This window comes from Primulina tabacum, unplaced genomic scaffold (assembly GCF_025594145.1).
Source record: "Primulina tabacum isolate GXHZ01 unplaced genomic scaffold, ASM2559414v2 Contig773, whole genome shotgun sequence".
Classification (NCBI taxonomy): domain Eukaryota; kingdom Viridiplantae; phylum Streptophyta; class Magnoliopsida; order Lamiales; family Gesneriaceae; genus Primulina; species Primulina tabacum.
In genome coordinates, this window is record NW_027459902.1 from 1 (window position 1) to 56059 (window position 56059).

Genomic DNA, 56059 nt, shown 5'->3' on the forward strand with positions numbered 1-56059 from the left:
CAAGTTAATGTACGGCCTTACAAATACCTAAAGATTGCACTGGATGGAATGATTTCAGTGGATTTGGTCTCAAATCCATTGTATCAGTTTGAGTAAAAAAAAAATGATCTATACTTTTCAAATCCTTTTATCACAAATACTTCGGTCCAAACACAATCTAAACTTTATTCAGTAGTTTTAAAGGTAGTTTCTTAGGGTTCCGGAGGTAGCTTGCATGTGTATAGTACTTTATTCAGTAGGTTAAATCAGTATCTCTTACATATGCTCAACATATTCGTAGGTCGAAAAAGGAAGAGGCCAAAAATCCACCGGTATCGACTGCTACATGAAGGATTACGGTGTGACAATGGAAGAGGCAATGAATAAGATTGAGGAAATGACTACAGATGCGTGGAAGGATGTTAATGAGGATTTCAAGAGACCATTTCCGTGTTCGAAGGAGGTTCTTATGATAATCCTCAACATCACAAGGGTAATAGATGTAATATACAAGAACAATGAAGATGGATATACTCAACCAGAAAAGGTTATAAAGCCCCTCATAGTTGCAATGTACATCGAACCCTTCAAGATTTAGACATTTCAAATCAATGTAAGCATTGTTTTTGTTTCTGTTAACTATGTTTGATCAAGAATGTAACCTTTAACTTTGAATAAAATTAATTTAAAATAATTAGTTGTATTGTGCTAGAAAATTATGTTTCCTCGTGTACTTTATCTAATGTTTAAGGAATTTTTTTCTTAAAAAATATAACCTCCTTTGGAAAAAACACATAATACAAAACTTGAGATCATGTGTTTTTATTTAAAGAATGTTACAAATCAAAAAAGATTTTTGACCAGGATCAAACACCTAATTAACTGCCCATTTAATATGAGGTGCATGCATTATTTCATTGTCATCAGCGTACATTTTTAATTGTTCATGAACCTGTTTGAATAGATTAATGCGTCTGTAAATTGGACAAATGTTTACCTAAGTTGTGTTAATTGTTATTTCCCAATGGAGAGACAATTCTTCAACTTAATTTCATTTGATGATGATGTGTTCTTTTTCTATTCTTATGTGTTTAAACATTAGGTGCAAGAGATTATACTATTATTATTAGTTTCAAAATTCATATTGACTTAATGGTCAATCATGGCAAAGATGTTGATGCAGTAAATATACAATGTTACCGAATAGTAGATCTGAGTGATCAGTCAATCCGTGTGTCTAGATGATCCTTCAGTGGTTCTCACAAGTAAACTTTGGGGGTCACCACCTATATCACGAACAATGTTAGAGGTGTTTGAGGATACCCGGAGAAAACCTTCCGACGCTTAAGTCAGGGATCACTTCAAGAAATGTACTCCTGAAACTAGAGATTGTTTAGAGTAAAAAATAGAGTCATATATACCTTGAAATGAGGATGATCTTCCGTTTATTTTCCAAGATTGATAATAAGCTTGAAGGTGTGACCCATTTCTTTTGGGTTTAATGACATTTTTTTTTAGAGTTTTTCAACAAAATCATGTTTCTACACAACTATGACATGGTAAACAATATGCGGAAGCCTGTTCAAGCGTTACCTCCGGTCATCGAATAATTTGTACGTTTTCTGTTTTCCTCCAATTGAAACCTTCTAAGCACTCCAACTATATTGGAAACAAACATATATAGATTCTTAAGCTTACATACCAAATGTTTACCATTACTAGAGAAGAATCCTTCAGGTTGTTTCATATAAACCTCTTCCTCTAATTCTCCGTTGAGAAAAGCCATTTTCGCATCCATTTTTAGTAATCTAAGTCAAAATATGCAACTAATGCTAGAATGATATGAAGAGAATCTTTCTTAGATACAGGAGAAAAAGTCTCCTTATAGTCAATTCCTTCCTGCTGAGTGAATCCTTTATCTATGAGTTTTGATTTATATCTTTCAATGTTGTCTAATGAGTCTTTCTTTGTTTTGAAGACTCATTTACATCAAATGGATTTTACACCATCAGACAACTGAACAAGATCTCATACTCCAATAAATGCCATAGAATTTCATCTCTTTTTTCATAGCACTAAACCATAATTTTGATTCATTACAACCAATGGATTTTTAAAAACGTTTCAGGATCATTTTCAGCTCCAATGTTAAAATCCAATTTTTGTAATACACAACATAATCACTAGATATAGTTGATCTTCTAATTCTAGTAGATCTCCTTAGGTTGTTTGGTTGATCAACAATTTCTTGTTGTTCTTCATTAACAACTTGATCTACTAGATTTTCATCAGCGATTTTTGGAACTTTAGTAACCGGTTGCCTAACACTTGTTTGGTCTTGAGGAGTGTGAATAACGATCAATCTATCATTTGAATAAGAGGGGTTGTGAATTATTGTGATCTTTCTAAAAAAACTATGTCATTTGAATGATCACTCCCACTAATCAAGTCATTTTAAATAAATTTTGCATTTCTTGATTCTAAAATTCTAGTGTTTTGAGGTTTACAATATAATCTGTACCCTTTGGATTTTTGGGCATATCCGATGAAATATCAACTTATAGTTCTTGGGTCCAGTTTCTTTTCATGTGAGTTACAAACTCTTATTTCTGAATGAAAACCCCAATGGATATATGTTGCAAACTCAGTTTTCAACATTTTAATAATTCAAATGGCGTATTTGGAACAGCCTTAGTTGGAACTCGATTTAATATATACATATTCCCATGCTCTTGGAGAAACTTCGCAAACGGACAAGGTGTCTGTCCATTCTCAATGTATTTACCATAATATTCTCCACCGAACCGTTGTCTATTATTGTGTTTTTTTTGGCTACGACAACGGTTTTTAAAAACCGTTGTCTTTCAGCTGGTTTTATTAGAGCTACGACAACAGTTTTTTAAACGTTGTCTTTTCTTAGGGTTTTATATGGTTAACGACAACGGGTTTACAAAAACCGTTGTGGTAGAATTTTTTTTTAAAAAAATTTGTAGTGTTATATACACTTGCAATAAAAAGGAGAAGAAAAAAAAAGAAAACCCAAACCCATTCCCACGCTACGTCGCCCTCTTCCCCCCAAAATCCCAAGCCGACGCCGCCGCTTCTCAATGCCAAGGAAAAACGGCCGACCACCGTGCGATCTAGCCATCAAATTCGCGACCTTGGTTCGCCAAGAAGACACCATTATCTTTTATCTGATCGAGAGAGCTACCCATTGCAACACGCAGCAAAGAAAGCGAACACAGTCTGATCGAGAGAGCTACCCATTGCTTTACCTTTCCCTTTCACAAAGCATAAAAGCGAACACAGTATTTTGAGACCCTGCCCTCTTCCACCTCCGCCGGCCGGTGGCGCTTCGAAACTCCTGCTTGTTGTCAAAATCTCTCCGCCGTAATCGCGGAGTGCAAGCAGCCCATTCTTAAAGGCGTTAATCTTACGGTTCACGAAGGCGAGGTACCTAATTAAGTTTTTCCCCCCTTGTGTGGTATACAAAATGATGTCGATATGGTTTATTCCATTTTGCTGCATATGTATTTTTTCCACCCAATTTGATGCAATTATGATAACAGTTAAGTGGGGGCTAAGTTGGACGGGTATAGATGTTAAGTGGGCAAGATGATAGTTTGATAACGAAATGTAATTTATCTTTTCACAATTCTGCTGTGTAATCTTGAAGATCACAATATTATATACCGTTTTATGGATATTATGCGGAAAGACATTGACATTTTTGTTGCATTCAAATCGGCTTTATGAATTTAATTTGTGTTCCACGGTGATGTATTGCATCTGTTGGAAGGATTCGAGTTGAATAATTTTGTAATCACATGACCACTTTTATATTGTAGCGTAGGTGTTCGAGAATTTGCTTAAACTAGGTTTTTTTTTTCCTTGCAAATTTTTGGCAAAACCTTTTTTTTGTTGATATTTTCTTTTTTCGATAAAGCATGTATATTTTTAGTGAGACGAATTAATAATGATGGTTGAGAGGGAAACTAAAACTATATATATATCTTTTATTGAACAAAAGTAAATATTGAGACAAATAAAGGTTTTACTCTAATTCTAGTTGTAAGCACATAGTTTTTCAGTTTCTTTGACTCCTAATTTGGTTGTTGGATATGAAAGGTTCATGCTGTGATGGGAAAGAATGGATCTGGGAAGAGTACATTCGCAAAGGTCGGTGCCTTTTTCGTGGTTTTTTGTGATTTAAATATTGTAGTTTCAGACGCATATAAAGAATGAGTCGAGAATGTTATATTTCTTGTCGAGCTCAAGTTTTAATTGCTTTATTTTATTGGGCTGAATTGAGCTCATACAAGCTGATTATATGAATTTTGGGTTAAGAACAAGTTTGAGTTATTCTCATTGAATATAAATCCTTCAAGCTTGTACTTTAGCTAGTCTGAGCAAGCTTCTTTGATGCGGATTTGAGCGGTAATTCCTTTGTTATGGTTGTTTTTCAAGTGTAGTTGTGTCACGTGATGGGCCTGATATGAATTTTTCATTCTTTATGTGCACAAAATTGAAGGTGACAGTGGGGTAGGAAATTTGCTTACTTTCAAGTTTACAGTCGGTAAAAAAGCTGTGGCGACGGTTTCTTGCAGGTATGTTTCTGCATATTTACGAAATAAATTAATGTCATTTTTGATAAAGCCATCGCCACAAAAATACAACGAATGAAGCTATGTAACACGAGCATTGTTGATAGATTCATCACAACATTGATGTCTAATTTTGTTGTTTACAACTCTTTTGAACACCAACTTAATAGTGTTTGTACAATTGTTTTGAAGGATTTGACTCATTGATGGGTGGTTAGTGATACGTATAATGGACAAAGATTGGATGGACAAAGATTGGATGTCAAAGAACAGGTTGTTACATGAATATGAGGTTGGGGTGGAGTATTTCTTGCAGTTTGCATCGCGAAACGCTAACAATCCGAATGCAATGCCTTGCCCATGTGCAAAATGTGGTAATCTAAAGACGAAAGTTATTGACACTATAAGGGCTCATTTGTGTTGTAATGGTATAGATTTAACATATCATACATGGATTTGGCATGGCGAAAGATCTAAGTTCGGGAACTCAATGAATGATAGTGATCGAGTAGGGCAAGATGAACGCAAATATTTTACCGAGGAACCTATAAGTATGGTACATGGTGCATATTTTAGTTATGCTAAGAATCCAAACCAATTCCATAAGCTACTTGAAGATGCCGAGAAACCTTTATATCCTGGATGTGTTAAATTTACAAAGTTATCTGCACTTGTGAAATTATATAACTTGAAGGCAAAATATAGTTGGAGTGATAAAAGTTTCACTGATTTACTTGGTTTGTTTGGGCAAATGCTTCCAGATGACAATGAATTGCCTTTATCTTTGTATGATGCAAAGAAAAGCTTATGTGCTTTAGGGATGGATTATGTGAAAATTCATGCTTGTCCTAATGATTGTATCTTATACCGGAAGGAGTATGAGGAATTTACCAGTTGCCCTATTTGCGGGATGTCAAGGTGGAAGTTGGGTAAAAATTCTACGATAAATGGAGGAGTTCCTGCAAAGGTCCTTTGGTACTTCCCACCTATTCCCAGATTTCAAAGATGGTTTCAGCAGAAGGTGATATATAAGGAATTAACTTGGCATGCTGATAAAAGAATTCGTGATGGATACTTGCGTCATCCGGCTGATGCACCCTCTTGGAAAGTAGTGGATCACAACTGGCCAAATTTTGCTTCCGAGCCAAGAAATCTAAGATTGGCCATATCAGCAAACGGCATGAATCCACATAGTTCGATGAGTTCTGCATATAGTTGTTGGCCAATTGTGATGATCACTTACAACCTTCCTCCAAGTTTGTGTATGAAAAGAATTTATGATGCTCACTTTGTTGATTTCTGGTCCCAAACAACCGGGAAATGATATTGATGTCTACTTAGCACCTCTAATTGACGAATTAAAATTTTTATGGGATAATGGTGTTGATACATATGATGCATATCGAAAAGAAATGTTCTCGCTTAGAGCTGTGTTACTATGGACGATCAATGATTTTCCTGCATATGGGAACATGTCAGGTTGTATTGTGAAAGGATATCATGCATGTCCAATATGTGGTGAAGAAACATATTCGACGAGGTTGAAGCATAGTAGAAAAATTGTGTATACAGTCCATAGAAGGTTTCTTCCTACAAGTCATCCATATCGAAGGCAAAAGAAAGCATTTAATGGGAACCAAGAGTTTAAACTCGCACCAAAACCATTAACTGGGCATGAAGTTTTAGAAAGAGTTGAAAGAATTAATTATCACCTGGGAAAAATGAGTGGGAAGCTTCAGTTGAAGGTAGGTGATGAGAAATCATGTTGGAAAAAGAAATCTATATTCTTTGAACTTGAGTATTGGAAACATCTACATGTTCGACATGTTCTTGATGTGATGCATATTGAAAAAAATGTTTGTGAAAGTCTCATCGGTACGTTACTTGACATTCCAGGAAAAACGAAGGATGGAGTTGCAGCAAGACCAGATCTCATGGAGATGAATTTGAGGACTGATTTGATACCAAAGATGGGGGAGAAAAGAACGTATTTGCCAGCAGCCTGTTATACTCTAAGCAAGTCTGAGAAAAGAAAATTTTGCAATTCTCTGTTTGGAATAAAGGTCCCTACGGGTTACTCATCTAATATTAAAAACCTCGTGTCGATGAAGGACTTGAAACTTGTTGGCCTTAAGTCACACGACTATCACACTTTGATGCAACAATTGCTTCCAGTGGCCATACGAGGTGTCCTACATAAACATGTTAGAGATACTATCACTCAGTTGTGTGGGTTCTTCAATGTGTTATACAATAAAGTGATAGATGTCTCAAAGTTGGATGAGATACAAAGAGAGATTGTGATGATATTGTGTTTACTGGAGAAATATTTCCCCCCATCTTTTTTTGATATAATGATTCATTTAACCGTTCATCTTGTACGCGAAATAAAATTGTGTGGACCGGTTTGGTTTAGGCATATGTATCCATTTGAAAGATTCATGAAGATATTGAAAGGCTATGTGCAAAATCGCAATCGGCCTGAAGGGTGTATAGCCGAACGTTATATTGCTGAAGAGGCTGTGGAATTTTGCTCGGACTACATGTCTAGTGTAGATACAATTGGTATCCCATCAATGCATCGGAGAGTACAACTCACTAAGCCTCTGTCTGGTTCAGTAATGCACTACACTAGTGATGATGAGTTGAATCAAGCACATCGTTATCTACTGGAAAATGATGTTGACGTTGAGCCTTATATCGAGTAATTTCTTTGACTTAGTAATACTTTCTTGCTATTCTTTTACATTCAATTGGTTAACTTATCCTTAATCATTTCATCAGGGAACACATGACATTTTTGGATGCAAAATTTCCCCATAAAGCAAAGTCCAAAAGGTGGTTACAAGATGAGCATAACCGAACCTTTATTAACTGGTTACGTGATACTGTAAGTTGTCTAAATATCAATATCATGGAGTTTTTTTTAAAACTTAGGGTTAAATTTTAGCACTTTGTGAAATATAGGTTGCAAGTGCAGTTGGCAATTCCACTCGTGAAATTTCAGAAAAATTGAAGTGGGTAGCGCGCGGACCTAGCAAACAAGTGTTAAAATACTCTAGTTATTTGATTGATGGGGTCACTTATCATACAAAAGAGCGAGATGATGTACGAGTTGTGCAAAATTCCGGAGTAAGCTTAGTCGCAACGACAATGCAAGTTGCTAGTGCAAAGGATAAAAATCCAGTTGTGTCAGACATGATTTTTTATGGAGTTATTCAAGAAATATGGGAACTTGATTACCAAATGTTTCAAATTCCAATGTTTAAATGTAATTGGGTTGAAAATATTAACGGTATTAAAGTTGATGATCTTGGTTTCACGTTGGTAAACCTGAAGAGAATTGGATTCAAGTCTGACTCTTTATCTTGGGCAGTCAAGCAAAGCAGGTGTTTTACATTGAAGATCCTCAAGATCCTGCATGGCATGTTGTACTTGCAAGTCCCACAAGAGAGTATATTCACTACATGAATGGTGATGAATTGGAGAATGATGTATCCCACTATCAATGTTTTACGCGAGGGTTTATATCAATGGATGTTGATGGAATAGATGAAAATGAACCTCCATGCATTCGTGAACATTGTGATGGGTATTGGATTGACAATAATTAAGTGCAATCCTAAATGACTTGAACCAGCATGATAGGTTACATTCCTTTGCTGTTCTGCATATTACATTTTCATGTAGAAAGAAAAATAAAGAACTGAGTACTAATTTTTTTATGACATGCATTGCATAATGCATTTTTCTGATTGCCTAACAAATTGTAAATGCTTGCAGGATGTCAAAGAACGAGAAGCCTAAACAGAATACTGCATATTCTGCCAATGACAATAGTTGTGGGGGCGAAACAGTTTTGGAATCTACAGAGACGGAAACAACAAAATCATCTAGAGGCCGTACACATTTGGATAGGCTTGTTAGGCAAAGGGTTCATGGAATCAGAAAGGATGTGAGGTTCAATAAATTGGGACAGCCAGTTGGAGAATTTGCAGGTGAGATGCAAAGTTATATTGGTGTTCTTGTTTGAGAAAAGGTAAAGATAAGTTATCAGACTTGGAAAATGGTTCTAAATGATGTCAAAGATTTAATATGGGAATCGGTTAATGTAAGTTATAATGTTTTGACTATTTTAATTATTTTTCATATGGTTATGATATGTTTAATGTTATGGGTTAATATGACTTCTACAGCTGACGTACAATGTTGATCAAAGCTGGAAGAAGGGATGTCTGAACTCTGCAAATAACAAGTGGCGACAGTTTAAAGCTTTTCTCACTCAAAAGTTCATTTTTAACAAGCGGGATCACACTGAGGATTTGAAAGAACCACCTACTGGGTTTGGTATTACACGAGATGATTGGAGTTCATTTGTAATCAGTCGCTTGTCTGATGACTTCATGGTAAGATTCTTAATTTGTTACTTTCAAATTAGTAGACCATAACAAATTATTTCAATTGACATATGATATATGTGGGCAATTTTCAATTAACTAGAAATTGCGTGATGAACAAAAGAAGAGAAGAAAGCAAAACATATACCCCCATCGTATGTCTCGGAAAGGATATGCACGTTTCGCCGACGAAATAGTAAGTATGAGAAACTGAGTTAATTCGAAAAGTTTACTAAGTCCATGCTATGTGATTTTTAAATTTGTTGATAACATACATATTGTTTGTAGGCAGATGAGTTATGTGACGATGATGATATAAATCGAGCAATTATGTGGAAGAAAGGACGGGTCAATAAGAAGGGTCAATATGAAGGCGATGAGTTGAAATCGGCAATAGAAAAGATTGTAAGCAAACAATACATGAAAATGAATAATTTTTATTCATTATAACTGTTTTTAGTAATTATCTTGTTCTTTTGTGCATGACAGGATGGTTATGTGCAACAAAAAATCGAGGGTACGTTGCAATATGAAGAGGGAAAAAATGATATCCTTACGAAAGCTCTGGATTCATATGAACATTCTGGTCGTGTGAGAGGTGTTGGAGGTCATATCACTCCAAGCATCTACTTTAATATTGGTAGAGTATGGAAGAGTCCTTTTGGTGATGACCATATATTTCTTAATCAAACAAAGGAGTTGATGGAGGCAAAGATATTAATCTCAAAACAAGATGCACGAATCGCAGAACAAAATGCACGCATATCAGATCAAGATGCACGCATACAGAGACTTGAAGAAATGTTCAAAAAGGGTGCAAGCAACTTTGACATTGAAGAAAAAGGTAGTTGCTCAGTAAAGTTGCATCCCATGAGTGACGATAAAATCAAAAAGGGTGCAAGCAACTATGCAACTTCGCATGATGATGACGTGAAAACTTTGAGCAATGCTGAGTTTCTGCAGGTATCTGATTATTGCAATTGTCCATGACTATGATTTGTATCAATTTATAACATGATTATTTGTCTTCTAGGGCAAGCCGGTTGCATTGGCATTGGAATCTAGGACCAACATTGTTGCCTACGGTACAATTGTCCATGTCAATGCGGATGATAAATTATTTCATGGTGTTCCATCACCCATTACTTGCATGCACGTATCCATTGATAATGCTGTGGAAAAATTAGCACATTTATCATTTCCAATTCCAAACGAATGTGATACTGTTGGTGATGCTGTTGGAACACATGTAGCTTGGCCAGCACACTTCGTAGTAATTCAAGATGAGGTAAATGTCAATTTATATTTAAATTTAAAGTATCATAAATAATTCAATATTGCAGCTAACATATGTACATTTGCAATGTTTAGAAGCTTCAAAAGAAGAAAAATGTCGACCACAGAAATAAGATTGGTTTGTCTTCAAGTGTGCCAAGATCTTTACATCTTTTGTATTGTTATTGTAAACGTGCTCTAACCGATGAACAAAATTTATCACTGCTTTTTTATCATGATTTATTTGACGAGAGTTACGAACTACTTCTGCACCTTGAAGACATCATTCCTTTCTATAGTTTGGATCCAATATCTGCCAATTGTATAGTTGTGTACATGTGGTAAATCTTCTTCTTTTGTTTGTTGACCACTTAAGCTGTATAAACTTAATTAATTTATCATATTCACATTATTCTGTTGGAAATTGTAAGCATCTGTATAAAAAGATGAAAAAGGACAACAAGACTGACAAGTTTATAGTAGTGTCTCACGATCTTAATTTGTTTTCCACATTGCTTATCCACTTCATCCGTAAAAACCTTAAAGGCTTCATTTTTGTTATGAAGCATGTAAATATACATGTATCGTGAGTAATCATCAACGAAGGAGATGAAATATTTCGGACTTTGCATGTCCATATCTGGACAAAAAATATCTGAACGTTTGATTTCTAATATTTATGTACTCCTCTTCACACCCTTTTTATACATATTGGTCTGCTTTCCCTTTATGCAGTCCACACAAATATCAAAATCAGTAAAATCTAAAGTACTAAGTATTCCATCATTCACTAATCTTTTAATCCTCTCTATGGAGATGTGTCCCAATCTCCTGTGCCATGATATAGATGAATCTTCATTTATAACACATCTTTTAATACATTTTTGAACATGCATAGTGATATTATTATTTTGTAAAGAAATAGAGAAAAGACCATCAATCATTGTACCATTTCCAACAATATTTGATTTATAAAATAAATTTATTGATTTATCCAAAAAATGAAAGGAATAATCAATGGGGTACAAGATTTGAAAGTGAAATTAAATTCCTAGAAAGACTAGGGACCTAAAATGTCTTTTCTCATTTTAAAATAAAATTACTATCCAATATAAGGCAACAAGTCTCAATAGCCTCCAAATGCGAAGACATCTTGTTTCTCGAATAGATGTTCCGCTCATTTTCTAGAGGTTCCTTAGGCTTTACATACTCTACAAGGTATTTGTAACATGAATTATAGAACCAGAATCAATCCACCATGTGTTATAAATCATATCAATCATATTAGATTCATAACATACAAATGAAATATGAATATCTTTCTTTTCAAGCCAATCTTTAAATTTATGTGTCTTGTCCTTTTACAGAATAATCACTTGGATTCTTTCTTGATTTCATGTTGGGATGGAATTATTCATTTCCCTTTATTCTTTCTTGATTTCAGGTTGGGGTGGAATTATTCATTTCCCTTTTTCCTTGACTTTGGCCTGTTTCTTATACTTTCCTTGTGTAGTCATAGAAGCATTATCATTTTTTTCTATTAACAACTTTTTTCCTCTTGAACACACATGATCATTAATTCATTTATTGACCACTTATCCTTATGTGTGTTGGAGGAAATTTTGAAGGGTCCATATTTTTGTGGAATAGTGCATAAAATATAGTGCACAAGAAAAGTTTCAGACATTTCCACTTCAAGTGTTTTGAGTCGAGCAGTTATGTCCCGCATATTCATGATGTGCTCTCGCACACCTCTCACACTGATGAGCCTTGATGAAGAGAATTCCATAATTAGGAAGACGGAAAATACCTTATCTGAAGACTGAAATTGTTCATCAATAGCATTCAGAAATTCTTTGATATTATTATGCTGATCGACGGAACGTCGTATATCAGCACATATTTTGGTCTTTATGAACCTTACTCAGAGTCGATTAGATCACTCCCATTTTTCATAAAGATCAACATCATCTGGAATGTTGTTTTCAACAATAACAAAACAGTTCGTCTTTCCGTATAGCATATTAATCAATATCTTACACCCTAATTGAAGAAGAATTCTTTATTTTCATATTTTATAATTATCGCCCTTCAGTTCGGGAATGTCACATTTCATATCAGAAAAAATCGTCGGTTGCATAACTGCATAAAAATACAATATACTTATTATTATTTTTTTTAATTTTTTGAGGTAATATCACGTTTTACCAATGTAAATCACGTTTTAAAATTTTAGTGACATAAAATTTGCATGTAGGCTAAACTTTTAATTCAATAAGATTTTTCTGGAACTTTATGATAAAACTATCAAAATATGTTTTCTTTTAACTCCTGTGGGAAATTATTCGATACACATTAACTTACCAAATTTCGAAAACTTGGTTCCCAAGTATATACAATTTCAAAATTTATATTGGACTGGGTGGTTGAATGTAGACTACTTTCTTGTACATATTCATGATGTACCTATACTACGTTGAATTCATTAATTTCTTTGTTGAGCAAAAGTTATCTTGCGTGTAATATTTCTTCCAAATTTTATTGATATCCTATACTTAAGTTTCAAAATTATTGAATATATTGTACTAGATTTTCGAATTTCGTGTATTTATTGAAAATTCGAATACCATGTATAATTTAATATTTTCTAATTTATTTTTTTTACAATAATATCATAATACATTTTTATACATTTCTATATTTAAATAAATAAGTACATGGTCAAAAATCGTGGTTCTCACGGGTTAGATTTGTTCTGCATAAGTATTTCAGAAATATTGGCAAGTCTACGGTCTTTGGGCCGAGGAACCGATATTTCTCGAGAAGGCCAATTGACAAAAACCAGTGGTTTCAATGGAAGCCGTCTCATCAAATATCCATGAACTACCATGACAGTAAGAATCCATCTTACCTCAAGTCAAGAAGATCAGAACTTGGGAGAAAATCTGTTGAACATGTTAGACATGAACACGTGAGCAAAGACGAGTCCAAGAGGTAAGGACCAGGTAACGAGAATTCGATTTGTGCTTCTTGCTAGGAGGGAGTTTGGTGAAGCTTGGAGAGTGGCCCATCATAAAAGGTTTCTTAAGCTACTCATTTGGACACAAAAAGAAGGTTATTCATGGAACGAGCTGCTTCTAGGAGAAAGAAGCTTAGCTAGATGAAAATCAAATCTAAATTTGGTAGATCGGGTACGAAGAACAAATCTAGTGATGAATATAATGAATCAATTAGCGAAGAAGATGTGAAGGAACGCAAAACACTTGACTTTTGTGTGAGAAAGTTTTAAGTCTCCATAGATTGTGATACACGCATTGTCATATTTCTAGAGAATTTCAAACTAATGAAAGAAGAGCCCAGGGAGTTAGTGCATAAGGAATCACTGCAAGAAGAGATAAATAATAGTAAACTCCTAGAAGAAGGCTCGGGATTGGTCATCAAAGAGAATGGGTAGCAGGTAATTCCAAGGAATGAAATAAAGAAATGTTTTGTTCCTAAAGGAAAGATTTTTTAGAAGAAATGGAGATGTAATCATATTGATGGTGAGAAGAAGAGAAGTATGAATCAAAACACAATGATTCGAGGGAGTCAATTCAGAGACATGGTGGAGTCCACGGGATTTGGGCCGAGGAACCGACACATCTCAAAGAAGATGATGAATTTTAAGCTAAAGAGACAACATGTTACTGTAAAATCTTTTTACTAGACCAAGAGGAGTGTATAATCCCCAAAGAATTTAACTCTTCAAAAACCGAAGGAATCCTGGATCATTATCAAGCGTTCTCGGGATATCATATATTGTACCTAGCCCAAAGATTGGTAATCGAGAGTAGTAATGACTAAAATTATTTTCAAGGAATTCGCTGTAGTTGCAACAGCCAAGGAAAGAACATATTTCCAGTAATTGTTGCCCAATTTAGAATTTCAAGAAACTCGAGACACGAAAATGATACAGTAATAAAGTATGGATTAGTCCTACAGGCTATCAAAGAAGTTGAAATGTACGTGATCTTACGGATTGAGGTTTTGGTTCCAGTGAGTTGAAGAAAATGAAGAACAGAAGGGATTTAGAGCTTGCTTTATGGATTTCTGAGACGAAATGAGTGTTTAGGCCATTCATGTGCTTTGATTCCAACACCACCACCAAATCACCGTTCCATCATCAAATCCCAATCCAACAACAACACTCCACAATACTTCACAGGAAAAATAAATAAAGCAAGCCTAAGATGTAAAACACCGATTTTTTTCAGGAGATAAGAATTTTGATGATAAGGCTAATTTTGGGATAAATAAACCAAGATCTAAAATTTGATATGATACAGATATCAGATAAAGATCTAAGATTTGATATGATATTGATATCAGATAAAGATCTAATATTTGATATGATAATTATCCTAGATTTAAAGTTTAATTTAAAAGTTCAAACGCGAGGATAATACACAATCATGATAGCAGTCACATCTCTATAAATAGGAGAAGCTCCCATTCAGAATTTACACCTCATTTACACATCAAATTTTTGGTTTTGCTCTCTAATTTTCGAAATTCCCTTCCAAAAATTCTGCACGAGTTATCAAAATTCTGTCCATGTTCAGAAATTCGTTTCTCTCGCTCGGGTAGAAGGAATCCGATCTCCACTGTTCAGAATATGCTTTCATATGTTTATAATAACATATCCAAATTTCAGCCAAATCAAACGGTTAGTTTTTCGTTTATAGCCTTCGTAAGAAAACTGCTCATATTCTGCGCGAAAAAAAAACATACCTACGGTTTTCCTCTATAAACAGGATAAAACGACTTAAAACCCGATCTTCACCGTTCATAACTTTTTCGACGTACTTTTGAACATACTGTGAAAATTTGAGCCCGATCCAACGGTTCAATAAGGCACAATGAATTTTTCAAGACGGCTGATTTTTCGGGCGATGGTGTACCTGCGTCTTCGAAGTGCCAGTTGCACGATTCTTCTATGGTTTTCGAATTCTTCATGTTTTCTTCCAGGTCCAAGGTAAGTGGGTTTTTGTTATACTATAATATGCACACTTGTCCTTCATAAGTGCGCTTTTGTTATGTATATATTCTTTCGTAAGTGAGTTTTTGTTGCCACATCTTTTCTTTGAAGTGTGCTTGCGTTTAAAAAATTATAATTTATGTACGAATCTCCCTTGAGTTTTTGAAAGTTCGTTCGAGCATAATTCCTTGTTCATTATATATTTTCTTCAAGATTTGTCAAGTTATTATGTTCAAAGCACTGTTAGGATTCAATTGGATATGGGAAAGGATTTCCGAACTATGATCCTTATACGGTGGGATGGTTACCGTTGTACGGCTTCACTCCATAGAGGATTAATATATTGGACATGACCTCACTCTTTAGAGGATTATTATATAGGAGACTGATATCAGGAAACCATGGAAATGAGATGACTTTCAGTGCTATATGAGTATGCTAAACAAGTATGATGTACGAATATGATATGTGATGACATGTTATGATTATGAAGTATGAGTATTCGTTATTATTCAAGTTACGATATGCTATGTAAAATTTGAATTCAAGTATATGTATATGTTGTTTCGTGTCTCGAACAGCCCCCCACTTGCTGAGTATTTCCCAAAATACTCACCTCTTACTTCCTCTCCACCCATATAAGAACGAAGAGCAAATGGATGAAGATGAGCAAGAGCAATTTTGGGGATGGTAGAAGATCCCGAGTTATTCCAGAAGTTTTAAAGCTTAGTTTAAGTTTATCGCTTCCGCACTATTTAAAACATTTTTAATTAGTTTATTTTGGTATTTAAGTTGTAAAGACGATTTTTTTTGTTGATTATGAGAAATAAATTGGTTTTGGTATATACTGTACTACAAGGCTTGTTGTTTGACGATTATGTGATTGTTGAGCAACGTCGACGTCGACTAACCCCGGTCTCGGGGCGTGACATTTAAGTGGTATCAGAGCCGCCAGGTTTATAATCTAGTTGGGGAAAATTTTACCAGAAGGATAAAAAAAATCAGACAGATTTTTGCAAAGAGCCGATCTAGTCTCCTTCAGAACGACCCAACGAGTAATATCCATAACGAAGTTGAGAGGCATTGTCCGAAAACGCAAAATTCCTTCGTTTAGGCATCTAAAATCGCGTATTTCCATTTTAGAAAAGTTCGTATATCCTATAACTTTCTGAAGAAAATTACAAATTCGATTATGTCAACTGTTCTGGAATTCTCTCAACGTTTTCTTTCAATCCATATGTTTATCTCCAAACCTTCCATTTTTGGAAAATTTCTCGAAAAATCTCGTTCAACGCATTTCTTGTAGTGTTTATCGGATTTTTATGGAATTAGATTAAAGAAACAATTAGCATTGACCTATATTGTTGGGATTGTATCTATCTGAGATAAGCTGACATAAGCTTCTGACTTAAGATGAAATATTTGATTCGGGGACAATAAATTATTAGTATGTGAAAATCTGAGATAAGAGTTATAAGTTTCGAATATTCTAATGTAGAAGTTGGTTTTGGGTAATAATTAAATGTGTGAACATTAATTAGGGTTCTTAAGAATGCTAAGCGTTAACTTTAAATATGTATGATTTTGGAATATCTTGTTTAAAATGAAGTTGGGGGACAATATCTTAAGGTTAAGAAATTTATATTATTTTGGAATAACTAGTAGATTACGACCTTATGTGAATAAAATAAGTGATGAGATATTGCTGGATATTGAGGAAAATATATCATAATAAGTTTTGACTTTTGTTACGGTACTAAGAATGATTCAAGGATAAAGTCATTCAATAAAAATAGTTTATGTTGGAGCTCTCTAAGATCATTATCTTGTTGAAAGTAAGATTTAGCACAAGAATTAATTGAGGATTAATTTTATTCGTACAAGGTTGAATAAAATTTTATTTTATGACGACTGAGTTATAATTTTTGAGATTTAAATCAATAGGCTATAGATTGATATTGAGTTAAGTTCCAAGATTTTATATGGGTTTTAAGTTTTGAGGTATGTAAATATTGGGTTACTGTAAGTTGTTGTAGATTCAATGATTCTAATAATTCTTGTTCAATAGGAGTATTATAATTGAGGTGTAGCAATATAAGTAATAATAAGAAAATATTGTGTTACAAGTATAATTCAAAGTATGAGTAAGTCAACACTTTAGTTATTAAGATGTCTGACAAAAATCATTAGGATGTGATTTAGGAATTTTAGATGATTTTCTAATCATACTGAAAGGAAGCCACGTGGGATAAAGAATGCGAGAAGAATATTCTTATATTCAAAGATCAAGCCAACCCAAGTTTCGAGAACGAAACTTTCCATAAGGTGGGAGGGATGTGAAACCCCGATTTTTTTCAGGAGATAAGAATTTTGATGATAAGCCTAATTTTGGGATAAATAAACCAAGATCTAAGATTTGATATGATACTGATATCAGATAAAGATCTAAGATTTGATATGATATTGATACTAGATAAAGATCTAAGATTTGATGATAATTATCCTAGATTTAAAGTTTGATTTAAAAGTTCAAACGCGAGGATAATACACGATTATGATAGCACTCACTTCTCTATAAATAGGAAAAGCTCCCATTCAGAATTTACACCTCATTTACACATCAAATTTTCGAGTTTTTGCTCTCTAATTTTCGAAATTCCCCTCCAAAAATTCTGCACGAGTTATCAAAATTATGTCCATGTTCAGAAATTCGTTTCTCTCGCTCGAGTAGATGGAATCCGATCTCCACCGTGAAGAATATGCTTTCATATGTTTATAATAACATATCCAAATTTCAGCCAAAAACGGTTAGTTTTTCGTTTATAGCTTTCGCAAGAAAACTGCTCATATTCTGCGCGAAAAAAAAAACATACCTACGGTTTTCCTCCATAAACAGGATAAAACGACTTACAAACCCGATCTTCACATCATAATTTTTTCGACATATTTTTGAACATACTGTGAAAATTTGAGCCCGATCCAACGGTTCAATAAGGCACAATGAATTTTTCAAGACGGCTGATTTTTCGGGCGATGGTGCTGCTGCGTTTTCGAAGTGCCAGTTGCACGATTCTTCTATGGTTTTCGAATTCTTCATGTTTTCTTCCAGGTCCAAGGTAAGTGGGTTTTTGTTATAATATAATTCGTACACTTGTCCTTCGTAAGTGCGCTTTTGTTATGTATATATTCTTTCGTAAGTGAGTTTTTGTTGCCACACCTTTTCTTTGAAGTGTGCTTGCGTTTAAAAAAATTATAATTTGTGTACGAATCTCCCTTGAGTTTTTGAAAGTTCGTTCGAGCATAATTCCTTGTTCATTATATATTTTCTTCAAGATTTGTCAAGTTATTATGTTAAAAACACTGTTAGGATTCGATTGGATATGAGAAAGGATTTTCGAACTATGACCCTTATACGGTGGGATGGTAACCGTTGTACGGCCTCACTCCATAGAGGATTAACATATTGGACATGGCCTCACTCCTTAGAGGATTAACATATAGGAGACCGATATCAGGAAACCATGGAACTGAGATGGCTTTCAGTGCAAAATGAGTATGCTAAACAAGTATGATGTACGAATATGATATGTGATAACATGTTATGATTATGAAGTATGAGTATTCGTTATTATTTAAGTTACGATATGCTATGTAAAATTTGAATTCAAGTATATGTATATGTTGTTTCGTGTCTCGAACGGCCCCTTCACTTGCTGAGTATTTCCCAAAATACTCACCCCTTACTTCATCTCCACCCAGATAAGAACGAAGAGCAAATAGATTAAGATGAGCAAGAGCAATTTTGGGGATGGTAGAAGATCCCGAGTTATTCCAGAAGTTTTAAAGCTTAGTTTAAGTTTATCGCTTCCGCACTATTTAAAACATTTTTAATCAGTTTATTTTGGTATTTAAGTTGTAAAGACGATTTTTTTGTTGATTATGAGAAAGAAACTGGTTTTGGTTTATATTGTACTACGAGGCTTGTTTATGTGATTGTTGAGCAACGCCGATGTCGACTAACTCCGGTCTCGGGACGTGACATAAGACACATGTACGTGGGAAAAGAGTCCAATTGAAGTGCAATGCATGCAAATGGATGCTTGGACTGGGTGAGTGTGACCCAAGTGAATTGCAACAAAAAAATATATTATATTTTATCTTTTGGTTTCATTTGCTGACATATGATGGATTCCTCCTTAAACAATAGTATAAAAATCTGATTTTACTTCGACAGGCGTTACTTCGGCAATAATAAATTACGAAGTATTACATTACCAATAACTTCAGTAATAACACAAGCGAAGTAAAATAATATATTTTACTTCGGATGTTTAAAAACACGGGCTTCACTGTATTTTTTTATTATATTTTACTTTGGCATATCAATGTTGATGAAGTAAAAAATTAAGAAAAATAAGTTCATACTGAAGTAAAAAGATGAACCGATAAGTTTAATTAATTTAATATCGATTATATCATATATCCTTCAGACGAGCTCATTTCGATCGATCCACATTTTCCTTCAAAATTAATCCTAATTTCAGTCTTCTTCGCTTCGAACCACGCCGCGCCGCCTCCATTCCATGCACCGCCGCCGCCGTTCCACCACCGAGAGAGAAGAAGGCGGGACGAACAACACCACCACTACCACCACCATTCCAAGCACCGAGAGGGAAGCTGCGACTAGAGATACACCACGTCGCTTCGAACCACCAACACCAGCGCCGTTTCACTCACCGAGAGGGAAGCAAAACACCACCACCACCACCGTTCAAAGCACTGAGACGGAAGAAGCGACTGAGATACACAATTGCCGTCCTCTACGCCTTTGTTTCTTCTCCATTTTGACTGGAATGATATTGCTTTATCTGTGTTAGTCCGTCACCAGTTTCCCGAGGTATGGTATTTATTGGAATGATAATTGGTTAATTTCTTGTTGTCGACTTGTTTGTCCGTCTCTGGGTTCCTAATTTTCGGCACATGTGAGAGTAATTCAAATCAAAATTAATCAGGAACAATGTTGCTTTATTTTCATCAATAGGTAGTGTTCTTTCATTTTTTGTGCGTTCAAGAAATTAAATTGAAAATGACATTATTAAATGTAATATTTTCAAGTTTAGATCAAATTTATTGTTATATATTTCTGGTATTTTGCTGTATTGAAATGGATAAATCTTGGATTCACTCGGATAGAATGTCAAAACAGTACGAGGAGGGTGTGGAACAGTTTAGAGGAGGTTGTTTAGAGAATCCCCATATTGACCCCAATTTAATTCATTGTCCTTGTTGCAAATGTAAAAATCTTAAAAAAAGACCAGCTAAGTCCATTCGAGAGCATCTTTATTTCCACGGTTTTAGTCAAAATTATGTGAATTGGATTTGGCACGGTGAGTCTGCTGAAAGTGACAAAGTAAATTGGAGCACCAACAAGGAGCCAATTGGTAACTATCACGGAGCCTTTGAAACCACTAATATGTGTGAGGCAGCATATGATAACTATACAGAAAATCCAGAAGCGTTTATGGAATTTTTGAAGGAAGCAGAGAAACCTTTGTATAATGGACGTAAGCGTTACACAAAGTTGAGTGCAATTGTGAAACTATACAACACCAAAGCAAAGCATGGAATGAGTGACGCTCTATTTCCCGATCTACTAATGGATTTTGGGAATATGCTACCAGATAATCACAACTTGCCAACCAAAATGTATGATGCAAAAAAGACATTGAGTTGTTTGGCGTTGAGTCATGAAAAGATTCATGCTTGTTCCAATGATTGCATTCTTTATAGGAAGCAATATAAGGACTGCGTAAACTGCCCTAAATGTGGCTTGTCACGGTGGAAGCTAACCAAGAAGAACGTCGAGAATAAATGTGTTCCTGCAAAGATGTTGTGGTATTTCCCTCCCATATCCAAGATTTAAGCGCATGTTTAAATCTCTACATACCTCCAAAAATTTAACATGGCATGCAGAAACCACAGGAGTTCCCGGTCAGTTATGTCATCCAGCTGATTCACCATCTTGGAAGTTGGTGGATCATATGTGGCCCTACTTTGAAAGTGAACCAAGAAATCTTCGCCTGGCACTTGCAGCTGATGGAATTAATCCTTATAGCAACCTTAGTAGTCGGTACAGTTGCTGGCCAATTATGTTGGTCACCTATAATCTGCCTCCAAACATGTGTATGAAGAGAAAATTCATCATGCTAATTATGCTCATTTCAGGGCCTAAACAGCCAGGAAACGATATAGATGTCTATCTTGATGTGTTAGTTGAAGATTTTCAACGATCGTGGGATGGAGTTGATGGTGTCTATGATGCTTATCGAAGACAATTTTTCACTCTTAAAGCAATCTTATTATGGACCATCAATGACTTTCCAGCCTATGGTAACCTTAGTGGATGTACTACACATGGTTATTATGCATGCCCAGTATGCAAAGAAGATACTTGTGCAAAGCATTTGGAAAATGGGAAGAAAATGTCATTTGTAGGTCATAGACGATTCCTACCACGGTTTCATCCATATCGGAGGCAAATGAAAGAGTTCGATGGTATGGAAGAACATGGAGAATCATCTACACCATTATCTGGGGTTGCTTTGTTTGACAAGCTTTCTGACATAAGGTGTGTTTTCAGAAAGAAGATTAGTGTGAAAGGTAAAAAAAGAAAGAATGCAAAGGACAATAATTTGGAAGATAGTAAAGAAGAAAAAGATTTTGGATTAACAGATTTCAGAAAATGTTGGAAGAAGAAATCAATTTTTTTCAATCTTCCTTATTGGAAACATCTGCATGTTAGGCATTGTCTCGATGTGATGCACATAGAGAAAAATGTCTTCGAATATCTCATTAATGCTTTGATGAATGTTAAAGGAAAAACCAAGGACAATGTGGCAGCTAGGTTGGACATGGTTCAAATGGGAGTTAGGCCTGAATTGGCACCTAAATTTGGTGAAAAAAGAACATATCTTCCTCCTGCTGCATGCTCATTCACAAAAAAAAAAAGTTACAAGTTTGTCAGTCGATAATGGATATAAAAGTCCCAGAAAGTTTCTCATCGAACCTGAAAAATATTGTGTCCTTATCTGAGTTGAAATTGATTGGCTTGAAATCTCATGATTGTCATGTTCTAATGCAGCATTTCCTGCCAATACTCATACGTGATGCATTACCAAAACATGTTAGATATGCCATCATAAGATTATGCTTCTTCTTCGAAGATATTTGTTGCAAGGTGATAGATGTAGCCAAGTTAGATAAGCTGCAATCTGACTTGGTTGTTACACTTTGCTTATTGGAGCAGTATTTCCCCCCCTTCTTTCTTCGATGTCATGCTTCACTTAACAGTTCATCTTGTTCGAGAAGTTCGATTATGTGGACCAGTGTACTTCCGGTGGATGTACCCGTTCGAAAGATCCATGAAGGTGCTTAAGAGTTATGTAGGCAGTCGAAAACATCCTGAAGGTTGCATTGTTCGGAGATATTCAGCCGAAGAAGCAATTGAGTTTTGTTCGGAATACCTAAATGACCTTGATCCTATTGGGGTTCCTCAATCAAATCGCGATCCCAAATCAAACATTCCTGGCTTCTTAGCATGCAAAACACCAATTATAGTGCCACAAGTTGACCTTCAACAAGCACATTTGACTGTGCTGGAAAATACAGAAGAAGTATCTCCCTACATTATGTAAAAGTGTATTTCATTAATCTATGATTCTGCACCCATGTGATTGTAAATATTTAATATCCAACACAAATTGCTATATAAATATTTCCACAGTGAACATAAATATTTCCTGAAGTCAATGTTTCCGAAAAAAGAGAAAGATGAAAGGTGGATACAAGATGCTCACAATAAGAAGTTCATTGACTGGTTTCGTGCAAAGGTTAGGTGGATAAATATGCTTTATGCATTTTGAGGTGAACAGTTTGTAGCTAGTATTTTAATCACCCTATTCTAATTGTATAAATGTCAGGTGGATGCTTAAATAGATAGCTGCAATGGTGGAACGACATCAACATTGACATGGCTGGCTCATGGTCCACGTGGGCAAGTCATTAAGTATAGTAGTTACTTGATAAATGGCAATTTATACCAAACAAAGGCACGGGATGATGAGAGAGTTTGCCAAAACAGTGGGGTTTCTCTAGTTGCTAGCACCATGCTTGTCTTTAGCGCCAAAGATAAGAATCTCTTGATGACTGATGTGACTTTCTATGGAGTGATTGAAGAAATATGGGAGTTGGACTATCATCAATTTCAAGTTCCTCTTTTCAAGTGTGCGTGGGTTGCAAATGACAAAGGAGTAATCAACAATGATGAATGTGGATTCACCTTGGTCAATATGAACAAAATAGGGCACAAGAATGACTCATTTGTCCTTGCAAGTCAAGTTAATCAAGTCTTTTATATTGATGACCTATTACAAAAAGGGTGGTCAATTGTACTCCCTGTGCCAAATCGATGTTACGAGGGAGATGATGATGGTTGGACTAGTATTCCTGTTTCTCGACCAATTGATGATGTTGACACTCATTGTATTCCGGCTCATGAAAGTTACTTTAGATCAGAAACTGAGGGTGGCTAGGAAACGAACAAGAAAAAATGATGTTTTTCACTTTTATGTCATGTTTTTTGTTATGCTATGAACATAACCTCATTGCTATTATTATGTCATGTTTATTATTTATGTCAGGTTTCTACAAGTCATGTTTATTATTTATGTTATTATTGTTTCTGTTATTATTTATGTCATGTTTATACATGTCTTATTAGAATTATTGTTTATGTTATTTTAATGGTTAATGTTATTGTGTAGGTTTTAACATTGGTTTCATTCATGTAAATATGCAGAAAAAGCTCAATGGGTCGTAAAAAAAAGGAATCAAATGCTACAGTTGAGATGATACAAGGAGTACATGATGATAAGCCAAATGAAGTTACTAATGCAGAGCACCCTATACTTACTGATGGAGAAGAACATCTTGTAGATGTGCAGAGGAACAAGCGAGGCCTTACGTTGATGGGTAAACTAATTGCTACTGCTAGATAGGGGAAAAAAGCAAAGATTGATTATGATGACATGGGGCGGCCAGCATACAATGCAAATGGAAGGGCTTTACAATCATACATTAGTTCTATTGCTAGAGCCATGGTGCCAATCAGTATAAAGTCATGGTCTGAAGTTCCAGAAAACATAAAACAAAAACTGTGGGAAGAGATCTCGGTAAGTACAAGCTTCAATTTGAATTTACAGTCATACTTGCACCTCTAACTATTCTGTTTTTGTTGCAGAATGTCTTTGAACTAGCGTCACAAAGTGAGTATGCTATGATGAATTCAGCATCTCAGAAGTGGCGAGATTTCAAAAAAAAATTGACTAGTAGATTTGTTTGGCCGAACAAAGATAATCTTGAAAAGTTGATTTCTCCACCAAGTCAGTATCAACTCTCAATAGCAGATTGGAAAGCGTTTGTGGAAGCGAGACTGGATCCATCATGGGATGTACTTTAATAATTGATATGTTTCCTCACGAATTTATTAAATTCAATACTTAACTGAGCCAACATAATGATGTAGGTTACTCATGAAAAACAAAAACAACGGACCATGCATTGTAAATATCACCACGGAATGTCTCGCAAGGGTTACATTGGCTTGGAGGCTGAACTGGTAAGAAACAAAGCAATATATTTGTAATTTTTGGCATGTTCTTCATGTTATTAAACATATGAATTTTGAAATTGTAGCGGAACAAAAACTTGGTTGCTGAAGATGAGGAAGTTGATAGATCTGTGCTTTGGCGTAAAGCTCGAGAAGACAAATCTGGCAACATAACATGTTCGGAGACATCAGAAGTAGCTGAAAAAATTGTAAATGTTTAGTTTTATTCAATCGCCATATTGCCTATATAAATAACACTGTAATTTGTGAATTGATTTGTCATGTCTCCAACTGTAGGATGAATTGTTGAAAAAGAAAGGCAAAGGAGAGTTCAAATCTTCTGGAATGAATGACGTGTTAACCGCTGCCTTAGGAAGCCAAGAACACTATGGAAGGGTTCGAGGTGTGGGAGGTTTCGTAAAACCACAAGTATACTTTAAAACTCCAAGAAAGAAGAGAGAAACAATCTCAAAAGCTTTGATTGAAAATGTAAAAGCACAATCAGAGGAGACTAAAAGTTTGAAATCTGAATTGGAGATGCTGAGGTTTCAACTTGCTGCTGTGATTCCATTAATCAATGATCGATCTTCTGAGACTGTAGCATCAAACAAGTTCTCAGGAGTGAAAGACACAAAATTGTAAGATGATGTGGAAGAAGTTTATGATTGCGGCACTTCAAATACGAAGGTTGTATGTCTCTGAATTTAATGTCAATTAAATTCTATTCACCTCCATATAAAAATATATCATGTCTTTTTGTTCTTGAAAGGAGAAAAAATGTCACCTGGCTGTAAAAGAACGCGAAAACGTGGTGGCTTATGGCACAATAATATCATAAGGAGGTCCAAATGTTATGATTCCACCATGTTCCACTTGGGAAGAGAACTTCAAGGTATCTATTGATGTTGTCTTAGATGAAAAAGCACAGCTTCCGATCCCAATTAAGTTTGGACCAACAATCATCAATGATGCTGTTGGAGTCATTGTTGGTTGGCCTAAAGAGTTGGTTATTTTTCCAACGAACAAAGGTACTTTAGGTTTTCATTTGACTTTGTGTTTGCAATTGTCAGATATGTTGCTTGAACAATTTTTTATTTTAAAATACTTGTATGAATAATATTTTAATTGTAGAGGAAGGGGAAACCTCAATCATTTGCGCTTGCGGATGTTCCTGGTCAGCGCGACAAGTTCAAAGAAATTGAAAAAACATTACCCATGTCGTGCAAGTATATCTACTCTCATGTTGTTAGATTGCTGAATGAATCGGATACCATATACATTGAGTTTGAGGACGCTACGTTTGGACATCCTAAAAGCATATTGTTGCTAAGAGAAGATATCTTACGCTTTATTGAGATGAGGGAGATAGGTGCCAGACAAATTTTAGTTTACATGGGGTATATATAATGTCTAACTTACAATATTTGTGCATTTATATAATATTTTTTGTGGTACTTGTTCATATTTTGAAAATTTTCTAAACGATATATTTGTGCATCTATATCTTGCAGTCACCTCTACAAATATTTGAAGGAAAAAGACAAGGCTGATTATTTTTCGTTTGTGGATCCCGGTAATATACCTACATGCCCGATTGGCACAGATGGCCGAGACTTATCACAACATATTGCTGACCAGTTGGAAGCAGTGTGTAGAGATAGCATCTGCCTCATCCCATACAACACTGGGTAAGATTTTAGTTATTTATAGATTTCTTCTTCATGATAGTCAATGCTGTAATTTCATTTTTTCAGGTACCATTGGATCTTGACTATCGTCAACGAAGATAAGAATATGATATATTTATTGGATTCTACGTCTAACAGGAACCAAGATGATACATGTAAAACTATTGTGACAAAGTAGGTAGTATCTTATGTTGATTTTGAATACATTAACTTATAAATATGCAAAAAAATAACTTCTTACTTTTTAAAATGTAGTGGGGTGAAGATGTACAATGCCTCGAAGGGTATTTATAAAGGGCCAGGTTTTAAAATATTGACGGTATGTATCATACTTATTTATGAATACATGAATTGATAGTGGTTATTAATTAGATTGTGATTGTTGCATTAACTTTTCAATTCCATTATAGGGTAATCTAAAACAAAGTGGTTCTATTGAATGTGGATATTGTGTGATGAGGTACATGAAAGAGATAGTCGATTGCGATGATCCACAGTTGGAGAAGATGGTGAGTTTCTTCTTGGGATAAATTTTTTGATTGATTGAGATGAATTGTTGCCATTAAGATATATTTTATTGTTGAGATAATGTGTTGCCATTGGGATATATTTTATTGTTGATATAATTGCTTGAGATGAATTATTGTCATTGTGATATATTTTATATTAGTGATATTTTAGCTGAACACAGTAACTTGTTTGCCTTTGGATTCTGCAGATTTTATATTAGTGAAATATGGATTTTGTGTTCAGATTTTAGCAGTACCGTAGCTGCTAAAATCTGAATACAAAATCCATATTTCTAAAATTCAGATTTTGTATGTTGGATTCTGCATTGTGAATAACCACTGATATTAGTGAATAACCACTGATGTTAGCCGAGTCAGAAACCATAGGCTCTTCAATGAAAAGTTTCATGAATTGGTAGCCGATTCAGAAACCATATCATCTTGAATAACCACTGATATTAGTGAATTGGGTCTAGAAATTGGAAAGTTTCATTAATTGGTAACTCTTGAAAACTATACAAATCCCCATGATTCTTCAAATCCGTACCATTGCATAATATTGCTTTTACCTATCTTCTTCGTTCATTTTCCTTTGCTGTATCTACAGAGAGTTCTTAAATGCTTTAATTAAGTTCCATGTACTTTTAGTTTGTAGTTACAGTAATAAAAATTGAGATACAAAACTGTTATGGAATTGTTAACTTGGTGAACTTAGCAATGAAAAGTCCACTGATAAACGAAGTTGATGGATCGAAACGCAGTGTCTTTGGTATTCTTGCAAGGCTAACCCTTTGCATCTTCTATCTCTACCAATTCTGTAAAAACGGTTTTCCTTCTTGCATAGCTTTATATCCAAGTTGTCATCTTCATGTCTTCACTGCCATCGTTAGCTTGTAGCCGAGAAATGGAAATGCATATTTTGTGATTTTTGGACTTTTCTGCCGAGAAATGGTACATTCACATTAACCAAAAACAACTCAAAACAGAAATTCTAGACATTTTTTGGTTATGTGATTTTTGGACTTTTCTGTCCAAGCATCTGTGTTTTCAGTCGAGAACTGGTACAGTCATATTGTATGCTGATGCACAATCAGATTTTCCTTTGAGCCGATTCTTGGTTGCATGCTTCATTAATCTGTTTCTCAGTTTTGTGAAGTTCTCACACATGGCTGTTAGCATATCTGTAATTTTTGTTCATTATATCTCCATTTTTTTATTTAAGTGCCAACATATATGTAATATGTTCAGATTCCATCAATTTAAATACTTTTTAAATATATATCTGTCAATTTTTATTTAAAATAGAATAATTTAATGTATTTTCTTTTTTAAATTTCAGTTTGCAGGATGCATCAAGAACCAATTTTACAACAAATCTCAATATGATGAGGTCAGAAGTGAATGGAGTGAATTTGTCTACTCCTATGTAGGTGATTAAATGGATGTTGTATGTTGGGATAAATATTTTGTTTGTCATTGTGGATTTTTGGATATACTTTTGGTTTTGTGGATATATTTTTGGGTTATTTGTGGATTGATGAATATGTAATTGTGTATTTCTGGATCTTCATCATTTTTAGATGGATAATTTATGAATTTAATTATATTAGTGTATTAAGTCATATATTGCGAAGTCTTTTTTTAACAATTACTTCATCAAAATAAAAAATAATGAAGTGTAACAGATAAATTACTTCGTTGTTATTTTCAAATTGTGAAGTAACATAATATTAAATACTTCGTCAATAAGAAATCAAACGAAGTGATAGAATTAATTTATTTCACCATTGTTCTGTAAAAACGAAGTTGTTTTGCGTAATTACTTCAACAAAATACAAATTATTGAAGTCTTTCGAACCACTTACCTCGTCACTAAATGTAAATTTTGAAGTAACATAATATAAAATACTTCAACAAATAGGATAAATGCTGAAGTTATAGATTATATTTACTTCAACAAATGGGATAAATTGTGAAGTTGTTTGCGTCTATTACTTCACCAAAATACATAACTACGAAGTCTTTCAGATGAATTACTTCGTCACTCAATGTAAATTGTGAAGTAAAATATTATAAACTACTTCGCTAAATAATAATTAAGACGAAGTTATATATATTCTATTACTTTACTATTTACAAAAATCGATGAAGTAAAACACATTTCTTACTTCGGCACCGTTCCAATTCCGGACCGGTTTTCGAAGGAAAACCGGTCAAAGACTTCAGTAATTTCAATCATACAACTTCGGTTATTATGCAAAGTAAAAGGTACATCTATTACTTCACGTCCATATACTTCGGCAATTAACTACCTTATTACTTCATTGAATACGCGAAGTAAAAAGCGATTTTTCTACTAGTGAAAGTGACCAAATTTTGACCAATCACTATGAGGGAGTATGACCAGCATATAGCCTAACATTATCATGGTCAAAACCAACAACCAATAAGCAAAGAAAGATGCATGCACACAAATATCTGCTTAAGAAGAATGTTGTGAACCAGGTGAAATGCAGCATGCAATTTTAAATATAAAGAGAACATAACAACTGTTAAAGATTCATTGGCTCATTGTAAAGCTGTTATGGGGAGTTCGGCCAAAATATGGTATGTCAAAAAATTGTCTTAGTAATACTTGCCACCAACAAAAAAATTTTGGTAAAGGGCGTACCATTTTTGTTTGATTGTGGCAGTAATATTTTCAATTTTTCCTCGATCTTATAAAAGATTTTAGCAGCCGGTGGAGGAGTTTCTAGAGTTGTGAGTAGATCCATAGCTCGAAATAGATGCAACAAATTTGGTAAGGCATCAAACTCCCCCGTCAGGCAAATGATAATTACAAATACAAGAAGGCCAACTAATGGTTGAAAAAATTCAAACACATTAGTTAGGTAAAGTAAACGAGATGAGCGAGCCAAGGAAGTACTTTATCTAAAAGATGCATGAGACTGAACAAGGGGAGTATCCAATAGAGAGGCAAGAAAGGATGTTGTAACATCATAAGAACCAATATGAAACGATGGTAGATATGGATGGGGCAACAACTTCTGATGATAAATTTGGTGCAGCCAAAGTGATCAGAGATGGGGGAATTGTAGCAATCATAGACCTGGATAGCATCAGCGGCAAGCTCGGAACGAATGATTGGTTGTGACTAAAAACAACTACAAACATATAAAGGTTGTACGAGGAATTCACAGGTTAATAGAAATTGTCAAGTCAAGGCCAACCAATGGCCAACTTGCTATAATCATGATAGTGAAGGTTAATGAATGGCCAAAAAGCACATAGATGACCAATTCCCCAAAAGAATTCCACATAGTTAAAAAAAAGTAGCATGTAGACAATTAAAAAAGCCAAGACACAATGAAATACACATGCATGAACATACAACTTTGTTTCAGTAACTGTGAAGCCACAACATGACAAGATGAATCAACTAAAGCAAAATAGGAAAGCAGGCCAAGCCAAACCAGAAATAAGGCGGCTTCGTTTCCCCACAGGTAATATTGCTAGTCTCATGAGGTTCAATTGATTCAATATATGAGAATATTTATAGGTAAATGAGCATAATTAAAGGCATAAAATCCAAGTAAAGAAAACAAGATAACTATATGTGGTCATGGGACATGGAGAGTTAGCTTGGGGAGTAGCTTGGGCTCTAGGCATCACAATAGTAAGGGCGTCAACTGGATCGACAATCTGAACAAAGTTGGAGGCTAGAAAATGTTTATGGATTTCATGTGGACAAATTGAAAAACACCTTAAAAATATTTCTACAAGCAAAGAAGAGCTTGTACCAACCTTAGCGTGACACTAAATGGTAAGGGAGAGGACTTGGGTCAGAGCACATTCGATGACGATGGCTTGAGGTAGCATGAATTGGTTGAGTACGAGAGTAGTTTAGCTGCAAAAAAAGGGAAAAAAGTCGAGTTCATGGCTGCCAAGCCAACGACATGAGAAAATGATGCAGCAAGATCAAGCGCTGTGCACGTTCGGGCGACAATTGTGGCCAGTCGTGAATGTTTTTGGTGAGTGTAGGTGAAAAGGTGACTGAGAATTTGTTAAAAGATATATGAAATAAAATTTCCAAAAAATGAAATTGGGGATTTTAAAAAGCATGGTTTCTGAAGAAAATTTTGGAAGAAGAAGGAAGAAAGCGGGACAAAATATTTTTTTTGAATTTAATTATGAGACCATTTGCAAATTTGAACTTTTTTTAATCATTCTAGTGGCTCAATTCCCTAAAGTTGTTGTGGGCCAAATGATTAATGAAATAAAAATGAAAATGATTTTGTTTTGTTAAAAAGATTATACACAAGAATTTTTGGCCCAATAGGCCAATGCCTGTGGGGATATTTTTTTTGCACCAAAAATAAATTATTGTCCCAAGAAAGTGTGAATGAAAACCAACAAATTAGAAAAAAAAATTGGCCCATTAGACTAAAATATTTTAAATGGCTAATTGGTTGAAATATTGAAAAAGTATGTGGACTCACACCAGTGGCCCTGAAGCCCACATGCAAACGACGTGAAACATCGGAGATCGTGTATTAAGATCATGGGAGAAGTGGGGAACTCCCCAGAAATGAAACAAAAACATCGGCAGAAACAAGTGAGAGACGCAAGTTCTCTCTAGTCAAATTTCTATCAAACTTTCACAGTTTCTTAGTATTTCTAGTATTTTGTCTAGTTTTTCGTTCAGATTTTCAACAACTCTTATTTCGTTTTTATGTTCATTTTAGATTCTTTGTGATTGTATAAATCCAATGATCATGGTATGAATTTTTTTTTCCTAGTATCGTTTTTCATTCAAATATCCTTCGGTTTAGCCTCATATTTTCTGAAGATATTAGAACTAAAGATCGAATTTAAGATTCACGCCCGTATTCTCAAGAAATTGTGCAAACACTTTGTCTATCTAGAACACATGAAAACATCATTGAAGGATACAGATCTTTAGAGGAAAGAATAATATATGTAGGATATAGAGCTCTATATTGAAATATTTTTTGTGCAGTTTTGCTCGACTTTCGTGAGAAATGTTCAGTTATTTATACATAAAACACCAATAATTTTTATGCTTAAAATTATATACAAAAATATTTTTCTTCAATCCCATAATTTTTCTTATAAAGTTTTGTTTGTTTAATATTTACTTTCATCATTCACGTGATATTTCTAATTTTACTAGATAGTGATGGCCTATGTAATATTTATATTTAGTCAACAAGTCATTAATAACCTATAAAATTCACTCCCGTAACTTTATATTTAACTAAAAACTTAATGTGAGAACCTGAAATTTTTGACCATGAAATATTTAGCATCACAAAACTCGAATTCGGATGCTAAAAATGGATGGACTCTTTAGCTGAACCATGCGGTTCCTAATTTTCGAAAATTATTTGACTGAATAAGGCTCAATGATGGAACAATTGACCAACTAAAATTTAGCAGCAAGCAGCCAAGCCAACAGCTTAAAATTTCGAAATTTAAACTTCAAATTTTAAAATTTAAAGGCCCTTCATGTTTTTAGACCTTAATCAAGTAAGTGGACTTACGCTTATAAATTATATCTATATATGTTTGAAAATTTGATCGACATTATATATATTCTTTCAATTCTATATATGTGGGTCATCTTTTTGATTCGCTTTGGTTTTTTAGGTCATGATTTTTTTAAAACCTTCAAAAGTATGTTTGAAATATTAAGGGCACTGTTATGATTTGTATTTGAAATGGCAAAGGAATTTCAAATATATGTTTGAAATATTAAGGGCATTGTTATGATTTGTATTTGAAATGACAAAGGAATTTCAAATATTTCTTATGATATGGCCCTAATATAATGGGATATAATAATCGTTAACTAGTCTTGTCCTTCAGATGATTAAAAATTAGAGAATGATCAATTAACAATAATAGAAAATAATATGATTTTCAGTGTCATTTATTTTGTTACGTTCTGACTTGTATTTGATATGATTATATTTCGAAATGTGTAAATATATATGTTGTACCTTTATTGTTTGTTATGATCGATCAGCCTCACCTATTGAGTATTTCACGAAATACTCACCTCTTACTCTCTCTCTCTCCCCCAAGATAAGAACGAAGAGCGGCTAGTCGAGGGGCAAGAGATGTTCTAAGGGTGGTGATGATCAATCTCAAAGCCATGTTTTAGTTATGCTTTTAGTTCAATTGTAATTGTTTCCACACTTTATCTATTTTGACTTTTACATTGTAAGGACAAGTTTATTTATGAAAAAACACCAGTTTGTTGTATATGGTACTACGAGGCTTATTGTTTACAATGTTAAATTGTTAAACAATATCGGATGTTATACACCTCGGTCTCGGGGCCTGTGACTAAAGACATGCTTGTCTCCATAATAGACAAAGGAGGTTCATTTGAATAAAATGATCAATGTCGATACCCAAAAACTTATCATATTGTGTCACAAAATCTATAAATTATAACAAAATAATCACACCATTAATAAAATTAGTCAGCTTCTTAAATTGCATATAGCCTACCTGTACATCTTAAATCGCCGGCCTAACTGCAGCCCTAATCCTCTAATCACATGCAAGATGGTAAAGTTTATTAAGCTAGTAGGCTTATCATCTATTGGAGGCACACTGCATGCTGCAAAAAGAACCACTGAAGCTACATGGAATTGAGTTAAGGTCAATTACTTTTGAAAGGAAAAATTATCTTGGATTCCAAATATAATTTATCCCTTGAAATATTTTTTATATAGATAAGATTGCATGAGATATTGAATTATTGCTTTTACCTTTCTAGATATGATATTTATGATAATGATTTTTAAGATATGGCATTATTGATTTTTTTTTAAAAAAAAGAGGTTGTTTCTAATAGAACTCTTGATTTCTGTATCTTGAAGATTTTTTGAAGATAAATCCTAGAAGATGAGACAACTATAAATAAAGGAAGCAAGTTAAGGAAAGGTGTGGTCGTTCTTTTTGGTGCTTTAATTCTATTTGATCTCAAGACCGATTCGTCTTTCACTCTCTACTGGAAGTTTTTGTGGCTGCATATCGTCTGCACTTTGCATGTATTTGTGGCTGTATATCGTCTGCACTTTATATGTCATGGATTTCAGAGAAAAACATTCTACAAGGACGTTGTTGTTTTGAATAGTGATGTTTCATGTGTTGCCATGATTGTTGGAGATATCTACAGGCAACATCCGTGAAGGAGCTGGCTGAAGATTTGTTTTTGTTGCTCCAGTTTTTGGCATCACTTTTTTTCTTTCTTAATTGTCTTTTAGTGTTTAGTTGTTTTAGAAAACATGTTATTTTCTCAAACGTGTTGAGAAAATTGGTTTTCATTAAAATCACTAGTGATTGGTTTTTGTAAACTGAAAGTTATTTTCTAGTGATCACTTTTGTCCTGAGCCATTGCACAAGTATAACATACTTGTGTAAAATTTATTATGTTCCATCGCATCTACTTAATATTAATTTGTGTTACAAACTTAAATATTCCGCTGCATGTTGTTTGAAATGTTGTAACATTTCACGTAACACTTAAGTCTGATAAAACACAAATTTACGGTCACATACGAGATTACTTGTTTTTAACTGTTGGACAAATAGGTCCCAAACCTTACAAATTTTCAGCGAAAAAATATCTGCATATCTATTTTTTCTTGTAGAACATAAAAATAGGGAGTCATTGAATTTAGAGGACCATGCACGTTCCAATATTTTACCGACCTCAAAATTGTGTTAGGAAGAGAGTATCAGTCTCAATTCCCAAAACGATAAATCGCACGAGAAATAAATACTAGAACACACGAGATTTATAGTGATTCATTCTCAATGTAAGAGTTACGTACTTGTCACCGATAAAATATTTTCACATTAACTATAATAAATTTTTCAGATTTATAAAAAGCAAATCGTTTATAGAGTTACTGAATAATATTGTTTCTAAATTTTCAATAGATATCACTCATTAATAATCAATAACACGGCGATTTTAAAATTCAAAATGATGATCACATGTAGTTTTACGTATTTAACCACAATCTTGCATGCTTGCATCAATTTGTGCGTGAATAAAGTTTCTAGGAATTATAAAAACTAGCGTCTATGTACATGCTTATACAGTCGATTTTTTTTTAAAAAAATTCTTTTAATTAATTATTATTTTTAATAGAATAATTTATATTAAAATTCGAATAATATCATAATTATAAAAATTGACGAAAAAAATTATTTTAATTAATTAATATTTTTAATAGAATAATTTATATTAAAATTCGAATAATATCATAATTATAAAAATTGACGAGGAGTCATAATGCATGCAATCTGTGGAATTGGCGGTACCTAACTTACCAAATTTTTCGTCTATTTTAGGCTAACATTTAATACAGTAGAGATAGAGACAGAGACAGCGATAATAAAAAATATAAACCGCTTAAAAATTCATTTCTTATCTATAATATATATTATCTCCTATAGTTTAGGACACCTAAAATAATTAATTTTTTTTTACGGTTTGTAATTTATTGAAAAGTTAAGATGAATTTTAATGTCATGATGAATTTTTTAAAATACTAACAATATCCTTCTAAAATTATAAAGTACTTTATTTTCTTTTAACAAAAAATATTATAAAAAACTATTTTAGTGTTGAAAATATGAAAAATATTTGTGTTGAAAATTATAATGTTGAATGTTGAAAATTAGGTAAAATTAGGTGTTGAATGTTGAAAATTAGTGTGTGATGATGTATGTAATGATAAAATTTTTTGTGGATTGTTTTCCAAAGAAATCCTATAAATAGGTCTCCATTTGTAAAGATTTGATACAATTGAGTAGAGAGAAAAATATTATAAAGTGTGTAGTTTGGTAAATTTTGAGAGTTTGAGATTTTTACTTTTTACCATAAATTTTTATTTTTTCACAACACGTTATCAGCACGAAGCTCTAAAAGTCCTACATACTTTTCCAAGCTCCAAACAGAAGAAAAAGATAACAAAAATAATTATATTTATTTTACTGTTATTTATTTATTGTGTATTTATTTAATATACAATATAATGTTATTATTAGAAATAATAAAAATAAATTTTTCAAAAACTTGTTATAAATCCTGGGAGGATGTTAAGACGACATCCCACACTCCCGATAAGGGATACGACAAGTATAAAAGCCTATAAGGTTTTTAAACAAAATAACTTATGACACTTCATTATAATAATGTGATATGATATACATAATTATTTAAACATGACTAATATTATATACACCATATTATTACCATAAAATTATACAAATACATGTATTTATTTTTTTGTACACCAACGGTCATAAACGGTAACAAAACGGCTAGTTTTTGCCCTATAAATATGATCTCACAAACTCTTTCAATCACTCCAACTTTCTCCTATTCTCTAAAAATTATTCTTCATCAAATTTTTGAAGAAAAAAGAGGATGACTTTCTCAAGGTTATTTTTAATTATTTTGGTTATCATACTCACGAGTCTTTTATTTATCGGAGAATATTCTCCTCGTGTGTTTTCTTTATTTTTACAAATGCTTGTACTTGTTGTTTATCCATTACTTTGTATTGCAATATTCATTAACTAATACAATGCATCATAATTTTTTAGTATCACCATGTCAAATTTGACAAAGCTCGAATTTGTTGCGCTCGACATCACGGGAAAAAATTATATGTCATGGACTCTCGATGTAGAAATGCATCTTGAGTCATTGGGTCTAAGCGAGACCATTAAAGAAAATGGTATATCTTCATCACAAGAAAAAGCAAAAGCTATAATATTTTTGCGTCGACATCTCGATGAAGGTTTGAAATGTGAATATCTCATCGAAAAAGATCTCATGGCTCTGTGGAAATGATTGAAAGAAAGATTTGAACATATAAGGGATGTTATACTTCCGACCGCCCGTGATGAATGGAATATGTTAAGATTCCAAGATTTTAAGAAAGTCAGTGATTATAATTCAGCGATGTATCGAATAATCTCGCAGCTAAAATTTTGTGGACATGAGGTTACAGAATCGAAAATGCTTGAAAAAACATTTTTCACGTTTCATGCATCAAATATAACTTTACAGCAACAATATAGAGTGCGTGGATTTACGAGATATTCTGAACTCATCGCCTGTCTTCTTGTTGCGGAAAAGAACAATGAGCTATTAATGAGAAATCATCAGTCCCGACCCATTGGATCAACAGCATTTCCAGAAGTAAATGCTGTGAGTAAAAATAAATTTAAACCTGGAAACCAAAATCAAATCCAGAGATAAGGTTTTGGTTGAGGTCGAGGTCGAGGTCGTGGTCGTGGATGTGGACGTGGAATTGGTCGTGGTCGTGGTCGAGGCCATGGTTTTGAAAACAATAGAGATAGTTATTTTTATAACTCATCTCAAAAGGGCGTCACGAACCATCCACAGAAAAGGCATCATGAGAACATGAGTGTTAATGAAAATCACTCGAAAAGATTTGAAAGTTCTTGTTTCAGATGCGGCACTTCAGGACATTGGTCTCGTATTTGTCGAGCCCCTGAGCACCTTTGCAAGCTCTATAAAGAATCGATAAAGGGGAAAGAAAAAGAGATCAACTTCACTGAACGAAGTGACCGTTTGAGTGATTCAACTCATTTTGATGCTGCTGATTTATGAATGATTTCTCTGGAAATGATCAATATGTTGGTGGGATAGAAATGAACAATATTGATGCTACAGATTTTCTCAATGATTTCTCTGAAAATGAATAATATAATGGTAGAATATAAATGTACAATAATTTATTTTTCATGTATTCATATAATAATGTTTTATTGTATAATTATGATATGTGTTATATTTACATATGTATTGTCAGTAATTTTATTTCATTGCATATTTTTTTTGAAGTTCAAATATGGAAAATGCTATGAGCAAAGCTGAAGTTTGCATACCCGATAGTGGTACAACGCACACTATTCTCCGAGATAAAAGATATTTCTTGGAACTAAAACCAACAAAAACAATGGTAAATACAATATCAGGTCCTGTAGACTTGATTAAAGGATGTGGTAAAGCACAATTTTTGTTACCTAATGGTACAAAATTTTTGATCAATGATGCTTTATATTCACCACAATCAAAAAGAAATTTGTTGAGTTTTAATGATATATATTCACATGGTTATGATACTCAAACAATGAATGAAGGGAATAAGAAGTATATGTGTCTTATCACATATAAATCAGGAAAGAAATATGTAATTGAAAAACTACCAATACTCCCTACTGGATTGCATTATACACATATAAGTCTCATTGAATCAAACATGGTAGTTGATAATTCTTCAATATTAACCAATTGGCATGATCGATTAGGACATCCTGGTTCAACAATGATGCGAAGAATTATAGAAAATACATATGGTCATCCACTGAAAGACCAGAAGATCTTTCAGAATAATAAGTTTCAATGTAAAACATGTTCTCTTGGAAAACTTATTATAAGACCATCACAAGTCAAAATCCAAACTGAATCACCAATGTTTCTTGAACGTATTTAGGGTGATATTTGTGGACCAATCCATCCACCATGTGGACCATTCAGATACTTTATGGTATTGATTGATGTCTCCAGCAGATGGTCACATGTATGTTTATTGTCAACTCGAAATGTTGCGTTTGCAAGATTACTTGCTCAAATAATAAAATTGAGGAATCAATTTCCCGATTATACAATCAAGAAAATTAGACTTGATAATGCTGGTGAATTTACTTCCCAGACTTTCAATGATTATTGTATGTCTATGGGAATCATTGTTGAGCATCCTGTTGCTCATGTACATACACAGAATGGATTGGCTGAATCATTGATTAAACGTCTGCAAATGATTGCTAGACCAATGATTATGAAAACAAAGCTCCCTATTTCTATATGGGGACATGCAATTTTACATGCTGCTTCATTAATTCGCATCAGACCAAGTGCATATCATAAATACTCCCCATTGCAGCTTGCATTTGGTAAAGAACAAGACATTTTTCATCTGAGAATTTTTGAATGTATGGTGTATGTGCCTATTGCACCACCGCAACGAAAGAAAATGGGACCTCAAAGAAAGGTTGGAATTTATATCGGTTATGATAGTCCATCAATCATTCGATATCTTGAACCTCAGACAGGCGACGTGTTCACAGCACGTTTTGCTGATTGTCATTTTAATGAGGAAATCTTCCCAATGTTAGGGGGAGAACAGAAACATACCGAAAAGGAAATTACATGGTATGTATCATCATTGTTACATCTGGATCAAAGAACAAAACAATGTGAAAAAGATGTACAGCAAATTGTGCACTTGCAAAGAATAGCAAATCAAATACCAGATGCATTTGCAGACACAAAAGGGATAACTAAATCATATATACATGCTGCAAATGCCTCTGCTCGAATTGAAATTCCGAAGAAACAAATTGAAGATACTCATGATGTTATTAAACGCCTGAAGCGTGGAAGGCCAGTCGGTTCCAAGGATAAAAATCCTCGAAAAAAAAAATTCATAGAGAAACGCGATGATCACAAAATAAAGAATGATGTTTCTGAAGAAACACATGATGATCACAAAATAGAGAATGGTGTTCCTGAAGAAACACATGATGATGAAAATGTTCTGTCAGAACCATAAACTGACGAGAATCATGAAATCTCTATCAATTATATTAATACTGGAAAAATATGGAACCGAAAAGACATAGAAGAAATTGATGATATATTTTCTTATAATGTGGCAATCAACATCATAAATAATATGAAGATCATGAACCAAAATCTTTTGGTGAATGTAAAAATCGGCAGGATTGGATAAAATGGAAAGAAGCCATCCAGGTTGAATTGGATTCGCTAAATAAACGTAATGTTTTTGGACCTATAGTCCTTACACCTGAAGGTGTAAAACCTGTTGGATACAAATGGGTTTTTACTCGAAAGCGAAATGAGAAAAATGAAATAGTAAGATATAAAGCTCGATTTGTTGCACAAAGTTTTTGTCAAAGGCCTGGAATTGATTATGAAGAAACGTATTCTCCCGTGATGGATGCAATTACGTTTCGGTATTTGATTAGCTTGGCAGTATCTGAAAATTTATAAATGCGTCTTATGGATGTTGTTACAGCTTACTTATGTGGATCACTTGATAGTAATATATATATGAAAATCCTTGAAGGATTTAAGATGCCTGAAGCACAAAGTTCAAAACCCAGAGAATGTTATTCTGTGAAATTACAAAGATCATTATATGGGTTAAAGCAATCCGGCCGAATGTGGTATAATCGGCTAAGTGATCACTTGATGAAAAAGGGATATGAAAATAATTCAATATGCCCTTGTGTTTTCATTAAGAAAACAACATTCGGATGCGTAATTATTGCTGTATATGTTGATGATTTAAACATCATTGGAACGAATAAAGAAATTCAAGAAGTTATGTCATATTTGAAGGAAGAATTTGAAATGAAGGATCTTGGAAAAACCAAGTATTGTCTGGGTTTACAAATTGAACAAAAAGAATGTGGAATGTTTGTTCACCAGACAAATTATACAGAAAATATCCTTAAACGTTTTAATATGGATAAATCAAATCCTTTAAGTACTCCAATGGTTGTTAGATCATTAAACATAGAAAAAGATCCATTCCGTCCATGTGAAGATGATGAAGATATTCTTGGTCCAGAAGTACCATATCTAAGTGCTATCGGTGCCCTTATGTATCTTACAAATTGTATAAGGCCTGATATATCTTTTGCCGTAAATTTGTTGGCAAGATTTAGCACATATCCAACAAAGAGACACTGGAACGGAATTAAACATATATTCCGTTATCTACGAGGAACGACAGACTTGGGACTTTTGTATTCAAAAGATGCTAATCCAAGTATAATTGGTTATGCCGATGCTGGATACTTATCTGATCCACACAAGGCACGTTCCCAAACTGGATATGTATCTACTCGTGGAGGCACTGCAATTTCTTGGCGTTCACAGAAACAAACGCTCGTAACAACTTCATCAAATCATGCCGAGATTATTGCACTACATGAAGCAAGTCGTGAATGTGTGTGGTTAAAATCAATGAGCCAACATATCCAAATCTCATGTGGATTATCATTCGACGAGAAGCCTATGATACTATATGAAGATAATGCTGCATGTGTAGCTCAAATGAAAGAAGGATACATAAAAAGCGATAGAACTAAACATATTCCTCCGAAGTTCTTCACATTTACCAAGGAGCTTGAGAAGAATAAATGTATTGATGTTCGTCACATTCAATCAAGTGAAAACTCATCAGATCTCTTCACAAAGGCACTTCCTACGACAATATTCAGAAAGCACATATATAATATTGAGATGCGCAATCTACGAAATTTGTGAAGAATTGTTCATGTCAACATGAGGGGGAGTTTACGTGACTGCACTTTTTTTCCCTTACTATGGTTTTTATCCCAATGAGTTTTTCCTAGTAAGATTTTTAACGAGACAGTACAAAATCACGTAATGAAGACATCATCGTATCATGATCATCATCACAAGGGGGAGTGTTGAAAATATGAAAAATATTTGTGTTGAAAATTATAATGTTGAATGTTGAAAATTAGGTAAAATTAGGTGTTGAATGTTGAAAATTAGTGTGTGATGATGTATGTAATGATGAAATTGTTTTTGGATTGTTTTCCAAAGAATCCTTATAAATAGGTCTCCATTTGTAAAGATTTGATACAATTGAGTAGAGAGAAAAATATTATAGAGTGTGTAGTTTGGTAAATTTTAAGAGTTTGAGATTTTTACTTTTTACCATAAATTTTTACTTTTTCACAACATTTAGTAATTTGTGTTTTTCTTTCATCACTATCATATATATTGTTCAAAAAATTTTAAACTACTAAAATTTTTCTTTAATATTTATTCAAACTTTGGAATTTTTAAATGATTATATCATTTTATTAAAAAATATTATTATAAAAAATATTAAATTATAAATAAAAATGTAAAACAAAAATATCACATATATATACACATAAAGCTTGCAAAAAAATCGCTAATATTCAATAAACATCGAGTTCCAAGTTTAGAGTATTTAAAAAATATATTATTAGAATTAATGCGTGTCATCTTAAGATTTTCTCATGTTAAAACGTAATTTTGTTAAAAAAATCGAATTTGGAATTGCAGTCTAATCAATTAAAGATTGAAATAATAAAAAGAATAATTGTAAACAAAATGGACAAAGAATTTTTTTTTATTACAACACATGCGGAGAGGGGGATCGAACCCAAGGAGGAGAACCAATTAGTCTGACGAATGAGACCACTGGACTACAAATCCGATCTCGAAAATGGACAAAGAATTGAGGTGTCTAAAGTGGGGATTCGGGATAAATATATACTTGTAGATATGGTGGAAAATGAGCCACGACTGAAACTACTTGGAATGGAAGGTAATGTCGCCTGATATTTTTTGTATATAATATTATAGATTTTTTTTTAAGATATACTATAATATTACTTTTTGTTGACTTGATTATTATGCTATAAATAGACGCACATCTGCATCCTTCATTTTGTTAAATATTTTTTTCTATTACATATATAATACACTGAAAAAATGGCTCAAATTTCAAAAGATATGGTTCGCCCGATAGACAACTTTGCTCCAAGCCTGTGGGGGGATCAGTTCTTGAAGTTTACATATGATAATGAGATAATTTGTTTATGTGTCTTATGTTTTTTTTATAACTGACAAGTACATGCATATATTGTATTGTTATTCTTAAGTTGTAATAATTGTCCATGTCAGAAGAAAAACCGTAACGTGACGTTTGAGTTATTACACCTTTTAAATATTGGAGTTGCACAATATCCACTAACTATAACTTTTCGTAAAACGTCAAGCGCTCAGTTCTACAATTAGTATCAAAATTAGAATCACATGTTTGATTCTCATTGAATATAAATAAGTTAAATTATTGGGAGGGGAACATTGAGGTTCAATAATTACCCATATTTGAGAGAAATCGAATCGTGATACTTGAGCTTACTGCTCAATAATTGTCCCTTCTGTAAGAGAATTAGAAACGTGATGCTTGAGCTTCTATGATATTTAAAATATTGAAGTTGTATCATTAGCATTAGGTATAACTTTTTGTACAATGACTAAGTGTTTGATCATACAGAAGAGACATTTTAATTGTCACTCGACACGAGACATGACCATTATCAAAATGTTATTACCCTATTAATCAAAAAGTTATCAATAACAGCAAAATAATATAGTTTTTCAATGCAGGAATAGCTAAAAATATAAACCGAAAAGATACCGCAAAATTTCTGGTTGTCATATTAAATATCCAACGTCAATAAATAATATATTTTCATGATTGATCCAAATAATCTAGTATATAAGAAATAGGCTCACTTAATTTAATATTATCATATTAATATTAAATTAAGTTTCATGCATGACGGTAAGTATGAAATTTAGGCTCACTTAATTTAATATTATCATATTAAAGGGTTCTTGTACAAAATTTTCTGTTGCAACATTTAGTACACATAATCTACGAATATGGAAAAAAAATTGGAAAATCTTTAACTATTATGGATATATACAACATTTTCTTGAAAGAACCGTGTGACATAACTTTGGAATAGAGATTTATCATTCATATAGATCTAATGGAGTGAACAATGTTGTAATTAACGATGAAACTATGTTTATTAATATTATAAAAATGCATGGAAATGAAATTTATATTATAAATGTGGAATTAAGAAAGTGCTATTTCATCTTTGTTGGTCCCACGTGCGGAATTTGAAATAATAAAACCCGAAAATAAAGAATAAAATGGACACCGAGATTTACGTATAAAACCCCTAAAAATTATTAGGGTAAAACCACGGGCAAGATGAAAAGAATTTCCACTATAATATTTTGTGGTATACAACTCACTCACTGTGTTTCCAAAGAGAATACACACTCTCTTAATACATGAGAAAAAAACACCTCACAAATATTATAGAACTATGCTAGACCACTTGAGCATTTCCACTGGAGATTTGATTGCGAATCAAACACATCTCCACACATCCTTTCAATCTTGCCATTTCCTGCTAGTTATGTTTCTGCTAGACCACTTGAGCATCTACACCACTCAAACTTATCAGTGTTTACTGTCTTGGTCAGAAAATCAGCTATGCTATCCTTCGTATGGATCTTCTGCATATACACGCTTCCTTCTTCTACTACTTCCCGCACAAAGTGAAATTGTACTCCAATGTGTTTAGTCCTGGAATGAAAGGCTGGATTCCTTGCGATGTGCAAGACACTATGACTATCACAAAAACAAAGGAACATTCTCTTGTTTGTGTCCGATTTCCTCCAATAACCTTTTAATTCATATGCCATGTATTCTGCCTCTGTGTAGATAACGCTACAACTGTTTGCAGTTTTGAAACCCAGCTTACTGCTCCCCTCGCAAGTGTAAACACATAACCAGTAGTAGATTTTCTTTTATCAGGATCACCTGCATAATCAGAATCGACATAGCCCCTGAGTGTAAAATCTGATCCTCCATAACATAATGCAACATTTGAGGTACCCTTAATGTATCTAAGGATCCTCTTAACAAATCTCCAATGCTCTCGTCCAGGATTCGCCATATATCGACTAACTGCTCTCACTGCTTGAGCAATATCCGGTCTTGTACATATCATAGCGAACATCAAACTTCCCACTGCTGATCCATACGGTACTCGAGACATCTCCATCCTCTCTGCTTCACTGCTAGTACACATCTCGGAGGATAACTTGAAGTTAACAGGAAGAGGGGTCGAAATTGGTTTACCATCTTGCATGTTGAAGCATTGCAAGATTTTTTTCAAATATGTTTTCTGGGAAAGACAAATCTTTCTGTTACTTCTGTCTCGGTGAACTTGCATCCCTAGAATCTTGTTTGCTGGTCCCAAGTCCTTCATATCAAATTTCTTAGCCAACTGTGCCTTCAATCCTTGGAACTGATCTTTGTTGGGGCCTGCTACCAAAATGTCGTCCACATACAACAACAAAATAATATAATCATCATCAGACCTCTTGAAATAAATACAAGGGTCTGCACTCAGTCTGTTGTATCCAAGGCTCATGATATATGAATCAAATCTCTTGTACCAACATCTCGGCGCCTGTTTGAGACCGTACAGAGATTTTCTCAACCTGCAAACCAAGTTCTCTTTGCCTTTTTCTGCAAAACCTTCTGGCTGGAGCATATAGATTTCTTCTTCAAGATCTTCATGAAGAAATGTTGTTTTCACATCTAGCTGTTCTAGATGTAGGTCAAACACCGCACACAATGTCAACACTACTCTGTCTTTTGAAAGTCGAACCACAGGAGAAAATATCTCATTGAAGTCAATGCCTTCTTTCTGAGCATACCCTTTTACCACCAATCTAGCACGATACCGCTCCACTTGGTTATTGTCATCACACTTGATCTTATAGACCCATCTATTTCCAATGGCTTTCCTTCCTTGTGGTAGTGTAATAAGATCCCAAGTTTTATTCATATCTAATGCCTCCAACTCTTCTTGCATTGCTATCATCCACAAGGATACATCCGAGCTTTGAGTTGCCTCGTGGAAACTCGATGGCTCACCATCATCTGATAATAGACAATATGCAATGTTACTTTCAGTGACATAATCTGAAAGCAAACTTGGTGGTTTTCTGTCTCGAGTTGACTGCCTCACATTGGAAACCTTTGACTCAACATGTTCTTGTTCTTCGTGCTCTGGCACTGCTTCACAAGAAATTTGACCTTCGTCCGTCTTATTTTCCACCTGAAAAATAGTAGTTTCTGAATTCGATTTGCCTTTGTCTCACTTTACTTTATCTTCTTCAAAGATAACATCCCTGCTGATGACAAGTTTGTGAACAGTAGGATCCCACAAGCGAAATCCTTTACTCCATCAGCATAACTCAAGAAGATATATTTTCTGGATTTCGAATCCAACTTCGATCTTTCTTGCTCATTGTACAGAACATACAGAGGACTTCCAAATGTATGCAAATGAGAATAATCTGTCGGCTTCCCAGTCCACATCTCCATCGGAGTCTTCAGATCAATCGCCACTGAAGGAGAACGATTGATAATATAACAAGCGGTTTTGACTGCTTCCGTCCAAAATGACTTTTCTAGACCTGCAGCCCTCAACATAGCTCTTGTTCTGTCCAACAAGGTTCTGACATATAACTCTCAGGTGCTACATATCCAAACCCACGATGTATTCTTTCGTTATTATAATAAACACGCTGACTAACTTGAATTTCATGCCCTAAGTGATCATATATTGTGTATGATCTGACAAAATCTATGAATTTAAACTTTCATTTCTCTTCACACAATTAAATACTTGTTTCAGATGAATTACATTCATCTTGATCAAAGCCTAAGCCAGTTTTGGGTGTGAAAAACCAGGAGAGTTCGAAAGATTGTGTCTCAACCCTCCAACACTTCTGAAGATGATAGATTTCTCATCATTAAACTCAAATACAAAGAAATGGAATACGAATCTTTTGGTCTTTGGAGAGCCTCTATTTTTGGATTCGATTTTTAAGCCTAAAACTTTCTACATTTACTCTCTAATCAACTAAAGATTGAAAAAAAAAGTAATTCCAAAAAAAATGGAAAAACACAAAGATAGGGAGATTATTGGGGAAATAACTGGTAAGAGTGAATTGAATAAACATTCTCATCTCATTCTCTGTACGCATATAATTTTGATGGGATAACAGTTCCAATTCTCCATTATCATATTTTACAAAAAAAATTCTTATCTTCATAATAATAATGATAATTTAAAGTTTTGTGCTTTGATATCTGAATTCATAGCAACAAAAATGGCCCAAATTCCAGAGAAAATTGTTTGCCCGATAAGTAACTTTGCTCCAAGCGTATGGGGGGATCAATCAGTTCTGGAGTTTTACATTCTACAATGAAGTAATTTGTTTCTATTTCCTTTGTTATCATCATAACTACAACTACAAAATTACTTGATTTTCTTCTACTAGATTTATTTAATGGGAAAATGTTTTTTTTTTATCTATTAAATTATTCAATTTTGGGTTATGATTATCTAAAGAAAATGAAAACAAATTATTTAAATGTACCAAAAACTTTTCAGTGGTAATTATTTAAACATAGTTTACTGTTTGTTTACTCGTGAATTCTTATAATTGAAGCCAACAATGATAAAAAAAATGGATTTCAAAAACTATTTATTTATGTAGATCCAAAGTGTCGATATTATAAAAAACTATATGTAATATTAATTATATACAATTCTAATATTTTAAATTATACAATAATTCATATATAACGTGTTTATCATTTTCTTAATAGAATGTCACATCCCGAGATTAGGCCCGTATAAACACAACAGTATATTGAATAGTTGAAAGATGAAGTGAAGACCCGGATTATCGGGTCAAAGGAAGGTCCAATTTAGACAATGTTTTTGGATGAAATAATAATCGAAATTTAAACATAGAAAAATAGCACCTAAAATTTAATTTCATAAATATAAATTATATCCTCTTAATTTTCGGTTTGATCCGAGTTCCACTCAGCATCCACATGATATTTCTAACTCTCCTACGAACAAAAATGACTCGATAAACCATATTTTTTTCCAGTCGAAGAAGTTTTGGTAAAATGCAAAATTTATTTATTCACATTGACATTTAACTAAAATTTAGCACATATTTTGTAAAATTTTCATTATTGCAATACATCTCTTGCTCCATCATGGATAAAGGTAGCGAATATTAATGATCTAACCCTTTTAAATTATACAATGATCGCACGTAATTTTATGCATTTCAATACAAAATGCATTATTACACTGATTATTTAAAGCTGGGAATAAAAATAAAAATATTTATTTTTTTTAAAAATGGAGCAACGCATATATTGGGGACTATTTGAGATTATATGGATATTTTTTTCTTTGAGGCTAGAGATCATGTGGTGTTAGTGTATTAGAGTCAACTTCCAGAAGAGATTCCCGACGGAAGATAATTAGGATAAGTAAAAAGATTAAAGTCAACTTCCAGAAGAGAAATGCATGATGGAATGCAAGTTGATGCCTATTATTTTAATATATATTAGTAAAAGATGCACACACGTTGCATCTGTTATTATTATTTTTAATTTGATCAAATAATAATAAACAATTAACACGAGATTATGTGGTGTTAGTGTATTAAAGTCAACTTCCGGAAGAGATTCTAAGAAGATTAGGATAAGTAAAAGATTCCAGGAGAGATTCCCGGCATATACACACACACACACATATATATATATATATATATGATGTTAGTGTATTAAAGTCAACTTCCGGAAGATTAGGATAAGTAAAAGATTCCAGGAGAGATTCCCGGCAGATATAAATATACATATATATAATATTATTATAGTTTTTTAATGATGTAATAATATAGTTTTAGGCTATATTTAAACGCATATCCAGCTAGGTTATCGCAAAAAAAGAAATAGTGAAAGTCTCGTTAAAATTGAGAGAATGCCATATAGTGAAGGAAAAAAAGAGTGATTTTGAGTATACAAGAAGAATAGAGTTGTAATACGACAATTTTATCGAAAAATATTATCATATTATAATTCATTTCATCAATATTTCTTTTTGTATCATATATTATACGTACTCAACAAAAATGAACCCGGAGGAAATTGTTCGCCCGATAGATAACTTTGCTCCAAGCCTTTGGGGGGATCAGTTCGCGAATTTCGCATTCGATGATGAGGTACTTTTTCTTCTAATGTTTATGTTTTTTTTTCGACGTGTTTAATTACGTGCGAAAGATTAGATTATTATTAAAACAATTGATTTTCCCAAAATTATTTCTGATCTCGCAATGTATATTTTAATAGTTTATATTTTTTTAAAAAAGGCTTGCATGCAATTATTATTGTTGTTTACATTTTTTTTATAATCGATTATACTAGACTTCAACGAAAAAAAGATTGGAAAAATTCACTTATCCAGGACGAATTGCCCTATTTTTTTAGTAGAAACTTTTGTTTATAGGCTATATTGATACTAAATTTAATTTCAAATAATTAAATTTCTTGTAAAACAACTTTTACCATAAATAATTAAAATCATATTTCAATTATTTATTTTGTAAGAAATTAATTTTATAAAAATTATTGTAGGGGTAAAATCGTCCGTAATTTCATAAAATATAAATTTAACCCAAAATTTTAAAAAATCAGAAAATTACCCCTGGCCCGAACAATTCAAGCCCACGACCCAGCGCGGTGCCCGAGATGTTCTCGGGTACCCGTCCGCGCCGCCCGCCCGCTGTCCGATCCGATCGGGCGCTGGCGGGCGCGCTGTGCGTTGGCCGCTCGCACAGGCGCGCAGGCCTTGCGCGCGCGCCGCGCGCCTGCCGTGCGCGCTCGCTGCGGGCGCGCCGCTCGGCGCCTGGCCCGCACGTTACGCTGCCCTGTGCGCGCGTCTGTTCCAGGCAGACCAAATTTTAATTTTTTTTTTCAAAAACAGATTTTTCAAAAATAATTTTTCGGGGCGTTTTTCATAAAATTCTTACGCGGTTAGAAATAATAAACTCAATACAATTTAATTAAAACACACGATTGAGAATAACCTGGCTCTGATACCACTGTTGGGACATCAAATTCTCGCACCCAAGAAGCAACGGAAGTTTAAAAATTTTTGTCTTGGGCGTCGTGTGTTCAAAACATTCATAGGGTATTAGAATTATACCTTTTCGTTCTAAACACTGGACTCCAAACAATTCTGATGTTTAAACGGATATAGCTCTTCTTGTAAATCTCTACGAACGGCTCTTCTCCTATGATCGCCTAATTAGGTCCACGATCGAAAACTGTTTTCCTCGTTTGGTTTGCACTAGAAAATCCAAACGATTTGCGCGTTGAGACTGTATTCTCCGAATTTCCAAAATCCGGAGACGAAGCGACACGGCGGTTGAAGAAACTTGTGGCCAAATTTTTCCCCTCAATTTTCAAGAGATGGCCGAGAGTTCCATCCTTCAAAAATCATGGTCTTTGGCTAATTAGTTCTTAATCAATTATTAAGCAATATTATGGATTCTTAATCCATAATTAAAACAAGTCTAATTTGTTTTAGGCGGCTGATTCGACTAGGAACCTGTTTAGAATATACGGTACACTTCCTAATGAGTTTCATGATCTTACGTTGTGACACAGACCTCATGGTACCTATTGTATATTCAAGGACTTTATCTATGCAGCTTGCATGGGTATACAGATAAAGTATAATGCCATAATCGAATAAAATCGTAAAATATTAATAAAATAAAGATTGTTTGGCATTAGAGTCAATAAAAAACCCCAGCCACAAGTTGGCTTGCCGGACACCTACTCCAACACTCGCAATGTATATTTTACATGTTTATATTTTAAAAAAGGCTTGCATGCAATTATTATTGTTGTTTACATTTTTTTTATAATCGATTATCTAGACTTCAACGAAAAAATGATTGGAAAAATTCGTTTATCCAGGATGAATTGCCCTATTTTTTTAGTAGAAACTTTTGTTTATAGGCTATATTGATACTAAATTTCTTCACATGCAAGAGACATGCATGTTAGATTATAAATACAAATTTAGGATGTTTAAATTTTGCTTCTGGTATAATATCGATTTTAATATGATCATATCTTTAAAGGGTTCCTGCTAATTTAATATGATCATATCTTTAAAGGGTTCCTGCTAATTTAATCTATTTCATGCATTTTGAAATTATAAGAGAATGTTTGATTGATGTATTTTATGCAGATAGCAAAAAAATATTCCAAGGAAATTGAATTGTTGAAAGATGAAGTGAAGACTAAGTTAACAAATCCAGAAGCAAAATGGTGGATACAATGAGTTTGATCGATGCACTAGAACGCCTTGGCGTATCGTATCACTTTGACGACGAAATCGAAGATAAATTGGAGCATTATTTTGGCCTGAATACAAATTATGAAGATGAGGCCTATGACTTAAACACAGTTTCAATCCATTTTCGATTGTTTAGGCAACATGGACTTCACTTAACTTCTGGTATATGCAATACAAGAAATATACATACATATATAAACGTACACGTGTGTGTGTGTGTGTGTGTATAAGATATATACCATAATTATCCTCTGAAAGATTGACTATCGTTATTATTTATGTTCAATCAGATGTATTTAGCAAATTCAGGGGTGGCGATGGAAAGTTCAAAGAGTCTCTTAAAAGTGATGTTAGGGGTTTATTGAGTTTGTATGAAGCAGCACATTTGAGAAAGCGCAAAGAAAATATACTGGAAGATGCCCTTGTTTTCACAAAAGACTGCCTCAAATCCATGGCAACAAACCTCCAATCACCCCTCAACAGACAAGTCGAGCATGCCCTCGTGCAACCATTGCATTTGGGGTATCCAAGATTTGAGTCACATCATTACATCACTGTCTACGAGGAGGATGTATATTCTAGAGATGAATCACTTTTGAAGTTTGCTAAATTAGACTACAATGCAGTGCAAATGTTGCACAAACAAGAACTCTATGAAGTGTCGAGGTAACATTGCTGTCATAACTTAATGTCGAACACACACACACACATTTTTATGTAACGAAGATTTAAGAAGTGACAATTTAAGACAGTCCTTACTTTTGGACAGGTTCATTAATTTTAACATGCATATCTTGAAACTTAAAATGTTTGTAATTAATTGTTCTTGTTATTTTACAGGTGGTGGAGAGAAATGAATCTTACATCCCAACTTCCTTATGCCAGAGATAGAATTGTCGAGTGTTACTTTTGGGCAATGGGAGCGTCTCATTTGCCACGATTTTCTCGAGCTCGAGTTATGTTGACAAAAGTCATCCAATTTTATCTTTAAACCGATGATACATTTGATGCTTATGGTACAATTGAAGAACTAGATACATACACTAAAGCAATTCAAAGGTAATTGAAAATAAAAAATTCACAACTTGGCTCTTAACAAATAAAATTTCTGCTCATAATTCGTTGTTGGTTGTTTCAGGTGGGATATTAGAGAGATTGATCTACTCCCGAGTACATGAAACCACTTTATACCGCCATTTTAAAACTCTATGCGGGATTTAAGGAAGATTAGCAAAGGAAGGAAGATCCTATGCCGTCGACGATACGATAGATGCAGTATTAATTTTCTCATTATATTACAAGATAAAATCATTTCATCTGATTATATTGAATCCGACATATATGTTTGTAATTTGTATGCGATGTTGTTTAGTTCAAAGAACAGTGAGGAGCTACAATGTGGAGGCCAAGTGGTTATTGAGGGTTACTTGCCACCATTTTGGGAGTACCTTAGCAACGCGCTCACAACTTGTGCTTACTTCTTCCTTCGAATGCATCATTGATGGGAACGGATTTTGCTACGAAGGTAGAGTTCGAATGGCTGAATATGATGCCGAGGATTCTTGGAGCAAGCCTAGAATTAGTCGTTTGGTTGGTGATAAAGGCTACATACAAGGTACAAACTGGATGACCATGATGTCTATATATCTAAGTCTAATCTGTAAAAGATTAATGATTGCGATACATGAAGGAAAAGGCGAGCTTTTTAACAGTATTTATGCCTAGATACCTGATGGAATTGGAAAATCTTTCTTTCTAATCTTATAGGTTTGAACTTCATTTCCAAGGTCCACGTACATGTGAAACTAATCATTATCATATATGCTTTCATCAATTCAAATATATTTTTATTTCATGAAAATGATTAACCTCAGTCCATGAACAAGTTAATTGTACGGCCTTACAAATACCTAAAGATTGCAACTGGATGGAATGATTTCAGTGGATTTGGTCTCAATCCATTGTATCAGTTTGAGTAAAAAAAAAAAATGATCTATACTTTTCAAATCCTTTTATCACAAATACTTCGGTCCAAACACAATCTAAACTTTATTCAGTAGTTTTAAAGGTAGTTTCTTAGGGTTCCGGAGGTAGCTTGCATGTGTATAGTACTTTATTCAGTAGGTTAAATCAGTATCTCTTACATATGCTCAACATATTCGTAGGTCGAAAAAGGAAGAGGCCAAAAATCCACCGGTATCGACTGCTACATGAAGGATTACGGTGTGACAATGGAAGAGGCAATGAATAAGATTGAGGAAATGACTACAGATGCGTGGAAGGATGTTAATGAGGATTTCAAGAGACCATTTCCGTGTTCGAAGGAGGTTCTTATGATAATCCTCAACATCACAAGGGTAATAGATGTAATATACAAGAACAATGAAGATGGATATACTCAACCAGAAAAGGTTATAAAGCCCCTCATAGTTGCAATGTACATCGAACCCTTCAAGATTTAGACATTTCAAATCAATGTAAGCATTGTTTTTGTTTCTGTTAACTATGTTTGATCAAGAATGTAACCTTTAACTTGAATAAAATTAATTTAAAATAATTAGTTGTATTGTGCTAGAAAATTATGTTTCCTCGTGTACTTTATCTAATGTTTAAGGAATTTTTTTCTTAAAAAATAGAACCTCCTTTGGAAAAAAACACATAATACAAACTTGAGATCATGTGTTTTATTTAAAGAATGTTACAAATCAAAAAAGATTTTTGACCAGGATCAAACACCTAATTAACTGCCCATTTAATATGAGGTGCATGCATTATTTTCATTGTCATCAGCGTACATTTTTAATTGTTCATGAACCTGTTTGAATAGATTAATGCGTCTGTAAATTGGACAAATGTTTACCTAAGTTGTGTTAATTGTTATTTCCCAATGGAGAGACAATTCTTCAACTTAATTTTCATTTGATATGATGTGTTCTTTTCTATTTCTTATGTTGTTTAAACATTAGGTGCAAGAGATTATACTATTATTATTAGTTTCAAAATTCAATATTGACTTAATGGTCAATCATGGCAAAGATGTTGATGCAGTAAATATACAATGTTACCGAAATTAGTAGATCTGAGTGATCAGTCATCCGTGTGTCTAGATGATCCTTCAGTGGTTCTCACAAGTAAACTTTGGGGTCACCACCTATATCACGAACAATGTTAGAGTGTTTGAGGATACCCGGAGATAACCTTCCGACGCTTAAGTCAGGGATCACTTCAAGAAATGTACTCCGGAAACTAGAGATTGTTTAGAGTAAAAAATAGAGTATATATACCTTGAAATGAGGATGATCTTCCGTTTATTTTCCAAGATTGATAATAAGCTTGAAGGTGTGACCCATTTCTTTTGGGTTTAATGACATTTTTTTTAGAGTTTTTCAACAAAATCATAGTTCTACACAACTATGACATGGTAAACAATATGCGGAAGCTGTTCAAGCGTTACCTCCGGTCATCGAATATTGTACGTTTTCTGTTTTCCTCCAATTGAAAACCTTCTAAGCACTCCAACTATATTGGAAACAAAACATATATAGATTTCTTAAGCTTATATACCAAATGTTTACCATTACTAGAGAAGAATCCTTCAGGTTGTTTCATATAAACCTCTTCCTCTAATTCTCCGTTGAGAAAAGCATTTTCGCATCCATTTTTAGTAAATCTAAGTCAAAATATGCAACTAATGCTAGAATGATATGAAGAGAATCTTTCTTAGATACAGGAGAAAAAGTCTCCTTATAGTCAATTCCTTCCTGCTGAGTGAATCCTTTATCTATGAGTTTTGATTTATATCTTTCAATGTTGTCTAATGAGTCTTTCTTGTTTTGAAGACTCATTTACATCAAATGGATTTTACACCATCAGACAACTGAACAAGATCTCATACTCCAATAAATGCCATAGAATTCATCTCTTTTTCATAGCACTAAACCATAATTTTGATTCATTACAACCAATGGATTTTAAAACGTTTCAGGCATCATTTTCAGCTCCAATGTTAAAATCCAATTTTTGTAAATACACACATAATCACTAGATATAGTTGATCTTCTAATTCTAGTAGATCTCCTTAGGTTGTTTGGTTGATCAACAATTTTCTTGTTGTTCTTCATTAACAACTTGATCTACTAGATTTTCATCAGCGATTTTTGGAACTTTAGTAACCGGTTGCCTAACACTTGTTTGGTCTTGAGGAGTGTGAATAACGATCAATCTATCATTTGAATAAGAGGGGTTGTGAATTATTGTGATCTTTCTAAAAAAAACTATGTCATTTGAATGATCACTCCCACTAATCAAGTCATTTTAAATAAATTTTGCATTTCTTGATTCTAAAATTCTAGTGTTTTGAGGTTTACAATATAATCTGTACCCTTTGGATTTTGGGCATATCCGATGAAATATCAACTTATAGTTCTTGGGTCCAGTTTCTTTTCATGTGAGTTACAAACTCTTATTTCTGAATGAAACCCCAATGGATATATGTTGCAAACTCAGTTTTCAACATTTTAATAATTCAAATGGCGTATTTGGAACAGCCTTAGTTGAACTCGATTTAATATATACATATTCCCATGCTCTTGGAGAAACTTCGCAAACGGACAAGGTGTCTGTCCTTCTCATGTATTTACCATATATTCTCCACCGAACCGTTGTCTATTATTGTGTTTTTTTTGCTACGACAACGGTTTTTAAAAACCGTTGTCTTTCAGCTGGTTTTATTAGAGCTATGACAACAGTTTTTTAAAACGTTGTCTTTTCTTAGGTTTTATATGGTTAACGACAACGGGTTTACAAAAACCGTTGTGGTATAATTTTTTTTAAAAAAATTTGTAGTGTTATATACACTTGCAATAAAAGGGAGAAGAAAAGAAAGAAAACCCA

At 33.8% G+C, this 56059-nt stretch overlaps 3 protein-coding genes, 2 long non-coding RNA genes and 1 pseudogene across 5 annotated transcripts; all 6 read left to right on the forward strand.

Annotated features, from left to right (window-relative positions):
* The first annotated feature begins 3867 nt into the window (after positions 1–3867).
* Positions 3868–8634, forward strand: LOC142534983 (uncharacterized). Its single transcript, XM_075641630.1, has 3 exons — positions 3868–4158; positions 4511–4586; positions 8367–8634. The coding sequence occupies exons 1-3, from the start codon at positions 4101–4103 to the stop codon at positions 8614–8616; spliced, it is 384 nt and encodes a 127-aa protein (XP_075497745.1). The 5' UTR covers positions 3868–4100; the 3' UTR covers positions 8617–8634.
* A 131-nt stretch (positions 8635–8765) lies between these two features.
* LOC142534979 (uncharacterized) lies at positions 8766–10600 on the forward strand. The gene is made up of 6 exons (XM_075641628.1): positions 8766–8989; positions 9084–9176; positions 9269–9385; positions 9470–9943; positions 10014–10268; positions 10352–10600. Exons 1-6 carry the CDS (start codon positions 8987–8989, stop codon positions 10598–10600), a joined length of 1191 nt encoding a protein of 396 aa, XP_075497743.1. The 5' UTR covers positions 8766–8986.
* Positions 10601–21199: 10599 nt separating this feature from the next.
* Positions 21200–24328, forward strand: LOC142534980 (uncharacterized). The gene is made up of 6 exons (XM_075641629.1): positions 21200–22291; positions 22414–22526; positions 22579–22945; positions 23381–23855; positions 23972–23981; positions 24130–24328. Exons 1-6 carry the CDS (start codon positions 21200–21202, stop codon positions 24326–24328), a joined length of 2256 nt encoding a protein of 751 aa, XP_075497744.1.
* Positions 24329–24750: 422 nt separating this feature from the next.
* LOC142534982 (uncharacterized) lies at positions 24751–25139 on the forward strand. Its single transcript, XR_012817306.1, has 3 exons — positions 24751–24780; positions 24856–24948; positions 25026–25139. It is a non-coding gene; the product is annotated as an uncharacterized LOC142534982 (long non-coding RNA).
* Positions 25140–26254: 1115 nt separating this feature from the next.
* LOC142534978 (uncharacterized) lies at positions 26255–26801 on the forward strand. Its single transcript, XR_012817305.1, has 3 exons — positions 26255–26336; positions 26451–26627; positions 26694–26801. It is a non-coding gene; the product is annotated as an uncharacterized LOC142534978 (long non-coding RNA).
* A 21935-nt stretch (positions 26802–48736) lies between these two features.
* LOC142534981 (germacrene A synthase-like) lies at positions 48737–53694 on the forward strand (annotated as a pseudogene).
* Positions 53695–56059: the final 2365 nt, after the last annotated feature.

Bases quoted from the DNA above. Each gene is read 5' to 3' on its own strand.
- LOC142534980 (XM_075641629.1), top strand. From the start codon at position 21,200: ATGTTTAAATCTCTACATACCTCCAAAAATTTAACATGGCATGCAGAA. The intron at 22,292-22,413 runs GTCAGTCGATAA...GTTCTAATGCAG, and splicing joins AAAAAAAAAGTTACAAGTTT to CATTTCCTGCCAATACTCAT. The intron at 22,527-22,578 runs GTTAGATAAGCT...TTATTGGAGCAG, and splicing joins AAGGTGATAGATGTAGCCAA to TATTTCCCCCCCTTCTTTCT.
- LOC142534983 (XM_075641630.1), top strand. From the start codon at position 4,101: ATGAAAGGTTCATGCTGTGATGGGAAAGAATGGATCTGGGAAGAGTAC. The intron at 4,159-4,510 runs GTCGGTGCCTTT...ACAAAATTGAAG, and splicing joins GGAAGAGTACATTCGCAAAG to GTGACAGTGGGGTAGGAAAT. The intron at 4,587-8,366 runs GTATGTTTCTGC...AAATGCTTGCAG, and splicing joins GTGGCGACGGTTTCTTGCAG to GATGTCAAAGAACGAGAAGC.
- LOC142534979 (XM_075641628.1), top strand. The intron at 9,177-9,268 runs GTAAGTATGAGA...TATTGTTTGTAG, and splicing joins CACGTTTCGCCGACGAAATA to GCAGATGAGTTATGTGACGA. The intron at 9,944-10,013 runs GTATCTGATTAT...TTTGTCTTCTAG, and splicing joins GCAATGCTGAGTTTCTGCAG to GGCAAGCCGGTTGCATTGGC.